At 48.7% G+C, this 70336-nt stretch overlaps 1 protein-coding gene across 3 annotated transcripts; it reads left to right on the plus strand.

The window, feature by feature from the left end:
• Positions 1-633: 633 nt before the first annotated feature.
• On the plus strand, positions 634-31942 carry NOL6 (nucleolar protein 6). 3 transcript variants are annotated; one of them, XM_062019072.1, is made up of 26 exons: positions 634-662; positions 873-1082; positions 2573-2689; positions 2950-3129; positions 3674-3842; positions 4245-4379; positions 4489-4652; positions 5114-5234; positions 5523-5617; positions 5769-5870; positions 6387-6502; positions 7977-8154; positions 8498-8620; positions 8728-8876; positions 9578-9653; positions 12675-12815; positions 13102-13219; positions 13411-13565; positions 13800-13963; positions 14406-14558; positions 15690-15787; positions 17071-17195; positions 17347-17436; positions 20709-20906; positions 29148-29249; positions 30454-31942. In XM_062019072.1, exons 1-26 carry the CDS (start codon positions 657-659, stop codon positions 30601-30603), a joined length of 3435 nt encoding a protein of 1144 aa, XP_061875056.1. In that variant the 5' UTR covers positions 634-656; the 3' UTR covers positions 30604-31942. The 3 variants fall into 3 exon arrangements, with proteins under 3 accessions (XP_061875056.1, XP_061875057.1, XP_061875058.1); XM_062019073.1 differs by having other exon boundaries at positions 5559-5617; XM_062019074.1 differs by lacking the exons at positions 17071-17195; positions 17347-17436; positions 20709-20906; positions 29148-29249; positions 30454-31942 and adding an exon at positions 16996-17055.
• Positions 31943-70336: the final 38394 nt, after the last annotated feature.

Consider the following 70336-nt stretch of genomic DNA (forward strand, 5'->3'; position numbering starts at 1 on the left):
CTGTGTGAAGCCACAACAGTCTGGATTGCAGTATGTTTATTAAACCCACGATATCCTTCGTCTCCCCCTCCCCAGTTATTTCAAGGTCTCTTTTGGACACGAGGTGAAAAACGTGGTGCTGCTTAACTGGGGCGTGTCCCAGAAGGCCCTGGCCAGCAGGGAGATGACAGTCCTCGGCCCGGCTCACCTCGTACGACTAGTGTGATCGCGCAGTCACGCGGGGCTCTCCTGAACGCTGCAGCTTTGGGGTTACAACCTGTGACTGTGGCTGACCGGGGCAGCGCTGGGCTCCATCCCGGCCGCGGGAGGGGAGGCCCGAGGGGATCGGGGGCTGTCAGCTAGAGGCTTGCGGGGCCGGGAGGGGTACCCCGGCGGGGGCAAGCTGAGGCTGAGGCTGAGGCTGCGGCCCGCCACGGGCCCTGACACCCGCTCCCCTCAGTGACCCCGCGGCAGCTGCCGCAAAGGGCACCGCCCGCAGCGCGACCTGCCGCAAAGCGAGGCACGCGCTGAGGCTCCGGGGGCGGGGCGCGGAGGGGAGCAGCCAATAGGAGCTTCGCGCCGGGCCCTCGCGGGCCAATGGGAAGCGGCGCCCCGCGGCCGCCGGGGGCGTGGCTCTGCACGTGGCGGCGGGGCCCGCGCGTGAGGCGGCGGCGGCTATGGCGGTGAGGCGGCGGCGGGGGCACCGTGGCGGGCAGCATGGGGGGCAGCGGGGGCAGCGTGGGGGGCAGCGGGGGCAGTGGGGGCACCATGGGGGGCAGCGCGGGCAGCACGGGCAGCGGGGGCACCGTGGGGGGCAGCGCGGGCAGCGGGGCTCCGAGCGCCCGCGCGGCGCGGCCCGCAAGACCAGCCGGGCTATGTTCTCCTCCGGGCAGGGCTCTCCGGAGGCGGCGGAGGCGCAGGGCCGGGAGCCCCCCGCCGGGGCCGCGACACGGGCCGGGAAAAGGGCGGCCGGGGCCGCAACCGGAACGTTGCAGCCGGCGAAGCTGAGCCGGGCCGAGCTCTACAAGCCACCGACCAGCGAGGAGCTGAGCCAGCTGAAGGAAACGGAAGATCTGTTCCACTCCAGCCTGCTCCGCTTGCAGGTCAGCCCGAGGGGCCGCGCTCATGGGGCTGCGCTGCGGCGGGGAGTGCGGGAAACGGTTCGTGTGGGAAGGAACTTTAATGATCGTCTCTTTCCAAACCTCCTGGTTTGGAAACGGGCTGGGACACCTGCTAAGTCAGGAAGCCTCAGCCAGCCTAGTCTTGAACACTGCCAGGGACAGAATCACAGGGTGGAGGGGGTTGAAGGTGACCTCCAGAGCTCATCAAACCCAATCCCGTGCTAAAGCAGGTCCCCCTCAATCAAGAGGAACAGCAGTCTGTCCAGGCGGATTTGTAAATCTCTGGAGCAGGAGACACCCCACCCTCCCTGGGCAGCCTGTGCCAGGACTCCTTCATCTGAACAACAAAAAAGTTTTTCCTTTAAGTAGAACTTTTTGTGTTCCAGCCTGTGCCCATTATCCCACATCCTGTTACTGGGCACTACAGAAGAAAGTGTTGCCCCATCCTCCTGACATCCTCCACCCTTTAGTTACTTGTAAGTGTTGATAAGGTCCCTCCTCAGTCTTCTGTTCTCCAGGCTGAACAACTTGAGATCTGTCAGCCTTTCCTTATCAGAGAGATGTTCCAGTCCCCTCAGTGTCTTGGTAGCCCTCCACTGGACGCTCTCCAGCAGTTCCCTGTGTCTTTTACGCTGGGGAGCCCAGAACTGGACACAGGACTCCAGATGTGGCCTCACCAGGGCAGAGTGGAGTTGGGGAGTAGTACACCTAAGAATGCCATTGGCCTTCTTGGCCACAAGGGCAGATTGCTGGCTCATGTGTAGTTTGCTGCCCACCAGAACTCCCAGGTCCCTCTCTGTAGAGCTACTAAGGCAGCCACAGCCTCTCTGGGCAACCTGTGCCAGTGCCTCACCACCCTCACAGGGAAGAACTTCCTAGTATCCAGTCTGTCTCCCCTCTTTCAGTTTAAAGCCATTACTCTGTCTTCTGTCTCTACATGCCCTTGTAAAATTACCCTCTCCAGCTCTGCTGGAGGGTCTCACCACAATGGAGTAGAGGGAAAGAATCCTTTCCTTCGACATGCTGACCATGTGTTTGTAATGTTGGTGATATTTATGAGGAGTGGCTTTGATCTCCTGTCTACCTGCTGCTGTTGGTGGCAGGATCTCTAGGGCCTGGTTCATGGTGTGAACCTGCACTGTTGTTTCCTACAGCTGATACTCTGTCATACAAAAAGCCTGTCTCAGAGCTATGCCTATGTGAATCACACCAGTTTTATTGTGGCTGTCCTTCACATGGAAGCTACTGAAATGGAGTTGATGGCCATCCTGCACTTCACAGGAGATGACAGGAGCTGCATTATCTTTCTGACTATGAGCTGACTGGAGTCTCAACTCCAAGAAGGGTTTGTGGAGAGGTACAAGTGTGTTCCCCAGCTTACCAGGCCTGTCGTGGGTGCTGGAGGACAAAATGAAGGGCAGGAGCAATTCCAGTGTTGCAGCTGCCTTTGATGGTCCCCTTTTCTCCTACAGATTGAAGAGCTTTTGAAGGAGGTGACGTTGAAAGACACAAAAAAGAAGAGGATTGATGCCTTCCTTCATGAAATTAACAGACTGCTGAGCACCCTCCCAGAGACCCCAGAAACTGAAGTACGTTCCAGAGGGAAGGAGGAGGTGGCAAGACCCTGTTGCATGGACCAGGCTCTGCTGTTGCTGAGCAAGCAGAGGTCTTCCTGGGCTATTTCCTTTAAGGACTGAAAAATACTCCTTTGCTTTATCTTAGAGGGGAGAGGGAGATGCTCCATCTTTAAGCTCTGGTTGCAGGCATCTGCAGCTATGTGTGGAAAGGGATTCTGGTCCCTGCAGATCGACTGCCAGTGATACTTATTGTGTGTCCTGTTTGTTCCCAGCTCACTGACCAAGCCTGGCTCCCCAAGGGTGTGAAGGTCCCGTTCCTGCAGGTGCCGTTCAGCGTGAAGGGGAGGTTCCATTTTGTGCCCCCGTCCGAGGTGACGGTGGTGGGCAGTTACCTGCTGGGCACCTGCATTAAGCCTGAGATCAACGTGGACGTGGCGGTGACGATGCCGCGGGTGAGTGTGGCTGTGCCTGCCCCTGAGTGTCCTGGGGCCTGGCTGAGCTCAGGAAGAGCTGAGTAGGATGGACATGTCTCTTGCTCTGTCAGAGCTTGCAGCTGCTTTGATTTTAATTGGTCATGAGGATCTTCCTTCTCTCTGCCTTGCCTGAATGTCTTCCACATTACTGGGGAGATAAATGCTGTCTGACATTGTGCCCCATTACACCTCCAGCCCAGCTCTCAAGTCTGTGCCACAGGGAGGGTGATGTTTGCAGGCTGTTAACCCTCTAGAACCCCCTCCCTATGCTGCCCAGACTTGCTCTGATGGAGTTTGAAATGAACGCTCTGTTCAACTGCATGACTCTCCTCTTTCTCTGGTGACCCTAGAGCCAGGTGAGCCAGTGGTGCTCCTGACTGACTTGAAGCTCCTTGGGGCTGTAGCCACATGGCTGAGAGGGCTGTCTGTGGTGCCAGGGAGGGTGGTAGATGGTGTAGTGTCTTGGACTGAACTGAGCTCTGCAGGCAGATGTGGTGGGATTACCCTTTCCCTCTCTTTGCAGGAGATCTTCCAGGACAAAGACAACCTAAATCAGCGCTACCATCGGAAAAGAGCTCTGTACCTGGCCCACATCTCCCACCACTTCTCCAAGGAGAAACTCTTTGGCAGTGTGAAGTTTGCCTACATGAACAGCAACCATCTCAAGCCCATCTTGCTCTTGAGGCCTCAAGGTAGCACTCTAGCCTTGCTCTGCTTGGGGATGTGAGCGAGTACTGATGTTAGAGGGAGAGTCATGGTCTCATGCTATGTTACAGGCCCTTTGGAGAGGGATCAGTCTGGGACACTGGTCACAACTGGTGATAAGTTTTGGAGCTTTAATGCTCACAGTTGTCCTCTGGGACACCAGACTGGCCAGTGGGGATGAAGATGAGACTTGGACTTGAGAAGTGTGACCTCAGGGCTATTCTTGGCTCTGGGATCTGGTCACTCTCTGCTCTGAGATGACTTCCACTGCAGCTGAGCTTTGCTGGGAAGGAGCTTTTTCCTTTCCCCAAGTTGAGGATACTCCCTGTTTTCCAAAGTTAAACTCTGACATCTCTTCCTTCTGCACTTTTATCCCCCGGTGCTTACAGGTAAGGATGAGAAGACAGTCACTGTCCGACTCCATGCCTGTCCTGCCCCGGGTCTCTTCAAACCCAGCCGTTTCTATCCCAACAAGAACAATGTCCGGACAGCCTGGTTCATGGAGCAAAGCACCCCCACAGAAGGTAGGGCCTGAGGCTGGGGGAATGTGCCTGGAAGTGTGTTTGCTGCAGCCGTTTTCTATGGGTAGGATATTTGTGGTTTGGTCCAGTGTGCTGTCGTTTCCCCACACAGGAGCTTCTGAGCCCCCAACCCCTCACTACAACAACTCCATCCTCTGTGACACGGTGCTGCAGTCCCACCTGCACTTCTTGTCTAGTGCAGCCACTGATTTCCCAGGCATGAAGGATGGCCTGGCCCTTCTCAAAGTGTGGTTAAACCAGCGGCAACTCAGCAAGGTGTGTCCTGCGACAGGGGTCAGGGTGGGCTCTGCTCTCCTGGCTAAACTGCCTTTTGCTTGCTCTCCTTTCCCAGGCATGGAAAGAGGGTGGTTTGGTCCTGGTGAGTGAGGTGGTGGGCTTGTGACTTGTTTGAACTCCATCCTACCCTGTGGGTCGTAATGGATCTGTGCCTGTCAGACAGTTGTGCCTCTTTGGAGTCACTGGAATGATACAGAGGAATTTGATGGGTTGGTTTTTTTTTTTAATTTATCCCATTTCCCAAAGAACTTTGAAATGTTGCCTTCCTACAAGGGAACCGGAACTCTGCTGGTTGTACGGGGTTTTGCCTCGATGTCTTCGTGGTGGGCCTGAGGACTGCCCTGTTGATTGTGACAGAGGCCAAAAGCAGTTGTGGTGTGGGCTCTGGGCCTTGTAGTGCCTCATTATGCTCTTGTTGACTCAGAGCCATGTTTTCATAGGGCTTGGGGTGCTTCAATGGCTTCTTGGTCTCCATGCTGGTTGCCTACCTGGTGATGAAACGCAAGATTGTCAAGTTGATGAGTGGGTACCAGGTACTGAGGAGCACCCTGCAGTTCCTAGGTGAGTTTCAAGGGGCTCCTCTGGGAAGACAGAATCTGGTGACAGCAGTCTCTGCACAAAGGCTGAACACAGTGGGGTAAGGGGAAATTGAGTCTTTTCTCTCTGATGCTGAGACCCTGTGGGTGGGATGGACAGGAAGGGATGAGGCAGCAGAGCAGGGCTGGATGGAATAGCTTGCAAAGGAGTGGGTAGATCCCATCACAAGGTGGAGACAAGCATTGCTTTGTAGCGCTAGTAGTGTTGGCAAACCCTGGTAGTATTGGCTTTTAACTCTACTGCTGCCAACAGTGGGGAAGATGTGTGACTTGTTCCCTGTGCCCACAGCCACCACTGACCTGAGTGTGACGGGGATCAGCCTAGTGAAGGATGTGGATGCCTCCCTGGTAAGCAGCCTTCTGGGGAAGTCTTGTGGGTGTGCTGCCAGCACTGCTCAGGCAGGGACATGCTTGTTTCAGGGATGCTGGGTGGCAAAGCGGTTGTGCCCTGATGTCTGTGCTGCTCTGTGACACTTAAGGACCTTGTTTGCTCTTCCAGCCTGTCCTGGATGACTTCCATCAGGCGTTTGAAGTGGTCTTTGTGGATCCCTCTGGGCTGGTGAATCTCTGCGCTGATATGACTGCCAGCAAATACCACCAGGTACCAAACAGGTTGTGATGGCATCCCAAGATGCTGTCTTAGGAGTGAGCTGAGGTAGGCAAAGAGTGGTTAGATGGCTTGGAAGAATATGGGGAGTTCAGTTCTGCTTCTTAAGTTTCTAACAGCTCTGAAGCTTAGAAGCAAATCTCAAGACTTGGAGATACTACTGCATTACCTGTCTTGCTCGAATGACGGAGGAAAGTGGTTTTCCTCTTTGTGAGCACCTTTGAATGAAGCCAGGCAGCTGTTCAACAGAAGTAACTGAAGCAGGAAAATCCACTTGATGGCAGGAGTATGAAGGAGGGACTGACTGACAAGCAGAACCGGCTGTTGGTGACTTGGCTTCATAATAAGGGCAGAGGCTGACTGGGATCAGGGGACCTGTGTTGAGGGTACTGCTGATGACCATGGAGGTGGGGTAATTAATGAGGGAGCATTGATGAGCGCTGCTGGAGGGATTTGCTTTCCTTTTCCTGTCCTATTAATGCTCTTGCTCTGTCTTATCTCCTTGCTCAGGTCCAGTTTGAAGCCAAGTGTTCCATGGAAGTTTTAGATGATGGGATGGTTGATGGCTTCCAAGTGCTGCTCATGACGCCAAAGCCCATGCTTAGGGCCTTTGACCATGTCTTCCAGTGAGTGTCACTGTACTGTTGGGGTAATGCTGAAGACCCTGTTGACAGAAGAGCAGGCTACTTCTGGCTTTGAACTGTGATGGATTCAGATGTGCCTGGTGGGAGGTGGCCCTGTGAGCTCTGATATAGATACTGGTGCCTCTTGCAATCTGCCTTTCCACTTTTATTGTCTAGATATGAGGAAGGCAGTGCTTTGGACTTTGAAAATGATTGCCGTTCAAAGGATCAGCATATCCTGTTACAGAATCACAGAATGGTAGTGGTTGGGAGGGACTTCTAAAGACCACTTAGTCCACCCCCCTGCCAAAGCAGGTCCACCTAGATCAGGTCACACAGGAACACGTCCAGACGGGTTTTGAGAACCCCCAGAGAAGGAGACTCCAGACCCTCCCTGGGCTCCCTGTGCCAGGGCTCCCTGAACTCAACAGCAAAGGAGTTTTCCCTTAACTTTAAGTAGAACTTTTTGTGTTCCAGCTTTTGTCCCATACTCCTAGTCTTATCAGCTGTACACTACAGAAGAAACGTTGCCCCATCCCCTTGACATACACCTTTCAGATACAAGTGTTAATGAGGTCCCCCTCAGTTTCCTACAGGCTGTACAGCCCCAGTTCCCACAGCATTTCCTCCTAGGAAAGATATTCCAGTCCCCTGGTCATCTTGGTGGCCCTGCACTGGCTTCTCTCCAGGAGCTCTCTATCCCTCTTGAGCTAAGGAGCCCAGAACTGGACACAGGACTCCAGATGAGGCCTCACCAGGGCAGAGGGCAAGAAGAACCTCACTTGACCTGCTGCCAACACTCTTCTTGATGCATCCCAGGATGCCATTGGCCTTCTTGGCCACAAGGGCACATTGCTGGCTCATGGTCAGTTTATTATCAACCAGCACTCCCAGTTCTCTCTCTGCAGAGCTGCTCTCTGGCAGGTCAGTCTCCAGCCTGTCCTGGTGCTTGGGGTTGTTCCTTCCCAGATGCAGGACTCTGCACTTGTCCTTGTTGAACCTCATGAGGTTCCTCTCTGCCCAACTCTCAAGCTGGTCAAGATCCCGCTGAATGGCAGCACAGCCTTCTGGGGAATCAACCAGTCCTCCCAGTTTGGTGTCATCAGGGAACTTGCTGAGGGTACACTCTGTCCCCTCATCCAGGTCGTTGATGAAGATGTTGAACAAGACTGGCCCCAGAACCAATCCCCATGGAACTCCACTGGCCACAGGCCTCCAACTCAATTCTGTGCCGTTGATCACCAGCCTCTGGGCTCTGTCATTCATGTCTCTGTCTTGATCCACCTCACCATCCACTCATCCAACCCCCACTGCCTGAATACTGTTGAGCATCCTGAGCTGCCAAAGTGCAGTGTTTCTTCGTGTAGCCTCCATCCTGGGCCAGGACCCTTATGTCCCCACTTTAACCATCCTCTAGCAAAGCTTTCTCAAAGGATTTGGTGACAGAGATGGCTGACCAGCTTCTCTCCTTTTGTAGCCTGAAGCATGTCTCCAAGCTGCAGGGTGCCTGCAAGAAGATGCAGCTGCTGAATGAGCTGATGGACCGAGGTGGAAACTACGTGGCTGCAGCCCTTCCCTTCATTGTCTCAGTGCTGGCCCGTGGGCTGGCTGGGAGAGTCCTGCTCGTGGCTCATGCTTTGCCCCAGATCCCTGAGGTAATGCAGCTTGGCAAAGATACTGCACCTTTTGTGGTTTATCTTGTGGCACTGCTGGGCATGAGGAGGGGATCTTTGTTCACTGAGGGAGGATACAGGCCTATTCCCTGTGTGGTGAATACAGGGCCTGAGGCCCTGCACTGTGGTGTGGGGTGGAGCTGGGAAGCTTGGTCCCAGAAGTAGTACTGGCCCAGTAATGGGGCAGGGTGAAGACTATTCCTTGTTTTTTTTCATCAGAGAGACCTGCTAAATGAGGCTTTCCCTGCTCATCCAGGCACTGGAAAGCACGTAGCAGGATGTTCATCTAACAGCTTTGTGCTTCACATTCTTCATGTTCCTACAGTGGTCAATTGACTCTGAGCCCCCAAAACACAAGGATATTGGGCCGCTGACATTTGGGCTCCTGTTTGTCCCAGAGTTTGCTGCCAGCATGCTGGAGAAAGGACCTCAGGCTGATCATCCCGAGGTGAGGGGAGCCCTTCTTGTGCTAAGTAGGGTAGAGCAGAGCTGGTGCCATGGGAGTGGGTGCTGACTTGTGTCCCTGTTGTGACTTGGCCAATGTTCTCCCCACAGGCCCTGGACTTCCGGACCTTCTGGGGGGAGAAATCAGAGCTGCGGCGCTTCCAAGACGGCAGCATCTGTGAGGCGGTGGTGTGGGAGGCCAACACAGCCTGCCAGAAACGCCTCATTCCAGAGCAGATTGTCAGGCACCTGCTGAAGCTGTAAGTCACATATACAGCAGCTGAGGCTGGGCTCCCTGCAGCTATGTGCCACCTCCCTGGTAACCCCGTGGTCAGCTTTGTACTCTGGGGGATGTTCAGGGTCGTTTTGAATCTGTGAAATCTGCAAGTTGTTTCATTTGATGCTGTGAGCTGCTTCCCAAGAGAAGATGGGGAGGGCAAGGTCCTGTAGCTTCTGCTGATGGTAAGGCGAAGGCCAGGGAGACAGCATTGGATGTTGGGCCACTCATTTGTAGAGCTGGAAAAGAAGGTGTCTGGACCTCGCAGGATGTTTCAGGAAATCCTCTGAGACCCTCCCTATAGTGGGTTTACAAGGTTGGGTCTCCCTACAGCATTTGAAAGCCTCCCTTTATCGGTTCATACCTAGTGCCAAAACCAAGACCCTCTTGCACAGAATGGAGGAGTTGCCTGGGCCTCTTTGTTGAGGAGTCCTATGAGGAAAGGCTGAACGTTGGCCAAACTTTGGCTTTGGATCCTGTGAAGCTGCATGAGTAGCTGGACTACTTTGGGTGAATAACTTGAGTATAGGACGGATACATATAGAGTTTGATGGCTGTGACTCTCGTATGTGGAGGGATTCCTCCTCCTCAGACTGACCCCTGTCTGTGGGCACAGCAGGCAGTGTCAGGATGGATGGGTTGATGTGTCCTGCCTCTAATGCTCTGTTGTCTTCTTCCATGTAGCCATGCAGACATTCCTGAATCCTCCATCTGCTACACTGGAGCTCTGCTGGAGTCTGTGATCAGGGCTGGGCAAGAGGTATGATTGCTTCTGAGTGGGGCTGTGGGTTTCTTGAGGAATGACACTGTGGAGAGGACTGTAGGGAGGTCATTTTATCTTTGTGGCCCTGAGGCAGCTGGGTGGTTCCAAGAGGAGGTAGTGAGGGTAAGGAGAACACCTGCCTGTGGGTGCTTCCTTGGGCAGCGCAGTGGTCTCCTTGGATCTTCCAGGTCTTTTGTGCCAGCTCAGAAACTGAATTTCAGTGTGCCCAGGTGGCCAAGAAGGCCAATGACATCCTGGCTTGTATTAGAAATAGTGTGGCCAGCAGGCCCAGGGCAGGGATTGTCCCCCTGTACTCAGCACTGGTGAGGCTGCACCTCGAGTGCCGTGTTCAGTGTTGGGCTCCTCACTCCCAGAGGGACACTGAGGTTCTGGACTGAATCCAGAGATGATCAATGAAGCTGGTGAAGTGTCTGGAGCACAAGTCTGATAAGGAGAGGTTGAGAGAAGTGGGGATGTTTAGTCTGGAGAAGAGGAGGCTGAGGGGAGACATGACCACTCTTTACAACTGCCTGACAGGAGGTTGTAGTGAGATGAAGGTTCATCTCATCTCCCATGTAACAAGTGACAGGATAAGAGGAAATGGGCTCATATTGCACCAGGGGAGGTTTAGGTTGGAGATTGGAAGAACTTTTTCAGTGAGAGGGTTCTTAAGCACTGGCACAGGCTACCCAGGGAGGTGGTGGAATCACCATCCCTGGAGGTGTTGAGAAGCCATGTAGCTGAGGTGCTGAGGGACATGATTTAGTGGTGAGCTTCGCAGTGTTGGATTAGTGGTTGGACTTGATGATCTCGAGGGTCTATTCTAACCAAAATGATTCTATGATTCTAAGTCTTCTTGCTCTGGCAAGCTCAGACATTATTTTTCACCTGCAAGCATCCCCAGCCTCCTCTCTCTACTTGTGTTTGCTATGTCCACATTGTCTGAGGATCTATCACTGTCCCATGGGCTGCATATTTTGGGTGCCATGTCCTTGAGGATACAAGATGGGCACTTCTGTGCCTTTCTCCTGGTCATGCTTTAACCCCAGCACCACAGAGCCCCTCATTGCTCCCCTCCACTTGTAGTGGGATGTGGAGGAGAATTGGAAAAAAAACCCCAAATTTGTCAGTTAAGAACAATGTAATAAATAAAATAAATTAATAACAATAAAAATGTAAAAATAGTTACGAAAAGGAATACAAGAAAAAGAGACCTAAAACTCAAGATGAGGCAAGTGATGCCCAGTGCAGTTGCTCACCACTCACTGACTGATACCCAAGCAGTGACCCAGCCCTCCCCACCAACTCCCCTGGGTTTCTGTACTGGGTGTGACTTGCTATGGTATGGAATAGCCTTTTGTCTATCTGGGGTCAACTGTGCTGGCCATGCTCCCTCCCAGCTCCTTGTGCAGAGAACAGGAAACAGAAAAGTCTTTCATTTAGGATAAATGATACTTAGCAACAAGTAAACCATCAGTGCTGTTATCAACATCATTCTCTCACTAAATCCAAAAGACAACTCTCTAGCAGCTACTGGTGACAAAATTAACTCTCAGACAAAACCAGAACAGGGGTCCAGCTGAGAAGCCCAAGAGAAATATATCTTTCAGTCATAGTGCAAAGGTACTCCATGCCCTCCAAGCCCAGCTTAGTGCTCCAGTTGAATGTAAAGCTGAAACAGAACAACATCCCATTGAGACAGAAAATAAGCATCTTGGAGGCTGGGCAATATTCTTCCTACTGCTGCTCTCCAGCTTGTGAAATAAAAGCCTAGAGCTAGGTCATGAGCACTTTGGCATGACTTTGCTGTCTTTTTGGTTAAACTGTCGTTTTTTCTGGTTGTTAGATGGAGGGGGAAATTTTCTTTCATCTTTTTAAGAGCAAATGGAAGCAAAGCTGATTGGAATAATCTTCCGTGCCAGGGCCAGGTGCAGATTGAGTAGTGCTGCATGTCAGATTTGGGATGAGCTGCAAGTTTGTGCAGCCTGTTGTGTGGTGAGGCAGCAATATCTGTGTGGGCCATGTTCCTGCAAGCTAGCAAAGGGCAAGCAGGGCTGATAAACTCCACTTGAGAGGGGATTCACTTTCCTGGAGCCTGAGGGGCATTTAGAAGTCTGGTTGTTTCCTTGAGGAACAAAGGAGAAACTTGCTTTTGGGTGTGGAGTAGTGGGTTAGGGGTGTCTGTCGCTGTTCCTCCAGCTCCTTGCCTGCAGGTGGCCCGGGGAGTCGAGGGTCGTGGGGGATGGTGGTCAAGGGACTCGGGCAGGGATGGAAGATGGACGTGGCAGTTGCAGTCAGCTGGGCCGAGGGATTGCTGTTCATGGTTGTTCCCTGCAGAGGGTGCTGCTGCTCTGCCGCGAAGCCCAGGCTGGCTGGATTTGTTCGACTGAATTCCGCTACAGCTGAGTGTTTTGGCGTCAGTGATGTCTTCTCATTGTTGACACTCCTCTGCTGTGCATTGGGGAGGTGGAAGCAGCAAGGGGAACAGCAATTGTTCTTTTGGTGCTTCTCAGCTGCACTTCTCAGACCATGCTCTGTGTGTTTTCTGACTTGGCTTTTGCCATACTTCACAGCTTTGCTTTGGCTAAGGATGTTGTGCGGTTTTCTGTTCACTGCTGTTTGGCATTGCAGTAACTGATGAGGAGGCAGCAGTAGAGCTCTCACCTTGCCAGTGTGATCTCTTCACTTCCAAAACACTTTTGGCTCATCCCTTCCCTGGGAGAGTGCTGACTCTTGGTGCTGCCTTAGTGTCCTGCACAGGAAATAAGTTCACTTGCCACCTGAAGCACAGCCTCTAGGTTGTCTGTGGCTGCTGGGGAGGCACAGTGTCTTGCTTTTGTCTTCCCTCTCTTTCTCTCTCTGCAAAACTTTGCCTGTTTTGCTGAGTGCTTCTGCCAGAAGCTGCTCCCTGGGGTGACAGTGCTGGCTCCTTGGAGCTTGGCCTGAGAGGGCAGATGAGGTTGGATACCCATGCAGGTGTTGGAGAGGTGAACAGAGAGGCTCCCTGTGTGTCTGCAGGCATCAGGGACAGGCGAGGAGGCCATGGTGAGCGTCGTCTGCTCCTACGACGACCTGAGCCGCAAGCTGTGGAGCCTGAAGGAGCTGCCGCTGACGGTGACGGCGGTGCAGGGCGTCCATCCAGCCCTGCGGTACACAGACGTGAGTGTCCCTGGGCATGGCCTGTGCAGGGGGTGCTACAAGGAGCTGGGGGGATGGCCTGGGGTGAGGGAGGATGGAGAGAATCAGCCACTGTCTGCTTTTGTGGCTTCTGAGAGCCCTTAGGGAGAAGTGGTCTTGTTCTTTGGTCTGGCTATGCACAAGGTCTATAAGCCCTCTCATTCTAGAGGGCTTTGCTGGAGTGGGAGATTTGGGATGAGGGAGTGCATGGTTCCCCTGAGGTTCCTGTTCCCTATTCTCAGCCTCAGGTGGTTGTTTTCTCTCCCAGGTCTTTCCTCCCATTGCCATGAAGCCGATTTATTCCTTCCATACCCGAATTAAGACCAAGCACTTGCTCCTTCCCTCGGAGGAGAAACCCTGCCCGGCCTATATAGCCCCTATGAAGAGTAAGTGGGGAGAAATGCAAGTGGGAGGTGTCTGTGACGTGCAGTGGAGACAGGCAGCAATACTGGCTCTGTTACTGCTGCGTTGGTGTGCCACAGGCAGGAGCAGAGCCGCAGCTCCTCCTCCTATAACCTCTAGTCCTAGCCACCCCCACCCAACACTCACTGCCCTCCCGCTCTCCCTTTGCCTGCAGTTATCTGCCACATGGAAGGCAGTGGCCAGTGGCCACAGGACAAAGAAGCCATCAGGCGCATCAAGGCAGCTTTCCACCTCCAGCTGGCTGAGCTCCTCCAGCAGCAGTACCAGCTGGTTTGCAGGCCTGCAGTCACCCACACCGATGTGTACAAGGTAGGTATTGACCAGGACCTTCTATAGACCTGACATTACCCAGGAGGCAGTTGGAGGGGCCTGTGGCAGTTGTCCCACTGGACAAAACCAGGATTTGGATATGGTGGGCCTAGGAAAGAGAATGGTGAGATTCTACTGATTCTAGGATGCCACTGTTCTGTCCCTGAGGTGCGGCGTACACCAACCTGCTTGTGCTACCCCTGAACCTGGCTTCACCTTCTGTTTCTATCTCAGGATGGCTACGTTTTCCGTCTCCAAGTAGCCTATCACCGGGAGCCCCTGATCTTGAAGGAAGTGATCACGCCAGAAGGGATGCTGAAGTACCAGGACACAGAAGAATCTCGGCAGCTGGAGCTGGAGACGTTGCATCTGCCCTATCTAACCAGCTCATTGCATGGGTAGGTGAGGTGGGATGTGCCTGGGCATCCAGGACATGGGCTGTGGCTGGAAGCCAGCATGGAGGTGTCTTTGGGTCTTGGTGGGTGATGGTGAGAAGAGAAACTCAGTGTGGGAAGTGCCCTTTCAGCTCACCTTGTGAGAGGCTCTGCGGCAGGATGGAGGGCTGAATGTAGGTGGGGGTAGCACCATTTGTCCATGTTGTCGTGTTTTAGGTTACTGATATGGGGAGAAAAGTACCAAAGTTACATGGTTAGAGAGCAGCATGTGGTAGTGTTTCCTCTTTGTTACCCCCAAAAATCTCAGCACTTGCAGAGTACTCTGTCTTCCTGTACTCATGTTCCTGGCACATTTTTTCCTCTCCCTTCTCTTGCTGAGTGCCAAAAGGCCATTTTGGGTCCTGGGATGTGTGGGCTGATCCGTGGCTTGTCTCCCTCCTCACAGGCTCCAGCAGCAGCACCCTGTCTTTGGCAGCACTTGCCGTCTGGCCAAGCGCTGGGTCAGTGCCCAGCTCCTTAGTGACGACATCTCTGAGGAGTGTGTGGATCTCCTTGTTGCATTTCTCTTCCTCCACCCAGCCCCCTTCACACCGCCCAGGTGAGGATGAGGAGCCTGAGCTGGCCCAATGGGGATTTAGTGCTTTTTTTCCTTGCCTGGGATGGGATATTGCTAGGGCAGGAGGTGCTGGGAAGGTGCACAACAGGGAACGTGGGGCTATGTGCTATCCAAACTATGTCCCAAGTTCTGTTGAGAGTTGCTGGCCAAAGAATATGGAGGTGGTTGATGTTGTGGGGTTGTGACTTCCCCTACCTTGCATGCTGCAGAGAAAGTACAGAGAAGCAGGTAAGGATGAGAGTGAGTGTCCTCGTGGCTTCTGGTTTCTGGTGGCAGAGCCATGGGGTGTCTTGTGCCTTCTTGAGGGCTGGTGGGACCCCTTGTCCTGGATGTGATGGCAGGGAGTTCAGGCTGCGCTGGGGCTGCCAGCACGCTGGGGCTCCTGGGTTCCCCAGAGGGGATGTTCCTGCATGTTCCCTTTCTCCTGGAGAGGACTCCTGAGGAGAGGGCAAGAGGTCAGCTGCTGAAAGCTGAGTGGAGCAGCATGTTGGTAAGTAACCCTACTTGCTGGCTCCTGGGCAGGTGGGTGAAATGCGACCCAGAGAGAGTGAAATGAAGTTAAAGGAAGTGTTTTTTCTCCATATGAAGCTGAAAGGTTACTCTGCCCTGCACGCAGGGCCTGGTTTCCTTCCCCAAAGTAACATGAATAACAGCCTGATGCCTAGAAGCTTTCCTGTCTCCTAAAATACCCTGGTAGCAGGAGCCCCATCTTCCCAGCTGCCTGGGTTTGTATGTGTGCTGTGTTGCACACAGCAGTGGCACAGTGGGAGCGTGGCTGGCATTCAGAGCTGCACCAGAGAGGAGCAGCCCTCTTCCCACCTCCCCTTCTCCAACTCCATGAGTCTGGGAGGGGAGAGTGTCAGGAGATGGATTTACATGGTGCAGTGTTCCACTTTCTCCTGGTTTCTTGGGAGGGGAGGAGCAAAGGGGAAAGACTTCAGGATTTGGAGAAGGAAGAGGTGCCTCATGCTTGTCCTGGACTCCCCTTTCCTGCTATGGATATGCCTTCTTGGGCTGTGTGCGTGCTAGGCACCATTACATGAGCCCAAGCCCAGCCCCTCTTGCTGCCAGAAGTGCAAATGGCAGTGTTGAACTGTTTTGTCTTGCCTGCAGCTCTCCCCAGGTGGGGTTCCTGCGTTTCCTTGACTTACTGGCAACCTTTGACTGGAAAAACAACCCTCTGATCATCAACCTCAATGCTGGCCTCACAGGTGAGCAGGCAACATGCAGGAGTGCTGCATGAGGGTCTTGAGCCCTTCTTGATCAGCACCTGCCCTCAGGAGTCTTAGATACATGGAGACATCACAGCTTCTGCCAGGGTCAAAGAAATTTCCCAAGCTCTTATACCTGCCCTACCAGGCTTAGCTTGGCTTTAGTCTGAGTTTGGTTTGGTTATGGCATGGGTTGTTTTTTTCCCTTCTTGCCTGTTTATGAAGAGGTGAATCTCCATGATGATCTGCTGCTTGTAGTCTTGTTGAAGTCTGACAAGCCCAAGTGGTAGAGTCTTTCAAGCCCTTTGCTGCTTGTAGCTGGCGTTTTTGCTTGAGACTTTGCCCTGGCTCTTGGGAGGTAAACCTTCAGTTGTGTTAAGAGAGCAATTGGGCTTTTGATTGGGAAGCTCCAATGCTGCCTGCGCATGTCTGCTTTGAGCCCCACTGAGCCACTCTGGTCATGGGTGTGATCTGCTAGTCCCAGCTTTCAAAACCTGCAAGTAAAAAGGGCTATAGTCTTCCAGATTTTGTTACCTTGTGAGTCTTGAGATTTCCTGGCAAAGCTCACTGTTTTCCAAAGCACAATGGACCTGCAGTCCTGTCCCCTTGCTTGTGTTTTGTCTGTGTTGATCACCTTTCAGACACATGCCATCTTCCCCCAGGAACCAGAAGAGACCATGGGATTGTCTTGGCTTTACGTGGATGTGCGATGGGGGAAATAGTTACACTCAGCTTTTAAAGCTGATTTGTCAACATTTATCAATACCTAAAGGGTGGATGTGGAGAAGAGTGGGGGCAGTGTTTGTTCTGTAGTGCCCAGTGACAGGACAAGGGATAATGGGCACAAGCTGGAACATGGAAGTTCCTTCTGAACATCAGGACAAACTGGTTTGAAAGTGAAGGAACCCTGGCACACGCTGCCCAGGGAGGGGGTGGAGTCTCCTTCTCTGGAGGTTTCCAAACCAACTTGGACATGTTCCTGTGTGAACCTGATTGAGAGGGACCTGCTTTAGCAGGAGATTGGACTAGATGATCTCTGGATGTCCCTTCCAATCCCCACCATTCTGTGATTTTCTGAAAGGTTCTGGCTTTCTTAGTAACTAAATGTGAATTGGATTTGGCCAAAGAGCTATTTTTCTTCCTGATTTGGGGGAGGAAATAATTTAAAGGTAGAAAAGTTTTTACTCTTGGGTACAAACTGTTTTTAGCTTGTAACACCGAGTGACAAGGCTGGGGGCTGTGGATGGAGCAGAGCATCTTACCCACCTGCCTGCCCTCTCCAGGTGCTGACTGCACAGAGATCAAGAGCAAGTTTGTGTCTGCTCGCTCTCGCCTCCCTGTCATGTTCCTCGCTACCCCCAAAGACCAGCGGAGCTCCATGTGGACCCAGCAAAGGCCCTCAGCACAGGTGAACTGGGCCCTCAGTCCTTGGTGCCTGCTGGCGTGGGCAGTTCCCAGCTGTCAGTGCTGGAGCCAGCTCCAAGGGCTCTGTGGGTGAGCAGGGTCCCTGCTACATCCAGGACTGTTGAGTTTCACTCTCTGGCTTTCTTCCCTCCCAGATCCTGCAGCGCCTTGTCTTACTGGCCTCAGAGTCTCTCCGTGCCCTGGAGGAGCAGCTCATGGATCCGCTCAACAGCCAGGATGTGAAGGTAACTCCTGGGGTGCCAGCACAAGGGTTTACAGGCTTTGGCAAAGCATACTGGTCTTTAGTGATGGTTACTGGCATGTGTTGGTAGGATTCAGGCTATGGCCGTGCTCTGGGATTCAGGCTGGGTTGCTCTGGGATGAAGAGCAGCAAAGATGGGAGCGTGGAGGCAGTGCAACCTTGCTTCTGGGGGACCCAGCTCTGCATAGCAACTTGGGGTGAAAAATCATAGACTAGGACAAATTTATTTTGTGTTCTCTGATTTTCTTGGGATGAGCAAACCCACAGTGTTTCTGTGCCCAGTTAACCACGTGTCTGTGGCCAGAGCACATGGCTCCTCAGGGAGACTCTCACTGTGCAGATCTGGCTTGCGTGCTCAAGGCTAACCGAGCCCTTCATGGTGGAGGTTTTGGTAGAATTCTAACAGGCACTTTAGGAAGATGTTATTTTTGTTTGAGTGGATGTGCAAGGCCATATATAAATTTTAACCCTCTTCATTTCCTCCGTCATCTTGTTTTTTAAGTTCAAACATTCCTTACTGCAATGCACCTGAGAGGCTGTAGACAGCTTGATTTGCCCTTTAAGGGAGATATGCGTGTTTTGCAGGGAACCTTGTTAGTCTGTGAAGTAGTGACCTAAGCAGTTGAAGCTGAGAAGACTCGAAAAACCAAACAGTAGTTAGATGTGACAGATTTACATTAGTAAGAGGCTCACATACAGTGGGTATATTTTTTTCCGCCTAAGTAATACAAAAATGATTTACTGACATTCCCTTCAGTTCTGCTGCATTTTGCACTGGCAGTATTACAGGGGTGAGATGTACTTGAGGTGGTAGCAGTGTGAGTTACAGGGCTGTGAAGGCCTGAGGCAGGCCCAGGGTGCTGCAGTTGCAGTGTGGGTCCAAGACTGAAATTCAAGAGGTGCCGTAAGAGCTGGAGTGATTAACTCCCAAAGGGAGCTGACACCTGTCTGTAGCATCCTCCCAGACTCTTGACTCAGCCTCCTTGGTCCTCATTCCCTCTCCACTCCTCTTGCCCGTTGCAGCAGGATCTTTTCCCAGCCCCAGTCTGTGCCAGTGTCCTCCCAGGCCTGAGATGATCCTTAGGGATAAACATGGGATTCTGTTTCCAGGCCTGCTAATCTATTTGTAAACAAAGCTTGGGGTGGGGAGGAGGGAAAAGCCTCTGCAGTGCAACTTGGAGTTGTCTCCCTTTCCCATGTATCTAAAAGAGTTCTCCAAGGTGGAGTTTTTTAAAAATTTATTTTTGTCTTTGCATTTGTGTCCCTTGGGGATGTGCCAGCTGTCATGCAGATGAAGACTTGGGATTGTGAGCTCTGTTTCTTTGCTGTTAGGGTGGGTACAGTACAGCCACAGACTTAGTCAGATGGGTGGGAAAGGGGGTTTCCATGGACCAGAGCTGGGACTCGGTGCTGGTTGCTGGTGTTCTTCCTGTGTGTTCTCCCCACCCTGGCTACAGACCAGGTCCTAGCACTGGGTTTCCTGCCAGTGCTGAGCTGGGTGGTGTCTTGTGCCTCTGTTTATGTCTCCACATCATTTGTTCCACACACAAAACCTACACACAAAAGGGTTTTTTTCCATTTTAATACAGCTACATCCCCAGTGCTGGATCCTGCCTGTCCAAATATTTATGTGTCTGGGCCCACTGCCCTCCATTAATGGCACATGCTCTCACCCTCTTGTCTGCTTGATGGAAGATGCTGCTGCCCTTTGAGGCCACTCACGTTGGACAGATGGGACTGTGCCATTAATACCCAGCTCCTCCAGTCTCCCAAGCGTCATTCAGCTCCTGGCAACTTCTTTACTCCCCTCTTCCCGCCTGTCCTGTGGAGGTGGTCAGAGCTGGGGTGGACCACCTCAGCCCTGTGGAAAGCTCTTCTCCAGGCACAATCTCAGAGTCCTGGGGACAGTGGTTAGATTTTTTTCTGCTGACCTGGGAAAGCAGTAGTCCTTTTGTCTGGACATCTGATGTGGGTAGGTAGCAGCTCCCTTCTTGAAGTGTTGAGCTTGCTCTCCAGCTGGGATATGGCAACAAAATATGTCCTTCCCAGTGCACTTTGGTGGTCCAGAGAACATGTAGCTTATCCAGCAGGAAATGGCCATGGAGAACTACCTTGCTCTTGACAGAGTCCTTGTTACAGCACTTGCATGGGCAGTAGGGATGTGAGGGTCATATCCTTCTGACATGAGCAGAGACTATGCTGCAATGGGGACATGTCTCAGCCCAGAGGCAGTGAGGTGACCACTATGAACTGGAAGTCCCTGTGGCTCCACCACAGCTGTGTGTTTCCTGTGGATGCTTTGACAAACTTCTACCATTAATCACAATTTTTGGCTTTGATTTACTGCTTTCTAAGGAGAATATGCTTGAGAGAAGGAAGGCTCTTCAGAGGGATCTGGACTGGCTTGATCAGTGATCCTTAGGCCAGTGGTCTGAGGTTAGGTCCAGTGCTTGGGCCATAACAATCCCACACAGTGCTAGATTCTTGGGGAGGAATGTCTGGAAAGCTGCCCAGAGGGAAAGGACCTGGGGGTATTGATTGACAATGGTTGATCATGAGAGAGCAGTGTGCCCAGGTGGCCAAGAAGGCCAATGGCATCCTGGCTTATTATAAATAGTGTGACCAGCAGGCCCAGGGCAGGGATTGTCCCCCTCTACTCAGCACTGGTGAGGCTGCACCTCGAGTGCCGTGTTCAGTGTTGGGCTCCTCACTCCCAGAGGGACACTGAGGTGCTGGAGCGTGTCCAGAGATGGGGACTGGAGCTGGGGAAGAGTCTGGAGCACAAGTCAGGAATCAGGAGCAGCTGAGGAGGCTCTGGGTGTTCAGTATGGAGAAGAGGAGGCTAAGGAGAGATGTGATCACTCCACAACTACCTGAAAGGAGGTTGTAAAAAGGTGGTGTCTCTTCCTTCCAGTAATGAGTGACAGGACAAGAGGGAGAGATTTAAGTTGGAGATTAGAAGGAACTTTTTCAGTGAGAGGGTTATTAGACACTGGCACAGGCTGCCCAGGGAGGTGGTGGAGTCCCCATCCCTGGAGGTATTGAAAAGCCATGTAGCTGAGGTGCTGAGGGACCTGGTTTAGTGATGGGCTGGGCAGTGTTGGGTTAATGGTTGGACTCAATGATCTTTAAGTTCTTTTCCAACCAAACAGTTTTATGCTTCTAAGAGAATAAAATGCAAACAAGGACTTGGGAAGCCTCTCTCATCTCTCCCGCTCAGTGTATTGAGTAGCACTATTTTTTTTCTCCCTGCAGATGGTCTTCCGCCCTCCTCTGGACTTCTATGATGTCCTAATCCACCTGAATCCAAACCAGATTCCTCGACATCTGGAGAGCGTGGACCGGCCCTTGAAGTCGTTTTCCCGGGGTGTGGTGAAGAACAGCAGTGCCCTGAAGATCCTCTTTCCTGTGGTGGATTACGACCCTGTGCAGTGCTACCTCCAGGAGCTGCGAGTAAGTGTGGCCCACTGGGGAGGCACAGGGGACTAAGGGGAAGCTGCCTTCTGGCATTCAGTTTACCTGCCACTGAAGAACCTAGTTGGTGACATCGTTATGTATATTGTGGGAGATGGTCACTCTCTGTGTGTACCTGGAATCGCTTCTTCAGCAGAAGACCTGCTGACTGCAGCACCTGTTCCATGGGGATGGGAGTGCTGCTGATGTGAGAATGACCCTGGATACAAACCACCTGGAGCTTTTGCTGGGGAATATTTTATTTCAGGGCAAAAGTGTCTTTAATTCTCTGGGCAGTGAGTTGACTTTTCCTGGCTTCTTGCACTGACCAGAATGCCTGATTATCAGTAGCTACCCATATTTTCTCAGAGGGATATACAGGAATCCATGACATGCTACCAGTAGGGCTCCTGCTGTTAGGTCAGTGCTTGCACAAGGCCTAGATGCTGAATATTGGTCACAGAGTGGTTTCTCTGTGTCTGGTTCCATGCTTGATGACAGAAGAAGTTGGTAATGTGGGCACATGAAGAGCATCAGTGTTCAAAGTCAGCAGCCCTTTTCCACCATGTAGCCATGCCAAAGCCTCAGCAAGCTGGGGTGGTAGGCAAGGAGCTGGGTGGCAGCAGTGATCCACACTGGATCTGAATGGGCAGTGCTTTGCAGATGTGCAGCCTCTGCCTCTTTGACCTTACCTTTTGAGTTAAATGTCGATGTGCAGAGAGGTAGAACTGTGATGCTCTTTTTTAAAACCTGTCTTGACTTTAAAGTGCCATCATCCCTTACTCACAGAAGGACTGTGGGCAGTGTCAAAACTGCTGTAGAGGGATCATAGGCTGTTTTTTGTAGGAAGAGAGCTCACACAGGGCAGAGACAGTTTTGACGTTAGAGCAGGCTGTGCAGAGCTTAGTCCTGTTGAATGCTAGCTGTCTCCAGGGATGGAGATTTCCCACTTCCTTGTCCCAATGTTTGGCCACCATTGTGAAAAAGTTGCCTGAATTGCAACCCCAGTTCCGGCTGGAAGATGTTAGGCTCTGTCAGTTGAAGCTCCCCTTTCACCTTAACCCATGTAGCTAAGGAGGTGGGCAAAGAAAACGTGAAGTGTTTCTTTGAAGGTTTCCTCACCCTGCGCACAGCCGTTACCTCCCAAGCTGCATGGTGACCTCTGCCCTTGGGAATCTGCAGGTCTGGCAAGGTGCAGGCTCAGTCCTCCTGTCACCCATGGCAGGTTGGCATGGTCTTGGAGGATGAGGAGGTGAGAGACAGGGATGCACATGAGGCTTCTTAAAATTGAGGAAGCTTCAAAACAGTCCCACATTTTCCCTGCAAATAGAGCTGCTTCTTTAGCTGGAGGGACATGAGGTCGAGGGGGTGTCCAGTGCTCTCCTGCCATTGAGAAGGAAGGTGATTGAGAAGCTGGAGGTCCTGCAGACATATTGTAGAGAGCACTGGGGAATTTTTGCTCAAGGATGTGCAAGAGTGAGTGGAAGAAGCACTCTGCACAAGGCTTTGAAAAGGAGTGGGAAGCACAGCGATTGGGAACCATTCTCTATTTCACACTCTTTCATGGTGTATGGATCGGAGGAGAAGCAATAAGACCAACCCTTCTCTTTTGTTCCTCAAATGATAAGGATTTGACCTGCTGCCGTAAAGCCTCGGGCAAGAGGCACATATTTGTGTGGGAAATTGAGTTTCTTGAGACTGAAATAATTGGAAAAGTGGGATTAGAGCTGAACAGACCTTTCAGCAGCTGCTGGAGGTCCTTGTATGCACGGGGCCGGAGTCACCGTGTCTCCAAAGGAGTCAGGGCTAAGCAACCCATATGGACACCTGGCAGGGGGCTGACTTCTCACTCAAAGAGGAACTGGAGGCTCATTGGATGTGTCGATGGAGAAAGCAGGCTCCTTGGGAAGGCTGTTAAGTGCTCACAGCAAACCTGTCTGTATCAGAAAGCTCATCAGGGTATGTTGCAGTTTATAGGACTTTTTTTTTGTGCTTCTGGTCAAAGCAGTGTTAGCAGATGGCTCCAGAAGTGAAAAGGTGCAGAAGACTTCCCTGGAAAGCAGCTTTCATTACCCTTTAAGCAATTATGACTTAATTAGTCCATCTGATAGTGACATCTGAGATATCTGAATTGTAACTGCCTGTTTTCTCTCATATGGGTAATAATAGACTCAGAATAGGGTTTGGTTGGGTTACAAGTGACAACTGGTCCTAAATTCAATGTCCTAACATCACATTGAAGAAAGGAGGGTGTGAGTAAAGGTCAGATTGCCTTGTTGGAGGCAGTGTTGCGTCCACTTGATGTTTCTTGTTCTTTGCCCTGAGGGTGCTCAGGAGGAAACAGAGCAGAAACTGGTCACAGGTTTCCCTGAGGAGGGAGCTATGTGGTAGAGAGCCTAAAATCTGCTTCAGCAGCCCTGTCTAGAGGACTTCTCTTCATCTTGAAGGCTCTGGCTATTGTATTGGAGGTATTTTGCAGTACCAGTTCCCTTGTCTCTTGTAGCTTCCAGACCAGTAGCAGGCAGAGCTGAAGGTGCTGATGAATACCTTTTTCTGGGCAAACATGTGTTTCTTCTCTTAGAAAACTCACAGAGGTGATGCTGCAAGTACTCTCAGGTAACTCAGCCACATCCAACTGTGTTGGAAGGCCTCTAAGACTGACTTTGAACTGCAGGGTCACAAGCAAGAAGGTGAAGCCATCACTAGAAACTGCTCCATCAGGAATTCATCTGGCATTGTCTCTCTGCTTATGTTGTTACTTAAAGGCAAGACCTTTGCATCAGCTTTGTGCTTTGACTTGCTTTTGTTGGGAGCCTCTCCAGCACCCTTTATGTCTCCTCCCCTGGCTCTCGCTGCTCTAAGCAGTGTTCAACTGCTCCTTTTCCTGCAGCCAGGGACAATCCAAATGCAGCAAGAAGCTGGTGCTGAAAAGGAGTGTGGTGACAGATGGGAGAAGGCTCTTGGGTGCAGAACTGTCTGGCTTTGACTCAGAGTAGTTAGCTACACCTTAACTGCACAAACCACAGCACTGAGCAACAGGGTTGTAATCGAGGCTGACAGTGCAGTTGTGGTGGGTTTATAGCAACAGAGGCATCTGCCACACAGTGATGCTGTGTGATTTGTCCTCTTCTATGGGCAGATAAGAAATATCTGCCCTCATCTGAGCTTGTCATGTGAAAAAAGGGACTTAAATACCTGGGCATATTAATTGAGAGAAGCAGGGGGTACCATCTTCCCCAGTGTCCTTGGCCCAGTAACCAAACTTTCTCCTGTCCAGCCTATTTGTTCCTGAGAGGTCCCTGTTCTTCTCAAATCAAAGGTGTTAGCAAGGCAGGAGAGCTCTGGGTCTGAAGGATTGTTTCATGCCTTCTCCAAGGAGCCTAATCAGAGGAGAAAATGAAAGGAGGGGAGGTGTCAAGCCCTGACTGCTTTAATTTTTACTCCTCTAAGGAGATGTGCTGCAGGAGCTGATCTGACTGAGTTGCTCTGGTGCCTGGCAGGCTCTGGATAGAGATGAAAGGCTGGCCATGGGATTTAGACAGCAAATACTTCAATTCCAGGACAGGTCTGATGGAAAGGACCTGTTCTGGGAGTCTGTCCAGACGAGAAAGCTTTGCAGACAGACACTTTTGAGGGAAACCAGGTGCCAGACATCCTGTAGAGAAAGCTTCCCTGGAGCCCATCACCAACCTCCCTGCTGCTTATGGTCCTGAGGACCTTAGTGAGCAAACCCTGGAATGGGTCCTGGCAGGTTTTCTTCAAGCTAAATTAGGTTTAAGTGTCTAAGGTGGGGCCCTTGTTGGATCTCCATCGTGACTGCTGGGCTGTGTTGTGGTGGCTGTGGAGCTGCAGAATCCCCAGCTGTTTGCTAGGGATGAGGCATGGAAAGGCTCGGGCAGAATAGATTTTGCTCCAGGGTGGCTTGGATGTCTTCTGGACTCAAGAAATTATCCAGGGGACTTGCGGATACATTTGTCATGCTCACCTGAATGCATTCAGGAAGTCACAAAGGCTCTGGTCACCTCTCTGAGGTCCACAGCTGTTATCTCATGGTGGGGAAAATTGCATGAAGCTACTTGTACCATGTCCTTCTGGATGTCTGTAGTGGCTGTCAAAGACCTAACATTTCTCACCTTCTCATCTCACTGGATGTGAAATCTCTTTCACTGAGATGTAGCTTTCTCTGCCTGCACATGCCTGTCGAAGAGCTCGTGGCAGAGGAACTGAACTGCCCGTATTGTACACAGGAGATCTCTTTCCTGCTTTACTGTAAACATCCTTCCCTCTAAAACCATGCTTTGCATTTTTTGCACCTTTAGACAAGACCTATCTGAAAGACATAGCAACCCTTTCCTTTCTTCCTCCCACAGGGTAGGAGCACATACCTTGCTACTGCACGTTGAGAAGGAATTAATGGTACTAAAAATTCCTGATCTCTTACAATATCTAACCTCTGGTTACGGGATGTAGCTGGAATGAGTGAAATCTCTTCAGGTCAGACTGCTCCCTTCCTGTTTTGACTGACAGGGACGACTTGTCCTGTAGTGACTCCAGACAGGCAGAGATGGACTGAAAAAGCTCTGGGGGCTCTCACTGCTTGGAGGAAACCTTCCTGTCTGGGTCTATGCCCTTGGAGAAGCAGAGGTGGCAGGAGATTACCTGTTCTTAGAGCTGCAGGGCAGCTATGTGACCCTTAGCAGGGCTGAGGGTGGATGTACCTGTGTATGTGTGCACCTGTATGTGAGGCATCAGCCCCTTGGGTGAGCTGACAGGGTACTTGTGGCTGCATTTCTTCAGTGTTAGTGCCTTCCAAGAGCTCCTTTAGGACTTGTCTTGTAGACAGTGACTGGAGGCTTGAGTCTCTCATGCTTTGGTGGACAAGGCTTGTTTGCCAATGCAGCCAGGAGAACATATATTGTTTTTTCATTAACATGCTGCTTTGCTGCTGCCCCAAACCCCTGGGACACAGGTGTGCATGTAGCTCTGGTGAATCAGAGGTGGAAAAGTTTGGGTAGTTTGAAATGCTTTAATCCAGTGCAATCCCAAACCTAACAGCCAGCTTTCTTTTCTCTTTTAAAACCTCTCTGACACAGAATTAATCCCTAGCCTGGTTTTCTTGACAGTGCTGCTTGTTCTGTTTGGGCGTGGGGGAAGTCTCTGTATCATATGACCTGTAAGCATCAGGGCAGGTCACAGTAGGATAAAGTGTTGACCACAATGTAGTCATGTGTTAGAAGTAAGTATTTTTAATAGCAAGGGCTGAGAGTGTAAAACCCAGAGGGAGCACTGGAAGGGGCTGCCCAGATGTGTAGTGGAGTCTCCTTCTCTGGAAACATTCAAAACCCAGCTGGATGAGTTCCTGTGTGGCCTACTCTAGGTGGTCCTGCTCTGGCAGGGGGATTGGACTAGACAGATGATCTTTCAAGGTCCCTTCCAACCTTTAAGATTCTGTGATTCTGTGAAAATATTCTAAGCACTGAGCAAATGTTGAGTTATGCATTTGCCCCTTGAACTGCTGTCACATTAGGAACGTTTCAGGTGCAGAGACTTCTCCAGACAGCTCCTCTTTTTCCAGCTGCTCTGATGCCATGAGCCCTGACTCTGGAGCAGTGAAAAAATATGTGGGTAAGTGGTGAGGCCAAAAAACCCCACCCCTAAAAAACAACAATGTAGTTGCTTAACTAGCAATGAGTGCTTACCTCATTGCAAAATCCAGGCTTCGGCCTGAGCTGCTTAATCCACTAAACCAATTTCTAATCAAGGTATTGTTTTACTGACCACCTTTCTCTGTCCTTTCATTCTTACAACCCAGATGACTCCTCACAGAGCTTAAGCTAATCTTCCAGGCCCCTGTAGACCCCTTCCCTGGCCAATGAGGATTCCCTTTGCAGCCCCAAGCTTACAGGTCCCTCGTGCCTCTAAGATGGGAACCAGCTGTGGGTTTTGCTGACTGCAGGGATTCTCCTGAGCAGGGAGAGCTTTCCATCCACAGGGCCCGTAAAGCTGAATTAAAACCAAAGACTGAGAAGAGAATAGGGTTTCAAATGCACTCCTTGTCTTTTGTCTTAAACTTTCCCTTGAGGAGGGTGTTTGCAGGCTCAGGCAAGCCCACTGACACTAGGCATGGAGCATGGGATGTGGAAGGGAGGTGAACTCTGTTTGCTTTTACTCTCCAAGCCTCTGTACAAACAGAAGTGTGGTGACTAATACACCAGACCCTTTTAATGCTGCAGTTTCCCAGGAAAGCCCGGTCCTGTGGAGGATGCTGGGAGCAGTGCAAGTGCAGAAGCTTGCCCTTTGCTGAGATTTTGAGCTGGATGCCATCCTTTTAATGGTAGTTTTATGGGGAAATGAGCTGAGCCTGGGGAGGCTCCTTCCTGCAAATGTTCCTGTCTCCTGGCCAGCAAGATGTGCCTATAAAAAACACCTTTCTCATAGGGAGCATTTTGTGGCACTTGAGACCTCGTCCTGTAGACAAATGGGCTTTTCCCGATTCTTACCTGCTCTCCTTTGGTCCAGGAACCTGCATGTTGGTGCTCAATATGCCCTGAACTTTCTTGCCCATGGTTGGGCTTTCCCTCCCTCCTGCTGTTTGTTTCTTGGGAAAAGGAGGAATCTTCCCTATTCACTGGGGTCTGAGTGTAACCCGTCAGTCTCTGCAAAGAAATGCCGGGGATTGTTGCCTCTTCCTCAGTATATTTTTAGACAGTGGTTTTCCTGGCCAGGTGGGTTGAGACAATGCCTTGACCAGTTTTAACCCTGTGAAGATGCCATGAACTAGTATGAGCTGGCCTGGTCTCAGGATCCTCCTGGCTTGATGGCCTAATTGTGTTGCCCTCTGACACTTCAAATCCTGAATCTGGCTCTGAGGGTTGCAGACAACACCATTCCTCCCTGCTTATCAGGTCTTTACCCTGAAAATACCACTCCACCCTTTGGAATCACTGTAATACCAAGCCAGTCCACCTTTTTCTCCTCCTACTGTAGTCCTGATAATGTCCATACAACACCCTTTCCAAACTTGCCTTTGATACCAATTGTTTTCTTTCTTGCACAACCTCATGGTACAATGATATCAGCAGAGACTTCTCTTTGTAAGAGCATGGCAGAATTGCAGCTGGGAAAACTAAGTGGGTAGAGGGGAAGGTTGAAGAAGGACCAGAGGGTCTGTATTTCTTGCACTAGATTGCTCCAAAGTTTTCAAGGTCCTGTGCAGAAATTTGTCCTGTACTGATGGTGTGGGTTGTTTGCTGAGCCTGGTAAAGATGTGTTATCTGATGTTGATCGCCACCAAGATGAACAGTTGTCAGGGAGCAGCTTCTTGGCCATCTTTATCAGCTGGTGATATCTCCAGGTACCACTGTGTCGGGTACTGAGCTGTAGGACCAGACTTTTGAGTTTGAAAAGTTGCTTGCATACAGCATTGTTTACTTCTGCAGCAGTGCTCGTCCCCAGCCTCCCTGCAGTGCTGGGAATCCAGCTTGTGTGGGCCTGGGGGAAACCAGACTGTGCACTTTAGTCATCTCTTTACGCAAGGTCTCTTTTGGAGCTCTACTGCCCTGCACCATCAAAGGAGCTACTTGTGGACACAGCTGTGGAAACACAGGAGCAAGCAGGACAGGTTGCTGCAGCCTCCACTGAGCATCTATCCCTTTGCACCTCAGACACTGATGATGTGGGGTTTACCATGGGGAAGAAGGAGCTTTGAGACCTTGGTTACACAGATTGCAGAGCTCAAGATGTTGGCCTCCAGTGAAAGGTCCTCATCTGGGGTTTGTCTTTACTGCTGTGTAGTAAAACGTGCTGTGGGAGCCAGGCAGCTCCCAACTGTGGCAGTTGAACACTGGAATAGGACAGCTCAGTAGTGCCAGATTGAGCTGCTGGAGGCCATGGTGAGCAACACGTGGTGGGTCCAGTGTGCTAAAGCTGGATGCTGATTTTTGGGTGCCCTTGTAGGCCTGTGAGAGATGGTGGATCAGGTTTCTGCTCCCTGGGACAGGCAGAGGCAGTCAGCAACGAGGTGTGCATGCAAAACTTTGATGCTGTATACTGTATCTATCAAGGCCTGGGGAAAAGAGGGCAGCAGGAGGCATCCAGGACTTACCCATGAGCTGCCAGTTGCTTTCCTTGTTGGGAATCTACTGGAAGAGTGTAGTTTTGGTCCTGCTGTGTGTCTCTGTAGGGAGACTGAATCAGGGATGGGCTTTGGGATGTCTGACACAACCTCTGTTTTCTGCCCAGGATGCCTTCAGCGATCTGGCTTTGTTCTTCTATGACAAGCATGGTGGAGAATTGATTGCAGTTTTGTGGAAACCTTTGAGCTTTCAGCCTCAACCTTTTAAGGTGAGTTTGTGACTCTATTTTAAACTTTGTGTTACTTTTATGCCCTGACATCTTGGAGGATTGTTTTTCCTGTGTTATAGTTGCCTTATCTAATTCTCATCAGCCCCAAAGCTGATGGACCTCATGCTTCTGTCCCTTCTTTGAGTAGGTGAAATCATGATAGCACTGTGGCCACAGTAGCTCCAGTCATAAGCAGAGCTGAGAAGGGAACGTGGGTCCCTGGATAAGCTCCAGCTCCATGATTATGGGTCAGAATAGAGCTCTCTGTCCCAGTTGCTCTTCATTAGTCCTCTCCTGGGAGATGGGCCTCGTTTGCCAGAGATATTTGGTGTGTGCAGCAGGTTGTCCCGTTCTTGCCAGTTTGAGTGTCTTACCCAGAAATACCTGACCTGCAAGAAGCTGGGCTGGCAAGCCTAGGTTGCCTGAGTCCTATCAATGTAGGGAGATATTTTCCAGCTACACTGTGTGGGTTGGCAAACTCTGGAGGGTGGTTAAGCTAGGTGTGAGGCATGCTGGCATGATTCATGCTGCTTTCTATGAAGGAAAGACGCAGAGAAACTGGTGACTCATGGCTCAGACTTGGCAGCTCAGGCTTTCCTGCTGTCAATCTCTGAGTGATTTGTCTCCCTTCTCTTCATGGCCAGAAGGCATTGGCCATTCACCTTGCTGCAGTTGAGAAACCCAGTTATTCACAGTGGTGACATGAGAGGAGCAGATGCTTGTACCTAAGCTGAGAGTGACTTGATTAAACATGCAGGTGGTTTTATTTTTTCTGGTGGAGCCAACAATCTCTTCCTATATGAGGTCTTGACACCCACCAAAGAAGAGCCCAGGCAGCTCTTACTCATACCTGTTGTGTCCCCCATCTGCTCTGCTTACACAAGCTCTTCCATGCACCTGAATACTCCTCCAGTCTCCACCATACCCCTGGCCACTGCTTCTATCTGTCGCTTGTCTGTGGCTCCAGGATAAGCCCTAAAAAGGGCTGGAAGGACTACTCCTGTGCCTCTTCTAATTAGCTCTACTAATGAGGACTGATGGCATTGTGAAGTGGAACTTAAAAAATTGGGTGTAGTGATGTTTCAGGGGTTGGAAGGGATGAGGCAGGAAAGCAATTTACTTCTCTTATTTGAGGCTTGTGGAAGTTGTGAAGCGGCTCTGAGCAGTCGCTCCTGTTAGTGCAATATTTGTGTGTGTCCTGCAGGTCTCCAGCATGAAAGGAAGGATGGTGACAACTCTGAACAGTGAGCTGGTCTGTGTTCCCAACGTGGAGGCGATTCTGGAGGACTTTGAGGTTTTGGGAGAAGGCTTGGTCAAAAGAGTGGAAGCTCGTACAGAGAAATGGACTATCTGAGGCCACCGAGGGTTGTTGAAGGAACCTGTCTTGAAGCAGTCTGTTCACTCTAGGACTTCCTTTTATGAATTAGTCCTTATTTATCTTTATATGCCTTGTTCAGAAGAGCAACGTGACCTATCATTTTCAAGAATACAAATGCCTTTTTATTTTGAAGAGAACATAAAGATGAGATAAGGTTTTTGAAAGTATTCATCTTCATTGTAGGAAACAAAGCTGTGTTAACCCAGAAATGTCAAGGCCTGAAAATTGTGGTGTGCCTTGGCACACTGAGGCAGTTTCCTAGTTCAGTAGAGGGTTCCTAGCAGCTGCTGATATTCAATTGGTTGGCAAAACTAAAGAAACACTGAGCTATTCCAAGATGTCCAGGTTGTTCCCCTCTACTCAGCCCCTGTGAGACATATCTGGCATGTTATAAACAGACTGGAGCAGGTCCATGAGGGGCAACAAGGGTAATAAAGGAGTTAAAGCGTCTGTCATACAAGGAGAGGGTGCAAGAAAAGAGAAGCTTGGAGAAGAGAAGGCTCAGCGAGATCTTACTAATGTGTTTAAATAACCTGATGAGGGAGTAGAGAACATGGAGCCAGACTCTTCTCAATGGTGCCCAATGATGGGATGAGAGGAGTAAATTGAAATGCAAGAAAATCTACTTAAAACATTTTTTTTACTATGAGAGTGGTTGAGCACTGGCAGAGGTTGCCCAGGGAGGTGATGGTATCTCCAAGGGATCTCTAACCTTGGAAATACTCACATCCTAACTGGACATGGCTTCCCTTTGAGCAGGGATGTTGGATTGTTCCTCCTGTGTGCAATGGTCATGGGATTCCTGATGGGGAAGGAGAGAGAAATGAGGGAGCGAACCCCTACCATTCTATGAGCCTATGAATGCTCTTTTCCCATCCTCTCTTCTGGTGAAGGCACCACACACGTTCCAACAGCAAAGCGCAGGGGAATTGCATGTGGAGCAATGAAAACTGACTGTGACAGCAGATATGGCAGAAACCAAAATCAGATCAAGCATGGAAATGCAAGTGGATGTTCAGGCAGTTTGGTAACTACAGACAGTTGTTGCTTGATGAGGAGCCATCCAGGTGGGAAGTGAAATCTGTTGTTCAAGACCTACTGGCCTCTCCAGCTGTTGGAAGTGGGTCCAAGGCTTTGTGGAGGAGATTCCCAGCTTGTTTTTCAAATGTTTTCTCTGAGGCACCGAGAGGTGGGCTGTGTCAGAGATGTGGCACCTAGTGCCTGTTGAAAGAATGTTTGGAGGCACTGTATGTCCTCCAGGACAGATCCATATGTGCAGTGTCCTTGGGTTTGGGATATATCTGCTCTATTTAGATCACAGGAGACATTTTTCTGTCTTCCCTGTGCCTGCAGCTGAGGGAGGCTGTAGGTAAAATCCTTTGCCTTGCCTTTGCTTACAAGAGCTTTCTGAACATACCTAAACTGAAAAAATCAGAAACACTTTTTGGGCAAGACAGATCTCAAACCTGTGAAAACAGCAGTATTTTCTGTTGCTATCGTGACCCCTGCAGCCCAAGCAGCTGGTAACAGGTCCATTAGCAAACAGGATGCAGGTGCTGATTTCAACAGGTTTCAGAAGCAGTTAATTGGGGATTAGTTTTCAAGCTTCTCTTTGTTCTGTCATCCTCTAGATGTTGGAATCGCCCAGTCTGCCTTCAGCTGTGGCTGTAATTTTCCTCGGTAGTCAAGATTGTTCCTGACTTTCTGTGCCTGTCTGCTTTTGCTCCCATGGGGCTCTTGGATATTTGGATTCAGTAAATTTGCCAATGCAGCAGTTGGAAGACACTTGAGTTGCTGCACTGGTTCTTTGTGCCACAGCTCTGCCTCTTCCCTCTTGTGTCCCATCCTGCCCTTAATTTTCCCTGTGCTCTATGTGGTGAATGCCAGTGGCTTTGAGCTGGGACAGTCTCCTTGCTGTATTTGTCTGTGCTTTTCCCAAGGGCAGAGGCATGTGCTGAAGCCCATGTCAGCAGTGTCATATGCATTGAATCATAGAGTCACTGGTTGGAAAAGACCTTTAAGATCATTGAGTCCAACCACTAACCCAACACTGCCCAGTGCACCACTAAACCATGTCCCTCAGCTCCTCATCTACATGGTTTTCAAGTATTTTCAGGGATGGTGGCTCCACCACCTCCCTGGGCAGCCTGTGCCAGTGTCTAACAACCCTCTCACTGAAAAAGTTCTTCCAATCTCCAACTTAAACCTCCTCTGGCACAACTTGAGGCCATTTCTCTTGTTATTTGGGAGAAGAGACCGACACCCACCTCACTACAGCCTCCTGTCAGATACAGCCAGTGATCATGTCTGCCCTCAGCCTCTTCCAGACTAAGCATCCCTAGTTCCCTCGTTCTCTAGACATTTCACCAGCTTCTCTGCATTTTTCTGGACATGCACCAGCACCTCAGTGTCCTTCTTGTAGTGAGGGGCCCAACACTGAACACAGCATTTGAGGTGCAGCCTGACCGGCGCTGAGTACAGGGGGACAATCACTGCATGGGCCTGCTGGCCACACTATTTCTGATACAGACCAGGATGACATTGGCCTTCTTGGCCATTGGACACAATGCTGGCTCATCTTCGGCTACTGTCAATCAATAGTCCCGTATCCTTTCTCTCCAGGCAGCTTTCCAGCCCTCTGCCCCAAGCCTGTAGCATTGTGTGGGGTTGTTGTGGTGCAGGTGCAAGACGTGACACTTGGCCTTGTTAAACTTAGTACCATTAGCCTTGGCTCATTCCTCCAGATCCCTTGTATTGCTGCTCCTTTTTTGCTTTTAAAAAAGTAGAAAACTAGCTTCAAGCTACTCTGTATCGGATCTTCTTTCTGTTCCTCCATTCTTGGGTGAAAGACCGCTGTTTGCAGCGTGCAGCAAAGGGCAGGGAAGTGTCCAGGCTAGCCTTCTGCAAAAATGAGGATGCCAAATTAACTGATGGTAAATTAACTCACTTGTAATCAAACTGTCATACAAGTACCAACCTGCTGGTATTTGACAAGGTGATGCCGCTGTGTTTGGCAGCCAGATGTGAGCCGTGGCCAGGCCCGTGCTGCAGATGTTTGCTGGCGCAAAAGATGATTTTTGGGGATGAATATGAATATCTCAGCAAAGGCCTTGAGATAAATGCACTTGAGGCTGGCAAAATTACTGCTAACCCAGCTTAAATCACCTTGAGGGGATACATCTGTATCAACAAGTTACCCAAGTTAACACGTTCTCCTAGCTGTGGGCTGGGCAGCCTGTGCCGGGGCTCCCTCACTTTCACAGCAAAGTTTTTTCCTCATGTTGCAGTGGAACTTCTTGTGTTCCAGCTTGTGCCCCTTACCCTTTGTTCTGTCACTGGGCACCACAGGAAAAAGACTGTCCCCATCTTCTCAACACCTGCATTTTAGGTATTTAAGGTACCTCTCAGTCTTCTGTTCTCCAGGCTAAGCAGCCCCAGGTTTTACAGTTGTTCCTCATCAGAGAGATGTTCCAGTCCCCTTATGATCTTGGTGGCCCTGCACTGGATTCTCTCCAGCAGTTCCCTGTCCCTCTTGAGCCAATGAGCCCAGAACTGGACACAGGACTCCAGATGAGGCCTCACCAGGGCAGAGGAGTGGAGAAGGAGAACTTCCCTCGGCCTTTTGGCCACACTCTTCTTAATGTCCCGCAGGATGCCATTGGCCTTCTTAGCCACGAGGGCACATTGCTGGCTTGTGTTTTGTTTGCTGCCTGCCAGAACTCCCACGTCCCTCACAGTGGGAAATTTAGCTGAAAATCCTGGCACTCTTAGGGCCTGGATATTGGTGCCATCAGACTTCTGGAGGAACAGTTGGTGTTTTAAGGAAAACACAAAGCACCTCTGCCTCAGGAGCAGAGTCTCTCTGCCTCTAAGTGGCCTCAAAAGGCAGGATCCAAAGGAAAGAAATCTCAGATACACAAGAGAGGCCAAGTGAGGTCTCTGTTGCAACTTTACCTCCTGTTGCCTGATTTACTACTCTGTTGATGTGCTGTGACTAATTTCTATTGTGAAAGCTGGGGTAGGGCCTGGGTTATTTGGAACACATTTGTTTGACAACCAGTGCTGGGTTTCCACTTCCAGAGCAGCGAGTGGGCACTCACAGATGTTTGTTAGCTGTGGTCCTGTGCATAAAGAACAGCTGTACAGAGCTGCCCTGGAGAACCCACACAAGAGGTAGAATGAGGAGAAAGAGAGGGAAGCGCCAGTGCTGGGGCAACAGCAGTGGGCTTTGGTATATTTCCACAGTCGCTGTGTTGATTTTGCAAAGTTACCTTTGGAGGTCTTGCTTTGTGAATGGATGAGGTCAGCCAAGAAAGGGCTCCGTGGTATCTGCTTTCTAGCAGATGTTTCAAAAGCTTGTGTGTCTTCCACAGCCTCTACCTGAGCCACCCTTTGGACAGCTTTCTCCGAAAAGGAGAAAAGGCTCTTCCATTGCAAGGACGCTCTCTGAAAAAGTTATTGTTGGGAGGCAGCTGGTGCTGGCTCAGGAGAAGACCTGATGGATGGAGCCTTTCTTCTGCCATCAGACCCAAGTTCAACAGGCATCTCTGATAGCTTTGGTGGTGACTGCAAAGTTTATGAAAGGAAACTGAGGAAAGAGGTTGATGTAACAAAGCTGGGATGATGGGATGATCAGAACAGGGTGAGTGCTGTAAGTTTTCCTGCCCACCAAACTGTTCAGCCCTTGCTCATTGGGGCTGCCAAGAACTTTTCAGAGGCTGTTTGAAGTCTCTGTGGCTATCTGACTGCAGACTGATCCTCTGAGGGCAAGAAGCACATGTCTCCTGGAAGTAAAGGTAGTTGGAGGGAGCATTTTGCTCAAGCACCCACAGTCATTGATCATTTTTGAAAATTCTTAGGCTGAATTTCCATGTCTGGGTGGGGAAGGAGTTCTTTGGATTTTGGCACAGAAAAGGAATATTCTTCCCTAGTTTGCTGTTCATACGCTTCTTGGCTGGGGGCTGACTTGTTTGTCAGGGTTTCTGGTATCAAGAAAATGCTCTGGACTTGACTTGATTTTTACCTGGCTGAGGAAGCAACTTTCTGGAAGTGACTCTGGTGGGCAGCAGTTTTTGATGTACTTCCTTTTCAGAGTCAGAGTGATGCTGGTCAAGGGGTGGAGGTGACATTTTGCAAGTGCAGGGTGCACACAGGCAAGGGGAAATTTAGAGACTAGAGGGGTAGAGACTGAAAAATGGGAGACGTGTGGCCTGTAAAGGGGATGGGATGCAAAACAGATTCTGATCATTGGTACCCCATTGAGGGAACAGGAGGAAACTGCAAGTTGCCTGAATAGTACGAGCCTTGGCTGGTGCAAAGGTACAGCCTCCCGTGTTGTGAAATCCTTGCACCAAACCCAAGTACTAAACACTCAACAGCCACTAGCAGAAAAATAATCACCATCCCTGAGCATGGTGAGGAGGTGCCGTGTTGCTGGGAAGCTGTGGTGGGCTCTGGCAGAGTGAACCAGGGAGGCATCAAGGATCTCTCCATTTCTCCACTTTCGTACTGAGCATTGTGACGAGGTTCGGCAATTTCATTGCCTCTTGTCAGCAGAGAATGAGAAAGGAGTGATCTGCTCCTCAGGGCTTTGTTTGCAGCCCCTAACAGAGGTGCTGATGACTTGCATTGGCTGTGAGCTGGCACAGAAACAGTCATGCCTTGTGCTGCAGTCTCCTGTGCTGAAGGTACCGGACAGACCATTCCTGTTCATGTTGCTCCTGGATGTGCCTGGAAAGGCTTAGGGAGGTGCCAGCAATGGGCATGGCAGGAGCCCAGGACAGTGTTGATTTATTAGCTGGAGCCTCTCCCTTCTGGCTGAATTGTCAGTTCTTTCCGTGCACACTAAAACGTTGAATATCACGATGTTTGGGAGGAAAACTACAGCGGTGGATCTGCTGGGTGGTGAGTTTTGTAACTTGTTGGCTCTTCCCTGCCAAAACATGTGGTAGCCGAGCTTGGTTCTGCTGATTTCTGACCTACTTCACCTTAACGCAGGGCGAGACCAGGATGGTGGGCTGGAGATGCTGCAGTGGGATCAAACAGAGATGATGTGACAGGGCAAGGGATGAGGGGTGTTATATTGCTGGTGGGCAGCCAACTCTGTTGTGACACTAGGGAGCAGAAGACCCTGTCCTGGAGTGAGAACATGCTGCCCTGAGCTGAAGAAAGAGTGGAAGGGGCAGGTGGTGATGCCCACCCTCCCTCCCTCCCTTCTTCCAGCAGCATCCTCCCTCCCTTCCTCCAGCAGGATGAGAGCAGGACTGCCCAGCATGAGGAGTGTCCTGCAGCACAGGCCTGAGCCAGTGTTTGCTGTTAGTTCTTGTCAGTGGGGATTAGCTTTGCTGAAGGCTCAGCCAGGTGGAATAATGGGCAACAGAACCACAGGCTCCCTCCTAATCCAGCCTGGGGCTACTCCTCCTGCAGCTGTGGTGCCAGGACCTTATCCCTTCTTCCCTAGGTAGTCCAATCCAAGCACCTTTCCTTTCTCCTATGCTATGCTCTGCAAAACAGAACCCCATGTTCCTCCCTTGCATGGACACTGGACAGTATGTTTCCCTGCCCTATACCTTAGATTTATACAGGTATGCCTGCATCTATTCTTCACATTTTTAGGGGTACCAGGGTGCCTGTTGGGGGATGGCGAGATGTTGGAGAACCACACAGCTTTCCCTGGGATAGGTAGCCCCAGGCCCAGTGGACTTCATCACCAGTCAGGAGCGAAGATTGAGGGCTCCCAGTCTCCATCCCTGCAGCTCCTGTCCCCAGCCCCTTTTGACACAGCCAAAACCAGTTCCGTGAATGAGTAATGCCTGCAGCTCTTGCCCTGTGACTGTCCTGTTTTTTGTCAGGAACCACAATATGTTTAGTGCCAGTGATTTGCCACAGCCCATGGCAAAGAGGCAATAAGATACTTTCCCTGTCCTGAAGCACCAACAGTTTGTAGGGAGGCAGGATGAGACATGGAGGGCATGAGTTGCAGCCGAGGAGGGAGCACTGAGGGGAGCGTGGGGTCCAGGGCAAGAGTAGGGTGGTACAGTACAGCCATGGGTCCTGAAGTGACTCTGAAAATGGAGGGAGCCTGTCCCCGTCACTGAACCATAGAATTTTTTGGTTGGAAAACACTTCTAAAATCATAAAGTCCAACACTCACACTGCCAAACCCATCACTAAACCATGGCCCTCAGTACCTCAGCTACAGGACTTTGCAATATGTCTAGGGCTGGGGAATCCACCACCTCCCAGGGCAGCCTGTGCCAGTGTTTAACAACCCTCTCACTAAAAAAGTTCTTCCTAATCTCCATCTAAACCTCCCCTAGTGCAACTTGAGCCCATTTCCTCTTGTCCTGTCACTCGTTACTGGAGAGAAGAGACAGACTCCCACCTCACCACAGCCTCCTGCCAGGTCCTTGCAGAGTGTTCATGTCTCCCCTCAGCTTCCTCTTCTCCAGACTAAACACCCCCAGCTCCCTCAGCTGCTCTCCATTCAGACTTGTGCTGCAGACCCTTCCCCAGCTCCAGTGCCTGTCTCTGGACACCCTTCAGTACTGAAGTCACCATCTTATAGGGAGGGCCCACTGCTGCCATCTAAGGCAGGAGGTTGGGTCCTTTCTTGCTCATGGTGGCTTGCAGAGACATGGACTTGTAGAGCCCTTTCCCCTGTGCTTTTCCCTGCCGTGGACACAGACCTCATCTCAGCCCTCAATGAAAGCATCCAAAAGTGTGTTTATCATCCCTGGTTCACCCCAGTGATGTCCATCCCTGGGTACTGCCACCATGCTGGGGAAAAGCATTGACCTTTTCCAAACCTGTGCTCCCTGCCATGCTTATACCATTCGCCCAGTGCAACAGCCATTCCTCCATGTCCCCACAGCCAGGGTGCAGGACAAACCCAACAGTTTCTTTGCTACTCTCTTTGCCACCTGTGTGTGGAAATCTCTATACAAATGCCTCACAGTTGCAGCTGGGGGTGTGAGGACGCAGCTGCCTTTATCTTCCCGTCTCAGATGGCCCCTTTGAGGCTTGTGGTGGCAACAGGGCCAAAACCACAAGGCAAGTCACCAGCAGGGTTGGGAGCAAGGACATGGCTCCAGCTACTCTCACTTCCTTTTCTGACTAGCTGGTTGCCTCGGAGATTTGCAGGCTGGGAAGAGCAGTGTAGTGTCTCCCAGCTTGCTTGTTCTCAAACATGAAAGTGTTTCCTTGCTCCTGCTGATACCAGACTTCAGAGGTTTACGGGTTTTTTTGACCCCAAATCTCTATTCTCACTTTATACAAACGTGGTTTGAGTTGAAATTGAAAGCAAAGAGTTAAAAGTACTTAAAAGTGCCAGTACTTGCTTATCTGTTGTGCAGACACCTGGAGCCTTAGAAATCAGCCTGAGAAGAGGCTGAAGGAGGAGGGAGACTGGTGATAACAGTCAGTTATGTTTTGGCTGTAGGTTGTGGAACTGAGCAGAAAAACAACTTCAAAACAGTTCCAGTAAGGCCATGGTGTTCAAAAACAATTGCTTCATTTCTTCATTTCTCTGTAGTATGTACAGGGAGTGTTCTTTAATTGCTCGGTGTGCACGTTAGGAGGAGCAATCCCCTGTGCACCCAGAGCTGCAATAGAGGAATGGCTGCTTCCTAATGCTACAGGGGTCATTATTTCCCAGTTTTGGTGACACTGCTGCTGTGCCTGAGAGTAGTGTTCAAAGCTGCCAAGAGAGTTTTCTTCCAGATGGTGTGGGATTGCATGTGCTCAGCAGTGATCCAAGATAAACTATCAGCCCATAACACACTTCTGCAAGGTCTCTCCAGCACCTCAGGGTGCTGGCTTACAGTCATGGGGCAGCTCTGTGGAAATGAGATGCTGCAAGGCTGCCATCCCTCCTGTGACCAGGGCACAAGAGTCCTGCTTGAGCAAGGAGATTTCTCCTATAAGGTGATTGCCCCTGGAAACAGGAGGTGGCCTGGCTGCAGTTCTGCATGGGGGAAAATTAATTTGGTAATGGGAGATGGAAAGAAAAGCCTCAAACAGCCTTGAATCCACAAGTTGCATCATTTTGGGGATGCTGGACTGGAGATGGAATGTCTGGGTGATGCTTTGGGCTTGCATTTCCTGGTGGTAGGGAAGGAGAGCGTGTTGGGCATTGCAGCAGACCAGGCTGGTGGTGGAGTGTGTGTGTGGGCTGTGTGCCCAGGTCCCAACTGCTTTTTGTGGCTTGCAAACCAAGTGCCATCCCCGTGTTCCCATGCTGCATCCCCAGTGCAAGCTGGAGAGGGCTGGGCTGCCTCCCTGCCAACTTACAAGACAGAATCTTGGACCTGCAGGCTGCCAGGGCACTCCATTATGGCAGATACAAGGTGAAGCAGCTCCTCTTTGCCTCCTGAACCAGCACAGCTGCTTCATCTCCAGATAGACCGGGGGTCTGGCCATGCTCCCAGCCCTCAGCCTGATCTCACAGCACAACCTCAGCTGTGTCCCATAGCCATAGATGACTCCTGCTCCCGAGGGGACACTGAAACTGACTGGTGAAACTTGGTTGAAGGACTCTTGTGTCTTGAGTTTCATCTGAAACCACAACACTGGTGGTAGGTTTCAGTGTCAAGCTCAGCAATCTCCTTATGGCTCATGCCAGCACTGCCAGCAAACCTTTATTTATTAATATTAGTTTTTCTTCAGGAATTTTGGCCAGGCCATGTGAACTGGCAGGCCTTGCTTGGTCTGGATTTACAGCTTGAACTGGTACCCCTAGGGCAAACATGTCTTGACATGAGCCAGGGCAGAGCTCAGCGGTGCTGGAGCATGCGCTGCAGCCCTTGGGAAGGTCTTGGAAAAAATCTCACCAGCCTCCACTGGTTGCTGCCAGAGAAAGGAAAGGTGAGTTTGCTGCTAGAGCAGCCATATGGGGCTCCTGAGAAGGTACAGCTGTTTTGCTTGTCCCTAAATTGCTAGGTTTTGAGCAGCTCTGATGAGAAGCTCGGCATGCATTATCAGGAGTGCTGCAACACACTGGTGCCACGGAAGCTGGGGTCTGTTTGGGTATCACCCACACTTGAGTTATCAAGAAGACATAGATTCAGGCTGTGTGCATTGCCAACACAAATACTTGACCTGTGAGGAGGTGAGTGGACATAGATCATGGAATCACAGAATTATTTTGGTTGGAAAAGACCTTTAAGATCATCAAGTCCAACCACTCACCTCACACTGCACAGCCCACTGCTAAACCATGTCTCTGAGCACCTCAGCTACATGGCTTTTCAATACCTCCAGGGATGGGGACTCCACCACCTCCCTGGGCAGCCTGTGCCAGTGTCTAACAATCCTCTCACTGAAAAAGTTCTTCCTAATCTCCAATCTAAACCTTCCCTGGTGCAATTTAAGTTTCCTCTTGTTCTGTCACTTGCTACTTGGGAGAAGAGATCAGTACCCACCTCACTACAGCCTCCTGTCAGGCAGCTGCACAGAGTGATCTTGTCTTCTCTCAGCCTCCTTTTCTTCAGACTGAACACCCCCAATTCCCTCAGCTGGTCCTCATCAGACTTGCACTCCAGACCCTTCCCCAGCTCCAGTGCCTGTCTCTGGACATGCTCCAGAAACTGTGTTTCTTTCTCCTAGTGAGTGTAAATGTAGCACTGAGAGGAGCTTAGAGCTTGCATTCCCCTGCTGTGGCCTGGACACATGCTGGGGAAATGGCCATGCTGGGGAAGGTAAGAATGCAGAGGTGGGATGACTAGGATGTGTCCTGGTTTAGGGCCATCAGGGAACAAAAGACCTCGAGTCTTTTGCCTCGAGTATTGAAGAGGCTGAAAATTGCCAAAGGGCAGAGAGAGCTGAATTGCCCCTTAAGGTCCAGGAGAAAACAGACCAGGCTCCCGGGCTTGGGGAAGAGAACAGAAAAGAATTTAATGCAACACCAACCAAAGCATAACCATAAAACCCCAAAACATAACCAAAATAAACCAACACAGAGTAGTACAACAATGCAGAGTCCGACCAGCCCTTCAAGACCAGTTTCTCCCCACTCCTCCCCTCTTCCCTGGCTCAGAGCCCTGATCCCGGTGCTTTTACCTCCTGCCCTCATGAATGGCCCAGGGCGGCAGGGAGTGGGGGTTTCAGTCAGTCTGTTGCTGATGGCTTCTGCCATTTGTCTCTCCTCGAGGCAGGTGGGCTCCACACCAATCATCCCTGCACGTCTCTGGGATCCCTCACACACCCAGCAGCTCTGCACGGGCTGCTCCGACGCTCACTTATCCCAAAGGCTGCAGCTCCTCTCTGCCTCTCGTGTGGGGCTGCTCTGGGCCCGCAGGCTCCAGCACGGCCTGTGCCATGGCCGCCTCCTCACACAGTCCCTCACGTGTCTGCGTGGGCTCACCCAGAGCTGCTGGTGGCTCTCAGTCCTGCCATGGCCCTGCGTGGGTTACCGGGGCACATCTGTGTTCTCACCACAACTTGTAGAGGAGTGTCTGGGCTGATGCTCCTCCTTCCTTCCTCGTTCTCTAACTGTGGGGTCTGTGTGGTTGCCTCCATCTTGTATCACTCTTACACCTCCTGCCAGCACTTCAAATCCCTAAATAGTGCTGGCAGAGGCGCCAGATTGGCCCAGCCGGGCCGGAGGTGGGTGTGAACCCAGGAGCCAGGGGAAAGTCCGAGAACTTCTTACCGGGTCTTCATTGCAACCCGCTCTCCCTGTTACCAACCAAAACCAGCTCCTTGCTAAACCATGATAGGATGGCAGCAGCAAGGAAAGGTACAAAACCTTAAAGAAATGACCGCAGGAATCAGAGGGATTCCTGGATACCATGGTGGGGCTACCTCTAGGAGCTGTGGAGACCAACAGACAGTCACCAGCCAGCAAAATCTCCTTGGGCACCTTTTTGGTGTGATGAGCACACTAAAACCTCACTGAGGAGCTCACAAAGTCCTGTCTCTTGTGTGTGTGTTAGATAAGAATTAATTCCTTTAAACGTCTAAGACCAAGCCCGTTTCCCATCCTCAGCAGGTTTGATTCATCCAGGCCCCTCATAAGCAAGCTGAAAACAGTTATGTCATTCCAATGCTCCTCCACTCTTTCCCCCTAAATATCTTGTGCATGCTGGGAACAGTGCTGGTGGTGGGGGAGGCTGTGTGGGGCTGAAAGGAGGCATCCCTGTGTGTGTTGGACAAGCAGGACTGACTGCTGTGTGCTGTACCCTCCTCTTATCTGGCTGCTCTGACTGTGCTACCTCATAACAGCTTCCTGACACCATCCTCCATCAAGAAGATCTTGTCTGAAGGGTCTGTGCCCAGCTCTGCAGTCAGTGGCACAGCCTTTCAAACAAGATCTGTGTTGGTTCTGAAAGCAAGACCACTCCACCAAGCAGAATGGACAGGGTTGGGGTAGGAGTTGCTGAGTGCGGAGCTCTTTGTCCTGGGTGATGTGAGTGGTCATCGGCCTTGAGGGTTACGGTCCATCTGCCTTCCAGATATCAGAGTTTGTTCCACAGGAGTCAGCAGCAATAATGCCAGGAATGGGACATAACTCTGTGTCCTGGCTGGACTAATCTGACCCAAGAGCAGGTTTTCCCGGTCAACCCTTGTGCTGCTCACATTGTTGCTTCATCCCACGGCTGTCTTGCTTAATTACCTCCCCTTGAGTGATCCTAAGGTGTCCTGACCTTCAGCAGTGCCCTGTGCAGTGTGAGATGTGAGACAACCAGCTTTGCTGGGCACTCTCCCCATCTCAGCACTTCCTATGAGGGGATTCAAATGGCTCAGCTTCCCCAGGAAAAAGAGTAGGTGAGACTGGTCATGAAGACAGTTGTGATGCCTTGAGAGTCCAGACTTCTTAGCAGGACTGTTTTTCCACTATGGTCACTGCCAGGCACTGAGCCAGGCACTGAGACCTTTTGTGGTGTGAATCCCAAGAGATGTTTCCAAGGTGATGTTTCAGTGGGCTGTAGTGTGAGATCCATAGGCAGGTCCTGCAGCTGGGCTTGCTCTGCTAGGCAGAGCTCATCACAGGGATTCCCTTCCATATGCAAGAATGTGGAAAGATAAAAATGCATGTTTCTCCTCCCACTTTCATCCTGAAAGGCTCCCTGACATGCTCGACTAGTAAGGCCAACGAATCTGCTGCTGTTGATGCTTCCATTCCCTGTAATTTGAGAATTGCCCATGGCCCGTGGGAGACGTGGGCTGCGCATGATGCGTTAGTAGATAGTGGTGCTCACACCCAGATATGCAGGAGGTGGTTTTGGCCAAGGGAATCTGCCACTGATGAGCAGGCTCAGCCCTTGGAAGACGACCTCTATCAGCTCCCCCTCACATATTACAAGATGCTCTATGGATGACTACATAGTGTTTGCACTTGGCCTGATGAGTCTTTCTCAATTTATTTTCTTTATTTATTCCCTGCTTTCATCATTGATCTCAACTTTAAGACTAATCCACCCCCCATATGCAGAGATAGGAGAGAGCATAGCAATAGTTGGAGGTGCAAGAAGTGCCTGGTTGGCTCGAGGAAAGGAAGGTGAGTGCTTCTTGTTGCATCCACTAACGTGATTCATCTGCCTGTTGCTGCCCACGTCTGATGCCTTCAAGATGTCAGCTTCCCTCATGTTGTACTGCTTCATTATCCTTGACTAAAGAGGCTGCAAGGGAGGGAGATAAGGAGGTGGCTGGGCAGCAAGCAGTGCCTCAAAGATCTAGAAGCAGATGAGCAATAGTTCAAAAAAGGTAAAAGGTTGAAAAACATGATGAGAGACCTGCTTACTGAGCTGCCTGACATCCTGCCTCCCCCTGCCCTCCATGCAATGCTGATGACTGCAAGTGGTAGCACAGGGAAGATCCTCTCTGCCTCAAGCCATGTGCAGGGCAACACCAGGCTGGCTCAGCAGTGCTCCTTGCCTGGGCTTTGAGGTGAGCACTGCTGCTTCTGCCCTGGTCAAAACCAGACATGAAACTTTTTACTTTTGCAAAGAGTGCCCATGGACCAGTAGATTCCCTGTAAGACACAGTTTCTGAGCAGGAGGAGTGACACTAAAACCAGAAGTTAGTTGGCTGAGTTGGACCAGGTAAGAAAATTCTGGTAGAAATCCCTCAGGCTTCCTCTCTCCCTCCACATGGTATGGACCATTTCTGTCTTGGCTTTATGCTGTGCCAGACCTTGTGCACACAGATCAAAGCCTTGAAGTCTTAATCTTTGTGGTAAGTGATAACTATGATGGAAAAACACTGGCAAATGTTTTACTGTGGCAAGAAGTATACATTGATGTCTGCATAAGTCAAATGGTAACTATCACTGTGAATGTCACTGTTACCTGTCTCCATATACATATATGTTTAGCACTTTCCATTGCCATTTCCATAGCCAAGTGCTGAACCCTAGAAAAAAGAGAGGAAGAAACACAGTCTTTGTTCTACCAGAGCCTGTAGAGGGCTAGTCACTGCTATGGCACTTCTGAGGATCAACTGATCCCATGCAGTTGAGGCATGGAGAGCTGTATGAGGCTTCCCTGGGACACATGCGGAATGGGGCTGCTGTGGGACAGGAATGCCTCTAACTCCAGGGGCCTTTCCCTTCTAGGAAACAGTATTAACTGCCCTGGACTCTATGCAGTGCATTCCCCAAATTCCCAAAATGCTCCAGGCTGAGAATGGAAGTTTTTAAGCCAAATGCCCACCATTTCCATCCCTCTTAATTTTGTGCCTGGAAGGTTACATGGTCTTGATCTGCCCTCTCAGCAGCTGGTTTCCCTTCTTTCCATCTGCTTTCCTATTTTTCCTTTTTCTACCTCTCTGTCCCCTGCTGTGGTTGTTCCAGCTCCCTCGTACCTGCAGAGAGCTGAACTCAGGTTTCTCACAAAAGCTCAGGTAGACTTGAGAGGGCAGTGAGGTGAAGGGCTCTTGCCAGCTCTGCTGCTGAAAGCCCTCTGCCATGGTCTTCCTGATGGAAGCAACTTACACTTTCTTTTTGGGATTGTTTGATGCAAAGTGAGAAAGCTTTCCAATGGCAAGATGTGGAAATATCACCCATGGCCATCTGACACTCAGGGTGGTTGTTGGGACAGGGACTGATCTTTTCAGGGAGATAAGGGATTTGTGTATGGATTCCTCTGATCATCAGGTGAAGACCACTGGATGAAGGAGGTCAGCCCTGACTTCTCTATGTTATATGGGGCCTGACAAAGCTTTGGGAGATGGACTAATGGACTGGGGCCTTGCCAGGACCCCTTCTTGTGCACAGCTTATGTTGTACCAACATAGAGTGTTTGGACAAGAATGTGCCATTAGTAATTTCCATTGCTTGGCTTTGGTGAATGGTTTGACCCTGTGTGTTTGCAGTGTTCTCCTCTGAGCCTGGTTTATTGCTGCAAAGTGACTCATTGTCATTGGGTCCCTGAATGAGGAAATCCCTGGGAGGGCCAGTGTGTGGGAGGGCCAGTGCCAGCCTGTGTTGCCCCTGCCATGGCCCACAGAGAGCTCCTCTACATGTGGAGGGTCCCACCTTCCCTATGCATGTGAGCAGTCACTTGCTGCTGCCCACAGTGACAAGAAACCCTGCAAGGCATCAGCCTGCCTATTATTCAAGTTACCTGACAGTCACTAAGACTTGCCAGCACTGACTCTAACCATTTGCTAAAATTATGTTGCTTTTTGTCTGACTTTGATGGGAGCTTTGTGTTAGCATGAGCTTTAAAACCTGATCTTAATACGAATAACACGTCCCTGTGATTATTTTGCCTTGCACAGGCCGCAGTGCCTGTTTGTGTTGGTAGTTAGTGGGGATCTCATGAACGCAACATTTGTATGAGACAGAGGTGTGGGTGGCACATCAGTCCTTCTGGGAAAAGAGTGAGTGGAAGCACCTGTTTGACACTGTTTCACACAAAGGGAGAATTTGGGACAGGCGTTGCTAGGGCCAAGTTTCCCTGGTCACGCTGCAAAACCAGTTTCTTGACCAGATGAGCAGGAGATGAAGCTAGCCAGAGCATGCTGTGAGTTGGCGCCCCGTGTCTGCCCAGGGAATCTTACTTGGGCTATAAAAGCCTGCAGACTTCTGCCAGGCACGGAGCCAGTCATCACTGGGAGCCCAGCGCCTTGTGCAAGAGCCCTCTTGCTCTTGCATTCATGCATTACCTCCCAGGTGGTGTGGATTTGCTTTCCATCTTGTGACTCAGTGAACTAACCAGGGCATGGAAAAGCCTTTGTGTACTTAATAACCCCTAGACAACACCATTTTTGGGATGAGTAGAAGAAGGAGCTAGGAGGTACTGCCCCTGACGTCTGTACCCCACTCAAACCTAATTGCCATGGCCACTGAGCTCAGACAGGCTCCAAGTGTTATGAATTTCTCCTGATGCCACAGCCAGCCTTCAGCATGTTGATCTGTTTGTGATACCTCCACTCATGAGGACCTGTTTGACTTTATCCTTGAAGAGCTTGGCTGTATAAAAGGTCTCTTGAATTAAAAGGTCTCTTGAGTTATCCTTCCCTTTTCCACCACCTGAGGAGGAAAGCTGTCCCTCAGCTCTTCCTGTGCACACCTGCATGCCCCATTGTGCCTGTGGTACCTCCTCCTTGACTCATTCATTTATGCAGGAATCACGATGGGAACTCCCTCCCTGGGCAGAGCTGGGTAGAGCCAATGGTGCTCTGTCTCCCTTCCTACCTCTCACAATTTCTCTTTTGATTTTATTATTCAAGGCAAAGTTTCTGGTTTGTTTTTTGGTTTGTTTGGTTTTTTTTTTTTTAACCAAAATCTCCTACTAGCTGTGTTGGGATGTACCAGAGAGACAGAGCATCCCTCCATCTGTGTGTCATGCATTTGGCCCATCTCTACCTTCTTGTGTTGGCAGCTCATGCTTCTGTGAGACAAGGGAAATGTGTCAGTGGACAAAATCCCATATCCTCTTGGGTTCTCTTATGCTCACTTTCCTGGGAAGAGCTACTAGAAACCATCTCCTACTAAGGCTCAGAAATACCCCATGAGGACTTCTCTGCACAGCTGTTGCTGTTTACAACGTGTCATCTCACTTTTCAGAATATCACCTTTTATTTAAAAGCCCAGTCCAGCAGCAAAGCCAGCCCTCAGAAAGAGCTATCTTACCTGGTATGAGAATCCTCTGCAGATCTGATACAATGGATCGTGTAGTTCTCCAAATTTCTTCGCCTCTGGGCCTTTCCATGGCACAGCTGAAGCCTCACTGTTTATTTTCAGTGTATCTCCCCTATAGATTTATTGCTTTTCCCTTGTAATGTATGCTATTATCACTGAAACCAGCAGCAGTAGCAAATTAATTTCACTGAGATCCCTGCTGATTCTATCTGATCCTGCTAGGCACGGTGGAAACTTTTGCAGACATTTCCTACCCTAAAGTCCTTGCAAGCTCAAAATCCTGTCCAAGACATGTTGAAGCTCATTGAAAGGGCTGTACTAAAACCACAGGTAGCTTCAGGGATCTCCAAGAACAATGTTTTCCAAGAACGGGTAGGTCCTACCTGCAGTTTCTACAGGGGATTCGTTGGAAATGCTCGATCTAATGGGGTTCTTGGGATTTAAAATATGTGAATCCCAAATCTTTATCCTCAGGAAAAAAAATACAAACCAACAAACCCAAAACATCTGGACACAGAAACGGGACTGTTGGCTTCTATTGTGTGTCTTGGGGGCATCTCTGGCATCAGACTCAGCATAGCATTCTTTGTTTTGGTTTCCACCTTCTAGTGTGGAACTTGCTCTATTACTGTCAGCTTTCAAGCGTTCCCCCCGGCTATTTTGGGCTGATTTGAAATCAGAAAGTGTCAGAAAAGAAAACCAAGCCTTCTTGAGCAATGCATTCACGAGAAGTTTCTCATTTGTCTCCACCAGGTGTATTACAGTTGTGGATGGATACCCCGTGACTCCAGGCAATACGATTAGAGCCAGGTAAAGTTAAAAGTGAGGTGGTAGTAGTTATAGATTTGTTTTCTGTGGGACACTTAATCATTCCTTCAGCTCAAGTATTCTGCAAGCATTCTTGGAGCCAAAAGGTGGAGGTTTGGGTTTGAGTCCTCTCGGGCTGTCTTGAGGATGGAGATGCAGGCAGTGGGCACATTTGCCAGATGCATGCCACACGCCTCCTTAAGGGGAGGAGAGTATTCTGCTCTTTTTTCCCTTCCTTACTGCTCCTTGGATTAATTTTTCTTGATATACAACAGCTGAGTGTTGGCTGATTGGGCCATGACCTGAGTTTTATATAATGCATTGTGCAATGTACTTTATGTAATCGGAGGTTTCTTGAGTAATCTATTTGCAAGTCATTTGCTGAATTAAGGACTAGACCTGATTTCTGTTATATGGAAGGAGGCTATGTGGAGGGTCTTGCTGTTTCTGGGCTGCTCACAGCCTGGGAGATGGCCAGGTAGGGCCAGGAAGGCCGATCCAAACAGTTGTGGGTTCCATGACTCTTGGTCTGTGTTTGTCTCCAAAATGATCTCTCATTTCTCTTTAAAAAGAAAGAAGACAGGGCTTGAGTTTGTCCTGCTGAGGGTCAGGTCTAAATGGAGGCTCAGCTGCCTCCACTTCCCACAATTTATAGTGGGAGTTTCAGGCATGGCTCACACCTGTGTGGCCTCAGCAATGTGCTTGGAGTTAGCCCTCACCACTTCCTTGCCAAGAAGCTGGATTGTGGCTAAAAGCTAGGACAGAAATGTGAGGTGGGGATGTGATTCAGGCTGTGAGCTGAGGATATGACCCCTGCAGCATGAGATTAAAATCCAGTTCTTCCTGGCAGCTGCAGCCTGAGTGCACAAATCGTGTCTGTCATTCATACTGCCCACTGAGGTGGTTAATCTATCAACGGGGCCTCATCCATGCCCCAGGAGTGGAAGCATCCACACCCAGGCTGCAATGGAACAGCTAATGGGCTGGAAACAGCCCATGCAGATGCCAAGTGGAAGAAAACTAGCTCAGCAGCATTGTTGGCTCACGGAGTGGTCCTCACTTGAGTTGTCCTGAGAGGTGGTCAGATGGGGTGCTGCAGCATCTCAGAGCCTCCCCAATATTCCCATTAGTCTGTTCCAGCCTTCCTTCACTTCTTCTAAATGAGAAAACAGGTCCTTCTTGCTGAGATTTGTTAGGATGTGCTGAAAGTGTGGCTGTAGCATGGCATGTCTTGCACAGCCCAGGAGAGGTGGGACTGCCTCGTCTGCCTCATTGAACACCAGGGCCCTTGTAGTGGTCTTCCATGCTACAAAAGCTGTGTGTATGAGATAATTTGGGATGTTATAGTCTTTTGCATTCCTTTAAATTAGGAGTATTTCACAATGGCAGGAGAACCTAACGCCTGGCCGTGTGTGAGCTTGAGAGGCTGACAGGACTGTCAAGCATGTGAACACTGCCATGCATGAGGGACTACAGTGGGGAAGGCTGTGGGGTCTCAGTTCATTGAGATCTAATTAGTTAAGGAGATTGTAGTAATTAGGAGATATTGCTACAAAGCAAAGAAGATGTACCGATTTTGATGGGCCTTTGCTCTGTCTTAATCTGTGGCCTGAACTAGTTAGGAAGCTTGATGCAAGTTAAAATATTTTTCCACGTGAAAGGAAATAAAACATGGAAATTTAATGAGATGGACATTACCAGATTCTTCATGGATATGCTGGGAATGTCCTCACCTCCTTTGCAACAGGTGAAGTATCTTGGGCTCACTGGGAAGCGTGGTCTGCACAGATCATGCTACATGAGACACCTACACGACGCTGGTCCATGGGGCATTTCACAGTAATGGTATTCAGTCAGATGTCTCCAGACTTGATTCTTTTGATAAAGCTAGAAAATTCCCTGAGACTTCTCTTTCATTCATCCTCCCTTTCTCGCTGCTGTTTTGCATTGCATTTCAGGTTTTGCTGAATTGTGAGTGAAAGGCTGAGATGACTCTGATGGGTTTCCTGGTCACTGATCTCGAGAGAAGCTATCAATTGTTTTGACCACCTCACCTGCCAAGTAGCCAAGATGTGGAGGCCCAGGTACATACAGAAGCTCACCTTGCTGAGAGCTCAAAGGGTCACTACCCTCCAAAGGTGAAATGTGAAGAAAAGCAGGCGTTGTGTCAAGATGAGATTTTTTTAGGCAGTGAGGCAAGTTGTGTGGGAGCAGCTTGGGCGTTGGGAAAGCTGCATTTTTCACTTTTACTTCTGAGAATCCCTCCCTGAACTTCCTTGTTCCACGAAGGTAACTGGAGCTGTGTAGTGTTAGCACACATAGCTGTGCAGGTTATTATGAGACATGTGCTGTTTGGGCTCTGTGTTTCAGACTGTCTGCGAATGATCAGAAGGTATTGGGGGCATTTCCCACTCACAAGCAGAGAGTTAATGAAAAAATAAGCAATGGCACTTGCTGCAGATGGAATAGAGGTTGTCTGCTGTGATGGTCAGGTCTCTGAGGAGAGGCTGAGCTAAGCAATATTTGGCATAATTGAGGTGTTGTTTTGTACACATTTGACATTATGGAGTTCCATCTGCTAATGTTATAGACCACTGTGTTGCCACCACGCCCAGCCCTGTCAGCTCTTTGCTTGCTTTGTTTGTTACCTCTGACCAAATGGAAGGAATGAAATTTGAGGAGGATGGCGCAGGTTTCGGTAAGGATACAGGAATAGTCCTCTATATAAACATGGGAGAGGCAGACAAACAGTCAAAGAGACTTGCAGCTGTGTAGAAAAGGCTTTGGGGATGGTCATAGTAATTATCAGCTGACCATAAGTCAACAGTGTTACGCTGTTGCAAAAAAAAGAAAGGAAAAGTTAAACATCCCTGGGATGTGTAAACAGTAGCACTGTTCATAGGACACATGAAATAATTCCAACACTCTGTTAGTGTAGACCATGCCTACACAGCAGTAATGTGACCAACTCTGGGCACTGTCTTCAGGAAAGATATGTACCAGTGGGAGAGAATCCAGAGAAATGCAACAGAAATGACTGGAGTGATCAAATGAAACATGATGCGTGGAGAAGGACTGATGAGACCAGGGTTGTTTAGTCTGGAACCATGAGTTTTTTGGACTGTGGTCTCTTGTCTTCCAATGTTTTTCTAAAGGGTCTGGAAGAGGTGACTAAGAGAAGCAAATTTCTGTATTCTTTAGAGCTGTCTACAGATATAACAGCTCTTAAAAGGTCTGCACTTGCAGGAGAACTCAGAGTTCAAAAGTGAAGTGAGAAACAACCGCTGGTACTGCACAGAGAAGACTGCAGGGGCCTAGCGCTAACTTTTCAAATGCATGAAATAAAAGGAAGGAGTTGTTCTTGCAGTTGGAGGGACAGAAAATTAGGTGAGTGTAGGTGCTGGAATGTGTCACCTTGGAAGGCTTGGAATCCCCTGTTGGGGAATCTCAAAGAACAGGATAGATAAACATCAATCTGAAGTCACAAGGATGGGGCTGACCCCTTCTTGGCTCTCTCAAGGTCACTTTACATCCCAGTTCTCTATGATTGTGTAACTAACTAGTGTTAATTTATGGTCATTGTTATTTAATATATTCATAAACACAGTTGAGAAGGGTGTGAGCAATGAACCAGTTGTCACCTAACTGCTCACTTCCTTTTCTGGATTCGTAAGCACATATTGAGCAATGCCAATCCACTAATCCAGCCTCGGGTATCGATGAATTGCTAGGCAGATCTCCCCAAGTCTATTTTATTCTGATTCTGCGTCACAAGATTCAGAAGGCTTGTTGATTTGGGGAAGTAAATACAGTAACCACAAACAATCTTTCTTTACAACATCTGATTTGCTTCTAACTTTTCATAGTGCTGACAAAAAACCCTTCCTGAACATCGTCTCTCACCTCTAATCAACATTGTCTTGATTTTTACCTGGTAGTAGCAAGATAAAAGGTAGTTGCAGAGGCATCAGGCAGAAACTTTGTCTATGCTGCTGCTGCTGTTTGACAAGGATCTGCTTCCTCTAAAAACACTTGCTGTGGCTTGAAGGAAACAAAACCTGCAGTTTTTCACTGAAATACATCTATTTGCTGGTGAGAAGATGTTTGAAAGCCAGTCAAAGCCTTGTTGTACGTGTAACTCTTTTCGAGGCAGTTTGTCTTGCAGAGGTAAGAGAAAGACTGGAAGAGCTGATGGGCTTGGAACGTGGTTTGAGGACAGGGTATTTAAGGAGGATGAGCCAGGAGAAGTGAGACACTTGCACTCTGCGTGGGTGGATTAATGACCTCTGTAATTGCAGTGCAAAAGCAGGGGCTTTCTTTTTATTTTTTTTTGGGTCTATTCCAGTTACAGTCACTGCAGTTCATTTGTAGTTTTAAAAGCTTCTTGTCCCTCAAACCCTTGACTGATGTGTCTAAAATGCTTTGGTAAGTTAAGGCCCGGTTTAGAAGTGGGGCAGTCGTTCTGTCTGGCATGCAGCAACTCATTGCCCTACTTTAACTTGACAGCACTGATGAAAATGCATCTCCCCTTAATGAAGATACCACTCAGGGCACTTAAATGTGCTGCCTGATTCTTCCTAACAGACTCTTTTAATCTCGATTCCTAGACAAGGGATGGCACTCCAGGTTTCCTGAGTATCTTTGCCCGGGATTTACAGGGCAACACAATCAAAGTTATTTTGTAGGATATTAAAGTAAGCAGAAAGCAAACAGCATTTGATGCTAGCTGCAACCCCTGTGCAGAAAGGCCTTGCAGGAGCTACAGATCTACATGGGCTCATTCTCTGTCCCAAATTAGTAGAAATGCTACTGGAAGTATCATCAGTAGCAAACAGGCTTCTCAGGCAGCAGTACCATTTCCTTGTTGGAGAATCCTTACAGGTATGTCATGAACAAGCTCACAGGTTGAATGGGTAAACATAGGTGGTATTAAGAAGACCTGTGAAATCAAAGAAATACTTTAAGCCTATTGTTCAGAGTAGTCATCTAAAGACTTGTCTTGAGATAGCAAATCTCAGTAACTAGCCAAAGAGCAATCAAATCCTACTGGTTATCTTTATCACTGAATTTTGTTTGTGTTTCATCTCCAGGAAAACATGGCCCAATCATGAGATTAACAGGGATATACTGAATTAATCAGGATATTTAAAAAACCCATTAACATCTTTAAAGTTGTCTATCTTATTCATGGACAGTGGTTTAAATCCTTTGTCCTACCTAAAGCACAGAAGTCTCTGATATGTCATTTTACTGAAAATATGCTGAGTCTGACAATGGTGGTATGTGATAAACTCTTTTATTTCTGCTGCTCTTCTTGTCAGGATTGTTTGCAGAGAGGGTGTGATGAGTGCTGAGGAGAGAAGACACATTGACATGTCCTGTTCAGATCACTTCTTTCCAAAGACCCAAAGAAGAAAGAAAATGCAGTTCTTTCATAGTTGTTTGGATTTGAAGCAAGTTCTTGTGCTGCCTCCATGTCCTAGCAATGAGTCACTGTCCTGAAGGGGTAAACGTTGAAATTTTCATCTTAGGGCTTTGTGGACTCTTTAATTCCCACAGAAAACATTTTATTTCTCTTTCTTCTTGAGTACAGAAATTATCTGAATGGATTTTGATTTGGTGAGATGACATACTAGATCTTTTATGCTCTTGCAGGAGTGGAGAGTTTGTTCCAGATAAACTGAACAAAACTCAAAAGTCCTCAAGCATGTAAGTTGTCTTTTAAATGATATTAATTCTTGAAAGTCTTGACATGTAATTTCCTTTTAAAAATCACACCATCTTTTCTTCTTAATATCTTTCAGATTTTTGTGAATTTTCTAAGGATCTTGTGCTGTGAGATAAATAATTTCATGATTCTTAAAAATACTCTGTATTTATGCTATCAATTGTTTTTTTAGGGAGTTTGCGATATGCAACATCAATTCTGCCCGATTTACATTAAGTTCAGATTTACATTAAAAAAGAAGCAGTTAAGAGTTATTACAGAAAGGTCTGTACAAGGTGAAAAAAAAAATCCACACTGAACTTCTTCAAAGAGTTTTGTCATCACAATCAAATAAGGAATAACCAAGGCTAGTTAGTTTTGAGTCAGAGAGATAAACTTTCCAGTCATCTGGAAACTTTTCCAGTCATCTATTGGCTCAAGATATTTGGGGGATAGAAAGTGCCTCCAGAAGAACATAGAATGGTAGGGATAATTTCCATAAAGAAATATGCACTGACTTTTGCCCATACTTAAACTAGTGCATTTCTCAAAGTAGCTTGTTTTTCAAAGTTGTATCTTTCTTAAGCAGAATGCAGGCTCGTGTTTTTCTGACATACTCAATGGCTCTAATAACACCCTCCCACATCTTTGCTCCCAGGCAACAAGCCATATAATATTTCTTGCACAACATATCTCATTGGAAAACATAAATATCTTACAAAGCTTGCATTCCTCATGTAGATGTTGTATCTGCACTAAATCTGATGTCTTGTATGTATGAGACTTGCTTTCCCATAAGAAAACAGTAATTGTTTCCTTGCCTTTTGGACCAAAGGGTCATTGCTTTTACAGTCTGCTATGTAAAGCAGGTTTATAAGTTGCATGTAAAGTTTATTTTCTGGCTTGTGATTGAGTTCAAGTGAATGTCTTGATCTCCTGTTTTGCATCTAAATTACTAACAGTCCAGCACCACGTCTCATCTGTGAGGTGGCAATTAACCGAGAGCTTCCTAAACCACACAGCAAGCTGACTCTGGTTTGCATACATCTCTGAGCTGGGCAAAGACTGGTTGGTCTCAAGAGGCTGAGGAAAGGCAGGTCTTAGCACCAACCAGGTCCTCAAAGGACCTAATGCTGTGGAGGTGAGAGGTCTGAGGGAACATCATTGAATTAAGCTGCAGACAAATTGTCCTGGCTGCTCTGGGAAGCAGAAGTAGTAGGAGAAGTTTCTCTGCAGGAGGAATTGACCTGGGAGGGTGGAGCAGGGGGGGAAGGCAGCCAGGTGGAGCTTTTCATCAAGCATCTTACTGAGGACATTAGGGCTGGCAGTGCTAAGTCCTGCAGCTATGCCAAATGGAGAGAGCGATGTTGGGCTGAGTGTGGAGAACAGGAAAGAGAACTGGAGGTGGATCTAATAAGTTTGTTACCTGAGAGAAATTCCAGCAGCCATGATAGATACTATGGGTTGTTAGGAATGCGTTTTCTCTTCCAGATTAATGACTAAAGCCATCTACTTTTAGATAATATGAAGAAGAAGGGTTCAAACTCAGGAGCAGGAAGCTGTGGAGCTAATGACGGAAGATAGCCCGCATGCTCTGCCGGCAAACGGGGGCAAGACTGAGGAGTAATTGAGACTTGGTGGTAACTGCTTCCATTCCATGAGCAGGGGCACAGCAAACCACACAGATTTGTGCTGACTGGCCTATTGTGGCTGCCGGGATATTTTTCTGGGAGATGGATCCATCCCCAAAGGACTCTTCTCCAGCAAAGAGAGGCATGGGGAAGCAGCTTGGTGCAGGATCTATAAAATAGAGAAAGGGGGGTGGCTCACATGGCTCAAGTTTGGGACAGGTGACACTAGGCTTGGCCACAAATGTCGGTTATGAACCTGTTCCTTGGGTCCATGCCCACTGCAGGGTTTCTTTTCCATTGTGCAGGGGTTCTTCTTTGTTGCACGAGACGGGAGTGACCAGACACCAATATGATGTGCATCAGCTCCATTTCATTGTCACATAATCATCACTTATATACTTTTTCCAAATGCTGTGTATGTGCTACGATTCATGACAATTAGTTAATACTAAGGATCACACGCTATGCATTGGGCCTCAAAGTTTCATTTTTTGTAACAACTTAGACACCAACCTCATTGTGTTAAAACGCCATCCTTATTGTACTTAAAACATCAACCTTATTGTGCTTAAAATATCACCCCATCTGTTTGTCCTTCAGTTAGTTTTCTCTAACACTAGACTATGGTTATGCTTACCTTACATTTACTTAACTTTATACTACTGTTAGTTACAATTTGTTAGTCAGGTGCATGCAAGCATGCAATGCTAAACTGAATGCTCTATTCAGTCTTCTGACAGTCTGCTTTGACCTTGTTTCTGTTGCAGTCTGTGGTTTGGGTTTCCCCCTTGCTCAAGCTTGCTATCACATAGGCATTCCTTTCTTTTCTGCTGCAGAAGGCAATTCAAAGACAAACTGCTGTCTTTCTCTGTTTCTGTCTGACTCCGTAGCATTCATTATAGCCCAGGCCCCAACAGCCCACCTTTTGAGCAGGTCTCTTCCTGAACCTCTTAAGATTATTGCAGCAGCAGCCTGACATGACTGGTGAGCACTCCTTGCCTGGGAAAATGTCCTTCAGTTCTATAAGGATGTTGATCTTGCTTGATGGTCCTGGCTTATTTTACTCAATGCCAACTGTGAAAGCATCCTGTGGGAGAGGGAACAATGTGAAAAAAAGATCACTGTAAAACTTCCCTTTCTCCCAGCTGCTGTTGGATGATGCTCTTGCAACATGAGTTGGAAGAGTCCCTTCAGCAAAGAGTGACTGAGTACAGGGTGAAGTGGCACTGTACTTATGAAGGAATAGGTGCATGGAGGCAGGCTGGCACTGGGTGCTTGTTGTCAAAGCCCAGCTAAGCAGAGCTGGGGTGTCAAGGGAAACACGGTGACCTTCTGGGAAGCTTGAGCAGAGCGGTGCTGCTTTCATCTCTCCTTGATGAGTCACCTGCATTCTGTCATCTGGGGCATTAGGGAATCCAACTGACCAGGTGACAACGACATCATGCTGCTTCTTTTAACCCTGCTTACCTTACTTTTGTGGGCTATCAGTCTCCTGACAGATGTCTGCTACAGAACTTGTGCATCTCTCCGCTTTCCAGCAAGGATCTTGCACTCTTGTGTTCTTTCTGGCCAAGCACTGGGAGAAAGGTCTGTGCTCTAAATGGCTGCTGGGTGGTGGAAACAATGAAGTCCAGATCCGTGTGGGCAAAGACGATGTCTCTCCCATGGAAAGTCCTTGCACACACAGCCCTGTTTTCTCCTAAACTTGGCAGTAACTTGCAAAGCTTGCAGTGAACACTGCTACTCTGGTATGAAGCTTTGGGGAGGGTTTGTGAAAGGAGGTCAGTGATACTAGCACACACTCCAGCTGGGAGACCACAAATACTGGCACCAGCAGCCCAGTGATACCTGCAGGACCTTCAGTCTCCCTGGTTCATGTGGGTGCCCCAAAACTTCTTGCATGTCCACACCATGTGCAATGCTTGTGGCCTTCATACTGGGCTTTGTCAGCAGGGAACTGTGCTCCAGGAAGGTTGCAACTTGCACCAAACCTCTCCATTTGAAACCTTCAAACCTTCTTGCTGATCTATGATTCTGTCTGTCCTGACGCCCTGATGATTTGTCTCTGCTGTTTCAGAGGTGCAGTGCCAGTAGTTGGACACTGGAGTCCAATTCCATCTGCAATGGAATAACCAAAATATTTGCTTCCCCTACTCCAGTTCTGCCTCTCCTGTCTTTACCACTCACACAATAGTCACCCTTTTTTTCCCCATGGCACTACAGCCTTGTAGTTTTGTTTATTAAAGTAATTGATATTCTGCTTGAGCTTGTTCTGCAAAGCCCTCCCAGACTCATCAGGAAACCTCCTTTTTTTTTTCTACCTGAGAATCAGTAAACATACAGACCAGAAGGATGCCCAAGACTGGCCCATTTGAGCATCATTTTAAGACATTCCTGTATTTGAGACCACGCTTTGCATGACAAAGGTTTCTGAGAGCAGATTTTCTTTTTAAGCAGAGGTGCAGCCACACACTGTTGATTTTGTATTAGGATTTTGTGCAGGACAATGCCAAGAGTAGTATCTCATTTCTTGATTCTTCCCAGACTGTGAAGTAATCTGCCAGGAAACAGGTTTGTTTTGATGTGGCTTCTCTTCAACAAACCCATCTTGGCTATCCCCATCACCTCATTACATTTCCAGCACTTACAAGAGGATCAGTTAATAGGACAGGTGAGGATCTTTCAGGGTACAGAAGGTAGCTTGGCTGGGATGAGGTTTCCTGATGTCCTCCTTTTTAAGGTGGCATATTGTGTTTACTCTGCACCAGTCCTATCAGAATGGCAAGACATCTTGGAGTTAACTACTGATGGGTCTAAAGTGTCTCCATCTGCTTCCTTACGTATCCTTGATGTATTAAACTGTGCCCACTGGGATTCAACCTGTGTTTTCCTATTCTAGACTCTTCTTCCATCCATTATTAACACCTTCTGTTGTTTGTGACTTATCCCACTTAACCTTTTCCTGTGCCTGAAGCACCACATGGGATGTACTGTTTCAACAGTCACTTGCCATGTGTCCTCCTTTCCTATAAACAGCAGGACTGAGTTTCTTCATCTTCTGATGTAATTCAAGAATCTCTTCCATAGAGCCCCTTATATTTCTCACTAGTTTCTAACCTTTGCAGGTTCTTCAGCCTACCTGAGTTTATCCTTGCCTGCCTCAGTTTTTCAGTCATGCTCATCATTACTCATATAACATCATTTCCATTTGTTTTTCCAAATCCAAAATTTCCTGTTCCTTTCTGATTCCCAGGTCACCAACTGGCATCTGATGCTGTCACTGTCATCCTTCACTGTACTTCCTCTCTCCCCTCCTCATCAGGACAGATTGGCTTTGTGTACTTAATTAAAGGCATGTTCATGTGATTGCAAGAGAATTAAGTCAACACATCATTGGAAATTATTACCTGTCAGATGAAACATAGTAACTGACTCTCTCCTTCTGTTTGAGCCTGTCCTGGTTGTGAAATTAAATTGGTTAAACACCTTCATGGCTAGGTTAAGCAAACCCTTTTTATTGCATTTGCAATGGGCTAGTCTTTTGCATATAGTTAATTATCACATTAGTTTATTAACAGTAATGCCTTACAATGCACTAATTGATCTTTTGTGATGAGTAAATATATCCATAATGTCTTTTGGTAGCTCAAAGGCTCTCTTGCACTTGTGTTACTGAGTTAGATTTTTTTCCCCAAAGGTCAGTTCCCCAGGTTTGCTGACTACACGTTTTTCAAACCCATTACCTATGTTTGAGATCCCCTCTGTTCAATGTGTGAAATGCCCACTGTCCTTATTCTGCTGCTGCTATACAAGATCCAATAGTACAGGTGCCGTGGAAAGGCTAGTGCAGGACAGTTCAGTTTGAACTGAGTTATGTATGGAGCAAAAGTCCACCTTGTCTTTTCTGCTCTGGCCTCCTCCAAACTTCAGAACACAGGAGAGAGTTTCTACCTGATACACTGAGGGCAGCTGGTAGTCCCATCCCTTCTGACACAAAGCCAAATTTCAATGTGAAGTCTTTGGTCAGAGCCAGGAATCTCACAGAGGAGGAAGTTCTGGGATCTGGCAGATGGTGAGGATTAAGTGGCCTCACATTCATGAGACCACTTGTATTTCTTCTCCTTTCCTCATCTTGGCATGCATTTACCTTTCAACTTTCACTATAGCAGGAAACCCATCTAGAGCAGAGATCCATGCCATGAGTAGTTCAGATGTTTGCATAATCCCAACTCATCCAAGGGTCTAGGACATGTTGCAGATGTCATTTGATAAAATGTGACTAGGTCTGGTCTGCCTTCATAAGCAGATCTGTGTTGGGGAACAAAGAAAGGCTAAAAGTAGGTCCACTGATAGGACTGAAACTGTAGCACTTGTGAGACATTGCTTCTGGTGGCATCTCCTTGCAAGGGCAGTTAGGGGGCTTAGCCTCTCTGCTATGAGATATCAGCCGTTTGGCATATGTAGAGGTGAGGAAGGAGAAATAATACTGCAGAAAGTGTGAGAGAGTGTGAAAGTAGTGAGTGTGGGAGCCAGGACAAATAAGACAATAGATGTAGATAGGGTGGAGTAACTCAGATGGAAATCTACATCTTCTTGGCTAGAGAAGCACAAACAGGAAGATTCTGTGACTCATCATTTGTTTATTTCTGCTTTTTGTTGGACAGTAAGAGACAGATTGGATACCTGCAATTTACTTTTTGACTCTTCATTCCTCTGGGGACCAGGCAAGTTCCCTCTTTAGTGATCTTTGCCATAATCTCAAGTCCCACACCCTGGAGCCAGTAATGTTTATGGCCATTGTTTTGTCTCCTCTCAGGACCTTCAGGCAGAAGAGACAGAACTCCAGACTCCAGCCTAGAGTGAGGCACACCTACCTTTTAATCCATTTATTTCTGTTTAGCACAGTTTAGTCCTATTTATGCTGAAGCCATTAAATCTGTTGGCTTAGGTTTTATGATTGAGCTTGTGTTGAAATGTATATGTGACCCCAATTTATTCATGGCTACAAAACAGAGCTGGAAAATGATTGTAAGAATAAATTCTGCTTAGATTTGGAGTCAAAGCTGGTAAAAGCACCCAACATTAAGGTAAGCAACTGTTTTTTGTAAGAAGACAAGCCAGTAAATGTAGATCAATTTTGGAAATCTGGGCCCAGACATGATTGTCAGGGTTTTATAAGTCAGTTAATTGACATGTCTTGGAAATATGTGGTTCCAGGAGCCTAAGAGAAAGGAAGAAAAAAAAAGCTGTGTAAAATAATACTCTTGAAAATCAGTTTGTATTGAAAGTACTCTTTCTGAATGGTTGAGCTCATTCCAAATGCACAATGGGATCCTGATGTACAACAAACTCATCAGAAATACCAATGGGCTGATGGGATGTCAGGAGGTTGGGACATCCCTTTTTTCTATAGTAGCTAGTAACAGGACAAGGGGTAATGGGTTGAAGCTGGAACACAAATAGCTCCACTTAAATACAAGAACAAACTATTTCACTGTTGAGTTGATGGAACCCTGGCACAGGCTGCCCAGGGGGGCTGTGGAGGCTCCTTCCTTGGAGGTCTTCAAGACCCACCTGGACATGTTCCTATGCGACCTGATCTAGGTGACCCTGCCTCTGCAGGGGGGTTGGACTGGATGATCTCTAAAGGTCCCTTCCAACCCCTACCATTCTATGAGTCTATGAAAGTAAAAAGGAAGACTGTTGCTCCTAAAAGCAATGTTGCAACCAGGAGCAAGAAGTGTTCCTGAAAGCACCACAGCCACTAGAAGAACGTGTTGCTGAGCTTCTGTGATCTTCAGGTTGCACAAACTGACTCCAGCATAGCCAGCAGTCATTGCGGAGCAATTTATGAAGAGTAGAATGGGCGCAATATACTCAAAAGGTATCAATGTAGTGGCTCAGGTGTCAGACAAAAGACATTGGAGTGCCTGACTCTGAATAGCTTTGGGCAAATGCTTGACTCCTCTGAATTTTCATCTGCAGTATAAGGAGACTTCCCCATCAGACTGAGGCCTTCCAGACTGATCATATCTCAGAGACAACCTGACGCTGAAGTATATTTCCTTAGGCTAGACATCTTTGTCTGAGGTGGGGGTAGAATCAGGAGCTAGATTCTGACAGAATCAGAATCAGGATCAGAGATGAGACTGTGTCTCAGAGAACAACAGTGTTTTTCTGATGGGAGCTGCTTGCTTGCTGTTCCTGTCTCCAGGGGAGTTGGGCAGAAGTCACGGGCTGTGGTGTGTGGTGACATTGCAGCACTGTGCTTTTTAGATTAGGCTGGATTGATTTTGGGCTATGCATGGGAGAGACAGAACATCTTGAGGGCCTCATGGGCCTCTGACCATAAGCCAGCTTGGGCCTGCTGGTACTTCTTCATGTGAAGAGAACTGTTGGCTGTTGCCATTGACTTGTCCATGTTCCTGCTCCACATCTGTTTTCATGGCACATCATCTGGCCCATCTTTCACCTTACTGAGTAGCATCAGTTTGCCTGACTCTCTTGCACTAGTATGTTATAGTCACTTGTTTTAACTGAAGAACCCTGAAAGCAAATGGGCTTGTGCTTGTGGATCCTGTTTCTGTAGTTCAGAACCATTCTCATTCTTCTGAAGATCTATTTAGAGAAGTTTATCCTGCTTCCCTTTGTGTATTTCCCAGTGTTGTGTGAGTAGGAGAGCTGCTCAGGCTGCTGACAGTATGTGTACCTGGCTCTGAACCAGCCTGCAGACAAAGTTGCCATGGTTCAGAGGTGCTCTGCAAGTGGCCAGGCAGGAGCCACAGGCACAGGCTTCTGGGTTGTTCTTTCAAGCCCTCACAGGGAAGATAATTTTCCATGTTAATGTAAATTCTAGGCTACAATTTGGGATATTTAAGAATGCTAGAATGCCCAAAGGATTTGGTAGGGCCTCTGAAGTCAGGTGGTAATTTGGAGGTACCTGCAAATACCTGAGAACCTTTTTAATGTAAAGCTTTACATCATCCATGGCATGGATTTAGCAAACCCAGCCTCTGCTTTCCACCATGAATCTCTAGGACCCAGTCCATCCTTTTCCCCAAAGTCCTGTGTTCCTCCATTTTTTCTCCTCCTACCTTCCCTTGTGCTTCTTGCAAAGCACAACTTCTCTTGGTCCAATAGTGTGAGACCTTCACTCCTTTTGAGGCCTCAACAAGCTGTATCAAACTTGCTGCTTCTCAGCCCTCTTTGCAGTACTTTCTAAATCTGCTGACTGGAGTTTGCCTGGAATTGTCTCTTTTCTAGTAGAGTCCATCTCTTGCTCCATAAACGTGGTCAGCTCTAAACACCCATAAACGAGAGGATATCACCTATGTGGCTCTTGTTTGTGCAATACCCACCCTGCTCCATCCCTCTGACCACCAGCTGGTTCAAAGTCCAACCCAAAACTAATTTCTATCATCCTGGAGGAAGCTGAAAAAATGTGATAGAACATTAAGCTATGTCCTTTTGATCTGTCTGCCCTCCATTCCTGGATGTGCCTCTCTTTGCCTCTTTCTCTCCTGCCCCTCATGTATAGTTTGTTCTTTTTGACAATGAGGTTTTCAAGCACACTGTGAGGATACTCTGTGCTTACAACAACTTTTTAGTCATTCACAGCAATTTATTACAGCTTTGGCTGTTCTAATTCTCTGTGGCACATTGTGTCTCTCATGGACATGATTCTCAAACACGTGAACTGCTGCTAGACATCCTTTTTCCCAAACGGATCTTTGGCAAGATGAGTTTTTGCTCATCTCCGTGGCCTTTAAATTTACATGGCTTTGACATGAGTTTGACCTAATTTGGCCAAGACCCTGCTGTGTCAGGTGCTTTTGCACATGCGCCAACACACATACACGTACATGTGTGTCACTGTACAGGATTAACTAGACTCTACACCTCTATCTTTATCAGCCATCATCCTCCTCCTGAGTCATGACTGAGGCAGATAAGCAGCTGGTTTTGCTATTGGCTTCATGATAATAAGTAAATAGTAATTAATATTTTGCAATCATATATCTCCTTGAATTGGACCATCTGAAAGCACTTAATTAACATTAATTAGTCATCACTGCATAGCCCACGTGAAGTAGAAAAAGTTTTATTGTGCAGAAGGGGAAACAGACAGAGAGGAATAAAAAGATCAGGCAGGTGAAACATCTGTCAGTAGGGTTTGCAGAGCCTTGGTACTTCCCAAACCTGCTGCAGCCCTATTTTTAATACATGAAAGGTAAATTCGGGGCTAAAATCCAGAGGGCAAAATCTTTCTCTCCAATGTTTAAGGCAGAGTCCCACAGGGTTAGGGGAGTCCTTGATTCCTGCCAGGTTGTGCCTGTTCACTGCGTTGGCTCCTCCTACTTTTGCTATGTTTCATACTCTGTAAATCGCTAAGACTCCACTGCAACTGGTGAGATGGGCATCTAACAGGGTCAAAACAGTGGAGTGACTCTGCCTGGATCTGTTGTGGTACTCTAGAGCCATTTTTTCAGCTGCCTAGAGATGACATTTGCCAGATCATGAGTGAGAGTCCTCACAAAAGGGAATAACAGCCAGTTGAAGGACCAGATATAGATTCAAGAGTCTGGGTAAAGGAAGATGTGTCTAGATGTCGCATGGCATTTACAAACTCACACCAACGTCTCACCCCTGATATTCTGTTGCCTAAATGTAGATGTTCAGGACTCTGAGATAACCTGGTTGTCCTTCCTGACCTCTGGCTGCTGTTTGGAAGGACAAGGCTTTCCTGAAGGTCAAATGTCATATCTGCCAACTGGTTTAGGTATCTCAAGACACCTCAGAGACACTTAGTTTTGGATTGTGTCTCAGATGTCCATCTTAATGGCTTATGTTGTTAGTGCATGTTCAGTATGGGTTTCACAACATCCAGATCTGTTTCTGTAAGGATGTAGCCCTATCTCAGATACTAAGGTGATGTGAGCATCTTCTAAAAACTCCTTAAAGTTCTCTGTGTGAGAAGTCTAAGCACTTTGTTGTGCCCTATTCCTATATTCACCTCCCATTTTTGGGCCCAAGTAATTCAGGATCTCTGTCTATGTACTGATGTTACACCTATGCACCAGGAACAGGATCACTGTAGAACTTACTGTTTCCCTCAGAGCTCTCAGTCCTCCTGTTCACATCCCTAAGGCTCACTGCATATTGGGTGTCCTCTCCAGTATCCTTCTCACTCCAGTATTGGTTCTACCGAACTCAGTATACTCAGGAAGACTTAAAAACAAGTCAGACACTGATTCCCCAAGACGTTCACTCATGGTCCTGGTTTCCATTAATGACAACTGATTTTACTTCATTACTTGCTTGTGTATGTGTCTGACCCAGTTAGAGAGGGTCTGCATGACAATGGTGTGAGAAGATCAAGGACAGCTGAGCGTCCCCGAACTTTGTAGCTGACTGCACACAAGAGCTGGATAGATCTGCTGTCTGCTCCAGAAAATCCTGAGCATTTTGACAATCTCAGCCTGAGAGACACCTCTGCCAGGGAACAGGTCAGGTTCTGTCATCTCAAGTGTAACCTTGCTCAGCAGTGATTTGTGTGATTGACCTCCTCCAAGAGGGTTGGATTGACAGCTCTTTCTGCTAATAGTCTTACTGTCAGTGTGCAATGGTGGATGCCAACGTCATCTGGGCTTGAATGTGCAGCACTGAGTCCTCTGATACAATGGACCCAGTGAGCATTAAGTGACAAACCTACAAGATTTTATTCTGTGCTCAACTGAAGAGAGAGGGCAAAGTCTCCCTCCCATGCTTCCATCCCAAGGAGTAAAAGTACCTGAACTGCTTCAACTGGATGGTGCAGATTGATCTGCAAAAGCTGAGGTCATGATGTTGCTTTGGAGTTGAGCTGATTGAAGCAAAGGGAGGAGCAGAAAGAGGAAAACACAAGATGTTAAGAGCTGCTCATCAGCTGAGTACTGCCTGTTGCATGCCCCAAAGGAGGCAAATGTGATGGAGACTGTATCTTCATGTGTAAACTCAAAGGGTTGTTTTTTAAACCAAGGCTGTGTGGGTGAACTTCAGACTGGCTCTTCTGAATGGAAGACTGGACTTTAAAGCCTTAATAAACTTCTTTTGATGCCTTTGTCTGGAGTAGTTCTCTGTGGTTAAAAAAACTGACCCAACTGATCAAACCCCAGGTCTTACTCAGTCCTCATGATTCATTACACCCCCTCCCATCCCACTGGAGTAGAGGGAGCTCAGGATGACCTGATGGTGGGAGGCCCTAAGTCTCTTTATGAAGTGGAGTTGAGACATGTTTTGCCTGAAGGTTTTAATGAGTATTTGCTGACAGCAGAGGACTGGGTAAGACTCATGGTTCGCTTGGGGCTCAGCAGCAGTGCCTATTGTGGTTGATATATGCTCATTTCCCTTGATTTATTCCTTTTCAGAGCATCTCCTCCGGCATGCTCTGGCCTTTTTGCCCTCCATGTTTCCCTGCTAAGTTCAAGTCTTTCAGCCCCTTGAGCCCTAAAATAGTGCCTTTTCCCTTCCTCTTTGCCTTTCTGCAGAGAAATCCTTCCTTTCATCTTAACCTTAGACATTTTATCTGCTGAGTCTCAATCTCCAGTTTATGCTCTTGGTTTAAAATGCATCTGTGCACAGCTCATTGGTCCCAGTCCCTTTGCCAATCCTCCCCAGTCTCTTACCAGTTTATGCCTCCTCCCTGGTCCATGTTGCTGTGTCTCCAGTGACAAGTCACTCCATAGCCCTCCCATTTGCCTCCCATACCTTCCCTTCTCCTCACAGGCCAACAGTCCCTGTCACCTGGCCCAGTCACTTCTGGGTCACATCACCTTGCCTGTCTTGATTTCTGGGGAATCATGAGGTGGTGTCTCCAAAAAAGACTTTTCCCAGTATCACAACCCAAACCCCATCCCAATCCTCATTCTTTTTTCCCCCGTTTCCTTGCCTTCTCTCCCTCTCTAAATCCCACAGCTGTCCTCTACTTTCCAGGTCCTGTTTTCACTAGTGATCATTTCACTGTGAACTTGCTCTTCCACCTCATTCTGGGTTTGTTACCTCTCAGATAATCCTCCTTCTTCCTAGACACCATCTCATGGAGAAAAGCATGGTCAGGGAAGGCTGTCGGTCCTGTTTCCATTGCTGGTGCCAGCCTTTTGCCATGGGGCCATCAGGAGCCACCAGCCTGAGGAAACAGTTCCATTTCCTCTGTGGGGATGGTGTGGTGAATAACCTTGTCCTCTCCAGGAGCTGCAGAAATTTTCGGAGAAGAGGTGGATGAATTTCAAAATTTCAAAGAGTCTCTTCAACAAAAATCTGCCAAGTCTCTGCTGGGGTCACCTGAGCTGGTCCACCCCAGAGTGGATTTTCACCAGGGCACAAAAGCACTTGCCTACGTATCTGTTTCCCTATTGTATCCCAAGTCTCAGATCCTAGGTAGGGTCATCAGAGTTTTTACAGTTATGGTTTTACGGTGGGCAGAAACTTAGATTTGTTCCTAGCGTAGTTCTGGAAGTGCTTGAAGTTGTCTTGGCAGAGAGGCGTATATGTGTATGCTTGAGGCAAATAAACAAGGCAGAAAATGTTCAGCCCCCAGTAGTGCCTGTTTGGCAATGCTATGGACAGGCTTGGGAGCAGAGCAACAGGCTGTGCTGGCAGCCATGCTGATAAGGCACAGCAGAAGCACATGTGCAGGCAAATATTTGGGCCTCACAGGCAAAACCATCCCTGACCCCTTTGCCCCAAAGCACTCGGGTCTGCAACCGGTTCCTCCACTGCTCATGCTACCCTCCATGACCTGGGAGCACACGGTGCATCCCACTCCCACCCTTGCAGTGCAGCTGTAGCTCAGCTCCACCACCACTGGCAGGACACCCACCTCTTCCTGCCCACTCCCCTTCAGGCATTATCATAGAACTGTTTAGGTTGGAAAAGACCTTTAGGATCATCGAGTCCAACCACTCGCCACACACTGACAAGCCTCTCACTAAACCACAATCCTCAGCACCTCAGCTACACGGCTTTGTAATATCTGCAGGGATGGTGACTCCACCACTTCCCTGGGCAGACTGTTCCAATGCTTAGCAGCCCTCTCACTGAAAAGATTCTTCCTAATCTCCAATCTAAACCTCCCCTGGTGCAACTTGAGCCCATTTCCTCTTGTTACCTGGGAGAACAGACAGATCCCCATCTCACTACCACCTCCTATCAGGCAGTTGTAGAGAGTGCTCGTGTCTCCCCTCAGCGTTTATTCTCCAGGCAAAAGACTCAAATTGCTCCTGCCCTCCTCCTGCTGCTCAGGGCAGTGGGAGCAGTAACCCTGAAACACATGTGCCCTGTGAGTGCAGGGTGGCAGTGCCCAGTGTGAGGTGTGTGCCCGGGGCAGGAGAGCTGGCACTGGGCACTGCCTGTGCCTCAGGGCGTGTGTGGGGGTGTGTTTATGTGGCTGCATCCTCCTGACATGGGCAGTCTGGCTGTGTTCCATGGCACGTATGTGGTATGAAGGGGGTGGGGAGGATGAGTGGAAGATGGCTGTAGGAGCCTGCAATGAGAGTGATAAGAAAAATCAGCTAGACCTGCTGGGTTGGTTGAAATTCTTGTTTTGGGCTTGCATGGGAAGTTTAAGCACATTTATCATTCCCTTTTGAGATCAGAGAAACATCTCTCATCTCAGAGTGTTGGGGCCATACCTTGAATACTGTGTCCAGTGTTGTGTTCCTCACTCCCAGAGGGACGCTGAGGTGCTGGACTGTGTCTGGGGACGGGCACTGGGGCTGGGGAGGGGTCTGGAGCACAAGTCTGATGAGGAGCAGCTGAGGGAACTGGGGGTGTTTAGTCTGGAGGATGTTCAGCGGAGACATGAGCACTCTGCAACAACCTGAGAGGAGACTGTGGCAAGGTGAGGATTCATCTCTTCTCCCACATAACAAGTGACAAGACAAGGGGAAATGGGCTCAAATTGCACTAGGGAAGGTTTAGATTAGAGATTAGGAAGAACTTTTTCAGTGAGAGGGTTGTCAGACACTGGCACAGGCTGCCCAGGGAGGTGGTGGAGTCTCCACCCCTGGAGATATTTCAAAGCTGTGTAGCTGAGGTGCTGAGGCACATGGTTTAGTGTTGGGCTGGACAGTTTGAGGTGAGTGGCTGGACTCGATGGTCTTGAGGGTCTATTCCAACCAAAATGATTCCATGATTCTATGATTCAGTGAATGTCCTAGCAAATAGTTCAGTCCTTCATTCAGGTGACTAAAGGGTTCCTGTATCCTATGCAGGCCATTGTCTGTCCCCCAGCTTGAGGGACTACTCTGTGCTATGCAGTCAGCAAGAGATGACTCTCCCCCCAGCACTGCCATTATAGAAGGGAGGGGAGGCAGGTTTCCCAGTCATAAAGTTGTTGCACAAGTAATTCTTCTGGCTTGACTCCAGATCCCTCGAGCCCAAGGATACCACACATGACTAGTACAGCACAGGCTCAGCCCGTCTGAGCCTAAGGCTAGCAAATCACTTCTGCTTGCGTCTCTCCTTTTCCACTGAAGTATGTGCTCCTTTCAAAGGGGGACATGACAGAGCATGCTCTGCAGTAGCAGCATTTGCAGTCAATGGGCAACGCGAAAAAATCTGCCAGCTCTGCACTTGGCATCTCCTCCAAAAGAGACTCACCTACCAAGCCCACCAGCCCACTTCCCCTGGGATAGCCAGCACTGTGCTAGGGAAGTGAGAATCCCTGTGCCTGGGCTCCTCATTCGTATTTGTCTGGCTCAGAGTTAAAAGCTGTTTGGCTTGACATGCCTTTTCTCCTGGAAATTAAAGACCTTACATTTTTTCCCCCAGAGTGGTATTTGTACCCGGTAATCAAGCTGCCTCATCATCTCCTCTCTGAATATGTACTCTCAGGCTCTCCCTGCAAAAAGTATTTGCTTTAGTCCTCAGGTTAATTTCCTGGTGCTGTCCTCACTGTCTTTTAAAAAAAAAAAACAACAAACACCTGAAACCACACAGCCCTGCACTTGTCAGGGCTGGATGCAGATACTCCTGTCTTGTTGATCTGCTGTCATGCAAGGTTCCCTTCACCTCCTCTCCACACTCTCCAGCAAGCCTCCAACCAGTGGGTATCTACTACATAAGCAATGTCAGAAAGGAGGTCAGACATTGCAATGACAATCTTTTCATTGCCATGGCTTTTCAAAAGATAATCCAGGTGACCAGACAAGCCACAGGACAGTGAGGCTCTGTACTGGCTGCAAAGCTCTTGCAATTACATGTTGATGGCATTCTCAGTCCTGGTGGGGAATGAGGATGCAGAACCAGGAATTCATTACTATTGGAAATCCTGGCTCTAAAAAATACATCTTATGTCCAAGCAGACTCCTGAGCAGAATCTTTGAACTTTAATGCAGCTAAAGTTTGAAGCCAGTGAAATTCATCTTTGGTATATATGTAAAGTGTCTCTGCTTTCCACTATCTTCTCTCCTGTGAAAGGAAAACTGAAGTATTATCCCT

This window comes from Colius striatus, chromosome Z (assembly GCF_028858725.1).
Source record: "Colius striatus isolate bColStr4 chromosome Z, bColStr4.1.hap1, whole genome shotgun sequence".
NCBI classification, from domain to species: Eukaryota; Metazoa; Chordata; class Aves; order Coliiformes; family Coliidae; genus Colius; species Colius striatus.

Bases quoted from the DNA above. Each gene is read 5' to 3' on its own strand.
- NOL6 (XM_062019072.1), top strand. The intron at 3,843-4,244 runs GTAGCACTCTAG...CGGTGCTTACAG, and splicing joins CTTGCTCTTGAGGCCTCAAG to GTAAGGATGAGAAGACAGTC. The intron at 4,380-4,488 runs GTAGGGCCTGAG...TTCCCCACACAG, and splicing joins GCAAAGCACCCCCACAGAAG to GAGCTTCTGAGCCCCCAACC.